This window comes from Anser brachyrhynchus (assembly GCF_964034855.1).
Source record: "Anser brachyrhynchus genome assembly, chromosome: Z".
Taxonomy (NCBI): domain Eukaryota; kingdom Metazoa; phylum Chordata; class Aves; order Anseriformes; family Anatidae; genus Anser; species Anser brachyrhynchus.
In genome coordinates, this window is record NC_137697.1 from 69,392,530 (window position 1) to 69,455,762 (window position 63,233).

General features: G+C 39.1%; 1 protein-coding gene across 5 annotated transcripts; it reads right to left on the bottom strand.

Moving 5' to 3' along the window:
- Positions 1–4,973: 4,973 nt before the first annotated feature.
- SUSD1 (sushi domain containing 1) lies at positions 4,974–52,553 on the bottom strand. 5 transcript variants are annotated; one of them, XM_080573337.1, is made up of 16 exons: positions 51,767–52,552; positions 49,582–49,713; positions 48,216–48,371; positions 47,400–47,552; positions 45,987–46,163; positions 43,265–43,444; positions 41,118–41,297; positions 32,606–32,700; positions 30,334–30,523; positions 29,239–29,333; positions 27,887–28,073; positions 17,107–17,200; positions 15,769–16,024; positions 10,973–11,012; positions 8,024–8,117; positions 4,974–6,066 (listed from the first exon to the last, which is right to left on the bottom strand). In XM_080573337.1, the coding sequence occupies exons 1-16, from the start codon at positions 51,987–51,989 to the stop codon at positions 5,928–5,930; spliced, it is 2,391 nt and encodes a 796-aa protein (XP_080429463.1). In that variant the 5' UTR covers positions 51,990–52,552; the 3' UTR covers positions 4,974–5,927. The 5 variants fall into 5 exon arrangements, 3 of the variants coding, with proteins under 3 accessions (XP_080429463.1, XP_080429464.1, XP_080429465.1); XM_080573338.1 differs by lacking the exon at positions 51,767–52,552 and adding an exon at positions 51,452–51,686; XR_013943324.1 differs by lacking the exons at positions 4,974–6,066; positions 8,024–8,117; positions 10,973–11,012; positions 15,769–16,024 and adding exons at positions 19,677–19,952; positions 24,171–24,354 and having other exon boundaries at positions 51,767–52,553.
- Between the last annotated feature and the right edge of the window lie 10,680 nt (positions 52,554–63,233).

Genomic DNA, 63,233 nt, shown 5'->3' on the forward strand with positions numbered 1-63,233 from the left:
CACCTTGTCAAAGACGGCAGCTTTTCATTGCAAAATGCCCAAAGTCACTATACAAATACATGTTCTGAGTCTGGCCTGTTTGAAAAATATAAATCAGCCCTGCTGTGATAATTACTGGCATGGATGTGGGATGAAAAAAAATGAATTCCCAGGAAAAAAGCACAACAGACCAACAGGATCCCAAACTAACTAACTCAAAAAATACTATCTATTCTTAAGTGCTGTTGGACTGACCAACAGAAGAATCTTTTAAGAAGGAAACAAAAATAGGATAAAGTCTTTGAACTAGACAGGGAATCACCGCAGAGACAATGTGCAGCTAGAATTTCCCACCTACCTCGATTTACACTAACCTCCTGTGTAGACAAACAATGGATAAACAACAGTGCTGTTACACAGTCTCTGTATATTGCTGTGGCCATACTAGGAAACATTCTTGCAGCTACTGCTTTCAATCTCCACATGAAAATGCACAATGTATTTGTCTCTATGGATTCTCTCTCTCTGTCTTAGGTTAAAACCCAAGAGCAGATTCTAAACTAATGTAAACACGTATCATTGCACTAAGTTTGGAAAGAACAATGCTAAATAACACTGGGTGGGAATGCTGATAATTCCATAATTTCATGGGAATTTTTGGAAAATCTAGGAAAGAAAGCTGAATTCCTCAGAATATCTGATTATGTCCAATTAGAGCCTATTTTTCTGTAACAAAAATGGAGTATCTGGCAGATTACAGTCCTGAAGAACAAAGGGAGTGAGGTAGTATTTAAAAGAACTGGATAAAGTCAGATTTCACTTAGCCACACAACATCTATACTATAATTCTGAAACATGCTGCATGATCATATAACAATTTTATTCATTTGCTAGTATGAGACTGAAATGCTATGTTCCTGCCTCTCAGGAGGTATCTATAATTGCTACTTATTTGTCGTTCCACATTGACCTGGCTCAGTTTTTGTGGGCTTGAATTAAGATTTCAGGTTATGGGAAAGGATTGGCCAACTGCACATGTGGAAATAAAAATATCCAGAATGAGTCAGAAGTCACAGGAATGCAAACTGAAATGGAACTTACTAACATCTTCATTAGCCAAGAGCCAAACTGAATAGGTCATTTTACACAGTTAAAATAGAAAGCTGAGAACTGGCTTATAACACCTCAACTTCATTGTTATGTTAGGCTTTATTCAGTGTACTGGCACAGCTGATCTGTGCCCATAAGCTTTAAAAACCACCACCAGTATACTCGAATCCATTCAGCTTTCTTTTCACTTGTCCCAGGATGGCTGTGGGAGACACTTTTATAAGAGCTATCATTAAACTCAACCATCCATCTTTAAAAGCTGCTCAGGAAAATCAGGGCCCTTGGAAATTACCTTCTACTGTGAACTGTCCTTATTGCTATAATCCTTTTTCTGTTGCTCCCCAGCCTGTTATTTATTTATTTTATACTTGTGGGGGGAGGGGGAAGGGGAGGACAATGACACGACAGAAACTGAACGCTGTGAAATTCTGTCTGTACCTTCAGACACTTCTAAAGTAAAATGGATGATAGAGAAGAAACTGCACATAGATATATATACAAATTATACACATGTAATATATACAGTATTTTACAACACGGTGATGCACCAAGGAGCATAGACCAGCTGCAAGTGACAAACACTAACTGTGCTGCCTTAAGGTGGGAAAACACCAATAAAGTGTCCTTACTCAGCTGCAAGACTCCAAGGACAAAAGCAGTATTTCTGGAAAAACAAACATTGCAGGGCAGGGCAGGGAGCGGAGCAGAAGGAAAAAATGGAACTTCAGAGCAGGTTCTCCTTTCGGTGACTGTAAAGTTGTCATTTTTGTTAAACTCAAAATGGAAACAGCTACATAACAGCTATGCCACAAATACTGTCATCAACCTTTGCCTCCTCATACCTCACCTCTGACAGAGCCAAAAGGAACAAGTGTCTGTGCATCCAGAGAGTCATTTCTACTCCTGCCAGGAACTGCAGTTGCAGAGGTGATTTTGCAATGCTGACACCTGTTTCTTTCCACTAGAGCTCAGCACTGAGATCACCAACTAATTTCACAGAGTCCTCAGAATGTCATCCGAAGGCACCAACTCCATCCCTGAAAGCAACACAACAGGTTTATCTCTGTCTTGTAGAAGAGATTTGCACAATTTCCTAGGAATGCTATCACTAGACAGAAATACTTCCATTTGAGCTAGAGATCATGGGTCTACCAGCTCATGCTGGACTCTGGTTGAATTCTGCTGGATGTAGTTCTGCAATATAGCGGAAAATCTGGGAACAAGAACAGTGAGTGAAAACAGTTAAAACTGACATCACATGCAGAAATAAGGAGCATACCTGCCCACATATCTGGCCCTGTAGGCACACAGAGCAAATGTTAGCATTGTGATTTATTTTTTTAACCCACATATTTGGTTAAGCATGTCCTGAGAGTTTTCTTCTGATCTAAACTTATTTTTACAAGGAAAGAAAGTGATCAAAGATGATTTAAGAAACTACACTTAACGCCTGTTTCCTAAAATACAATTGATTGAGGCCAGCAATACTGAAACAAACAAAAATGTCCAGATGGGTTGTCAACTGTCTCTATTTTGCCCAGAACAAAGAAATCCCAACTGAAGGACTTAAAGGACTCATCAGTGACATGTAACAGAAAGCATATCTTACAACAAAATGTTTTTCCTTTGAAACACCATCACAACTACATGCAGAAATGCTGCATTTTTACAGGAACCTGCAAGTTAGCTTACTGTTACGTAACAGCAGATTAAAAATTTGTTTACCTCAAACTTACACAGAATTTGTTACCCAGTGCTAACAATTTGCTGCTTCCTCTAGAGATGAAAGCACTTGTGAGATAATGCAAACATTCATATGTATCTAAAACAGTTGGTCAATATAGCTCCATGAACGTCTACAAATCAGAAGTAAAAGCAAGGCAGCTTCAGTTGGCTGTAACTGGCAAGCGGCCTTACTCAGGTCTGGGTGTGGAACACATATCCAAAGAATCAGAGTAAAAAGAAACACAAGTATTTCATTGTTAACAGAAGGAACAGCAGTTAAGGATCATTAGACATGTCTCTAGAGCCTCTCGAATCATAAGGGCACAGTTATGTAAATGCTGCAAATAGATTGGCAAGGGGCTATGTATAAAATACAGGGCAGCTATATCTCTCCACGAACTTCATTATGAGGATTATAAACCTGAGTAACAGAAGTACCCCTGAAGACATATGCTATTAACTCAAAAGCTCCATTCAAAGTGGCATCTTTTAGGACTACCTTCTAATAGGAAGCGTTTTTGTAAATTAGCTACTATCTGATGAGAAGCATTAAGTTCCTATTTGCAGTGAAAACCTTTCTAGCATAATGGCATACTTCCTCCTAATGGATATACCAGAGAGCTGGCCTTCATTAGCAGTGCTCTTAAACCAGGCTCCCTTTATTGTACAAGCCTGTTTCCGTAACAGACGAAAATAAGCATGGCCAGTAAAATTTCATGTTGTCTTTTTAGTCCAGTTCAGTAATAGTTATGCATAGAACTTTCAAGAACCTGCTTCTAACTACTTCTTAATTTCCCACTGTTTAAACTACTTGCATTTTCCTGAAATATACTAAAAAGCATTGGAAAGTTTGGGAACAACAGAGCAACATTCCTGACAGAGGCTCTAACACGAGAAACGTTAACACTTAAAGAATTATCTGAAGAGGGCAATGCTAAATTATTTTTCTCTATGCTTCCAACACTAAATTGTAACAGATGTACGTGGAAAAAAGATAAGTACACAACAGACAAAGACAGGCTCCCAGCCAGAGGTAGGTCTGCCAAGAGTGACAAAGGAAGCAGAGAGAAAGAGGAAATCTTGCAGGGCTGTAGCTGTTTTGGAGAACTTCACTGGCAGGCAGTCCTGCCTCATCGCTTCTCCCTTGTCAGTCTACTCCTGCATATTAGTATGATGCACCACTCTACTGGGCAGAGATATCCAAATGAACCATTAAATACATTATGTAATTGCTAGCAGAAGCGTGGTGGTTTAATAAGAAAGAAGACTTGCTCTGAAAAAGCTCGTATTCCGAGAAGACAAGCTAGGTAGAGAACAGTCACATGCCTATTTGCCCAAGGTTACATGAAGACCTCCAATGTTCTAGAACGAAAGATGAACTTCATGTCCCTGGTCCAGCACAACATAAGGTAACTGCTGGTCTTAGTATATGTGCAAGAAATTTTCATTCACAGAGGATGTCATGTCACGTCTCTTTAAATTACTTCCTGCCTCTTCAGCCCTCTTGTATTTAGGAACAGCTGCTTATGAATTCTTGCTGGACAAGAGTGTCAGGAAAATGAACCATAATGAAGTGCTTCAGTTTATACAGCTACACCAAACCTTGGCAATCTATCCCAATGAGAAATGGAATTAAGAACAGAATGTGTGAGAATGAATTCCACAGGAGAAACTGCAAACTTAAGTAACAGTAACCCAACAAGAACAGTTCTGTTATTTTTTCTTAATCGGTGGAGAAAAATGCTACCAACTCTTTATCACTAATGTAGACAAAGGCGTTTTTACTCAGCTGCCAACTACTGAAGACCTACTGACTTGATGGGCAGATGTAGTAATCAGTGGAAATGGTGCATAACAGAAGTAATACCCATGTACTGCTACTGCCCTAATCTCAGAAAAATATCCCTAGCTATTTGCAATTTTATGTTAATTCCTCTCTGCTTTACCAACTACAAAGTCTGCTGTTACACTTTAAAATATCCCTTTTGAACACCAAAAAAGGAATTATACCACCCAGAGAGACTGCATGCCTGAAATAATAATAAAAAAAAAATAAAAATAAAAGCCAACAGGAATCAGAAACGTTTAGAATTCCAAAAAGGGATATCATATATTCAAAGCAGTGAGATACAGAACATAACTTCAAAAAAGCAACTAAATTACTAAAGCTCAAAACTTTTTATTTCACCAGTTAACAGAATGATTTTTCTAGTATTACCTCAAAGCATCTTCTGAACAGGAGTGGAAGTAAGCACAGACAATTGATTTTTTCTTATAGGAGGGAAAAATATTATTTGGGAGGATGTCATAGGAAATTGGTTAACTGTACTTTATCAACTGACTCTAACCACATGTTACATACCTGTGCAGACAACGATTTTAATGTCTTTATTCAGTTGTAATTATAAAACAGAGATTAATAAAACTGCACTTAACACTGGTAGCTCTTGATTTAAAATAGTTTCACATGACACTAAAGCTACTTATTTTTTTTGCAACTGCAGTTTTATAAATTGGTGCACTATTTGCAATTATTCCTAATTGCTATGAGCAATGATTGCAATATCTATGGAATATGTGTTGGTGACACTATTTCATGTGACAACTTCACTCTGTACTTGTTACTGAAGTAGCATTATGCATGAGTGACTGATGAAATCTCCTACGTTTTCACTTGAAAAGACAGCAGGCACTTAATCTGAGGTAAAAGTTGATCTGTATTTTCTCTCATAATGGGTCAGTTTGTATGTCCTAAGGCATCTGAAGTAGCAGTTAATCCTCAGACAGTCTCAACTGGATCAGGGGATTATTCACGTAATCAGGTATGATACAGACACTTGCTATCAGGCATCCATGTGGCTGGAATAGCTAAAGCCTGTGGCCGACACATGAGATGCATGCTAACGTCTCTGACACAACATGTTTGTGATGGAAGGTTTTTCTCTCCACACCACGCTGTCAGAAAACAAGGGGACGCAATAAAAAACTCAGTAACAAACACATTTCAACTGTCAATGCTATAGCAGAGGTGTGCCTTACAGCTACATCCTGACAGGTGTTGGCTTTGGCAGGGAGACTGCATTTTCTTTATGCCGACTTTGAGGGATAACACGTTAGAGAAGAGAGACATTTTCAGTCTCTAGGGACGATGATGCAATCCCGGCTTGTGTCATACCCATGGTAGCAGATAAACGTACACCCTCGCAGGCTAAAGCAGCAGGTGGGGAGTGCACTGCACTGTGGAGATAAGATCTGAAGAAAGAGAGAAATATCCAGTTAGAAAAACAAAACAAAAAACAACCAACCAAAAAAAAACTTGAAAATAAACATTTAAAACCAAAGCACAAGTCTGACACAGACCTCGTGACACTCATACTGACGGGGTAAACCACATTTTCTGAAGTTTTGGAGGGTTTTCTTTGAAGACCCGAGCTGCTGGTATAATTCTGAACACTACAGCTAGTGTGCGGTAAGTATAAAGTGTTCCCATAGTGTCAGATGACTGCCTGACCTAGGTTAACTTTGGCGATGATAACACTCATGCCCAGTGTAGATTTTCACAAAACTGAAATTTTGTCACTGTCCTTATACATCTGAATGGGCATCATCTAGTGAAGGAAACAAAGGATTAGGAGGAATGAAGCAAGGTGAATGTGTGACTAGGTATCTCAGTAATAACTAAGGGCTAATACTTAAATGAAAAAAATATTAATAACATTTAAGGACATGAGCACTCAGGCCCATGTACTTCGTTAATTCAGTGCCAGGCAAACTCAATGAGGATCAGTTAAAACTTGTCAGCAACCATGATAGCAGGAATTCATGATCTGTCCCACTGCAGTAACATGATTCCTGAGAGAGCTGACATGACAAGCTGGTGAGCACCGGAATACAGAGAACCTTAGTGACAGAAACTGCAGAGAAATCAAGCTTACAGGGACCCCAAGAAATAATCCAAGACCATTCAGCTGACCCCATGGCACGACCAACTGTGGTCATGTCATTCCTGACAAATGTTTGTTTAACCTGCTCTTACGGGCCACCGAGAAGCCAGAGTTTCACAACATTCACAGCAACCTATTCCCACGCCTCCCTCTCCTACCATTCAGGAGTGCACAGGTATATCCACGGGCACCATGGACAGGAGCAGGTTGGACTTTCCATAACAGCTTTTGTGTCTTTGTAAAATATCTCATTCCCTGGCAGCCTCTTTTCTGCCAGGCTAAGCAGCCTACTAGTAGTAGGTCACCCTACTGAAGAGCCTTTCAGACCACAACAGATGAGGGATGTGCTTCACGCTGCAATAAGCCCTCTGCCAAAACCTGCAAGGTGAGACACCAGGACAATAATAACCCTTTCTGCCTCTAAGGCCAGGTTGGATGGGAGTTTGAGCAAGCTGGTCTAGTGGAAGGTGTCCCTGCCCATGGCAGCGGGGTTGGAATTAGATGATCTTTAAGGTCCCTTCCAACCCAAACCATTCTATGATTCTATGAAATCCATAAATTCCATGCATTCCCCAAACTGTAGGCTCCTGACCATGCAAGCGACATAAATTGGAAGAATGTTCTTGAACATATTAGAGCAACAACAAAGACCTGTTTTGTAGGCAAGAGATTTTACACGGACATAGACATACACAGTTGCTGAAAGGCTCCTTGTTGTTTTACCTTTGAAAGGAGAACAGTTATAAAGTCATTGCCCCTGCATGAAGGATCACAAAATATAAAGAAATCAATCATATTTCCAAAATGCTTTAATTGTGTCCTTTAGCTAAGAATCGAACACTACTGAAAAACCATCTTCATCAACATTTTGAAGGAAGTTGGGGACACTGGAAATTGGCTCTTTAAGTAAGTAACATACAGCAACATTTCTGTTGGCATGACTTCACTTTTAGAGTAGCACACCAGACAAACTTCTAATTACCATTAAATCAAAACATATCTGAACAAAATTCCTCATGCTCTTCACTTTCTGCATCCTTCCTTTACTATGAGTCCGATACTTTTCAGATGTTTCCCGAGTGATTGCAAAGACATAAAAGGCATCAATTCAAGCAAAGTCAGAGTAAGGGGACACTGAAGGAATTCTTCATAAAATTTATAACCCACCAAAGAAACCTTAAACAAGCAGGTTGGCAAGAAAGACTATCTGAAAAGCAAAACATGTAAGCCTTCTGGAGGACAGCTTAACTGGAGTTTATACATACCGTGCTGCTGAGAATGACAGGAACAGTATAAGGCAGACAGCAGCAAGTGACCCAAATACAACAGCAGTCATGTATTGAAGAGTGGGTGATAAATCTGAAAGAAAAATATCAAACAGATCAAATGAACAAATAGCAAGTAATGAAGCTTCAGTCTGGCGATGGACCTACTGAGTCTGCTCAAAGCTAGAGTACTGTAACAAAACTACTGTGCTGGACTTGCCATGCCATCAAGCAGTAATAGAGCTGACTATTCAGCAGCTACCAGACTGCTGAGGATGTAAGATTAAATGGTGCATTTCTCAAAAGCAATTACACTTCTCCATCCACCAGTTTCCCACTTTTTTTTTTTTTTTTAGTAAGATAATTACTGTCCACATTTTCCCCTCTCACCACTGGCAATTTCAGTCTAAATCAAATGCCAAGGTAGTCTCTTGTAACAGAAAGACCTAATGCTTAATTAAATGGCTTGATGCATCTCTTTCAAAATTTTTGTAATCTGGGCATGGATTTCCCTTCCCCATTCTTTTTTCTTCCCAAGTGAAAAAACCAGAAATAAACCTGGCAATGATAGCCTTAACCAAGCCTATCTTACCAGAAACCACTGAAGGACAGAACAGAAGGCTTGTAGTGATTTACAATTGAAACCAGAATTACTAAGAACTACCTGCAAAGGTTCCCTGAGAAAAGAGAAAACAATCCTTTCCAGCTACCTCCTTCCCACTTTCAGTATTAGTCAAGGGTTACCCATTTCCTTCTCGATTTCCCACAGACATCTAGGATAATGGATTTTGTTCCCACAAGATTCCACAACCCTACTTGCTGTTAAATCTTGCAAGCACAAGTATTTAATGTCTCACCAAAAATTTAAATTCTTGCAAAAACAACACTCAGTGAAATTACAGCATATGTCTACAATGAGAACCTGACTGCCCAAACATCAGAAAAGCAATTTCTGTTACTTAAGTGGAAAACTTTCTTTAGCTCATCTGAATGCACCGGCACAAAGCTGGCCGGGCATTCACCCAAAACATCCTCAACAACTCATCTGAAGCACAAATAATCATACAAATCCATAAGGCGCACTTGATCAGTTAACCATCTTTGCTCACGTCTCCTCAATAAAACATGACTTGTGTCTAAGTAGCAACTCTCACCTGCTATCTTAGTTGACGTCTGGGAGAATAACTTCAGACAGAGACCCTACAAGGAAAATCTGTTCTCCCTACAAGCACGTTCAGTTTAGATACAAGTTATACCTGTCCTTACATCACTGTCATGCCAGTTTCCATACGTTAGTTACACAGAACAGATGCTGACCCTCCATAAAAATGAAAGAGCTGCCTTCCCAACTCATTGTAGTCTATTTTGTGAAAAAACTCAAAATCTACTTTACTCAGACAACTATTTGTAACAGAAGTAAGCACGCTTGCTATAGCTTTCTACCACTCTTTATGACAATGATTTATCCAAGAATGTATACCTTTGTCTATGTGGGAGTTGAAATCTTTCAATTTAGTTTACATGTAATTTACAGATCTGCCCTTCACACAGGTTGAGTTAAGTATAACTCCTCAAAGGTTTCAGTAAGCCAAAAATACTCTCAGCCTCTCCAACTGCAGAAGTCCAAGGACACTGCTTGGCTGGAAGTCTGTACAATATAGAGGAAAATGCATTTACAACAGAAAACCAAAGGCCTGTCCTACTCCCACATTCCATTGCCCATTCTTTTTCCCAAAATAAAATCCACCTATACCTAAGACCATCTCTGACAACGCTCCAGATGGTGATAAAAAACAAGTTCAAAGAGGACAATTCTTCGTCTTTTCAGAATTATTTTACAGCTCTTGCCTTTTTGGACCAGCAATAGAGCCATCAAGCCTATTGAATCTTTGAGCTTATCAGAGTATCTCATAACCACAACTGCCTAAGTGATATTCTACGTGTGGTGGTAAATGAACCAGTCTGCGCGTAAACCACAAAAAAAAAACAACTTAGAAATAAATAAACACTTGTCAGTGGAAGACTAGTAATAAGAGCCAGATGTGGTTTTTGATGAACAGTGGGGCAAATGCAACACAAGCGCCTCATCATTCTAAAGTACTATCTCACTCTCCAGTGCCATTGAATTTCCAAACACCAGTTCATGAATCTTTCAACTCAAAAGCAGAATTTAGAGTTTGTAGGAGTCTCTAGTGGTGTTGCCTTTTTTTTTTTTTTTCTTCTCAGGAGAGGCAAGTGCTTGCTTTCCCTGAAACATGACAAAATTAATAAAGTAAGTACTTTCTACCACGGTGGAAAGGAGAAAAACTTGATTTAGAGCTGATTCCAAACTCTCCTCTGAGGTAATCTCTTTCTCTGAAACATTTTACAGTAGAAAAGAAAAACAAGGAGAAAGCTACACTCTCCCACTGGCTTTTTAAGTTTTGCCGTTATGCTTTATGAAACTGTACTTACAAGAACAAAAATTATCCATATTTTTCACTTCTGCATTGTGTCTTTTATTTTCCTAAGTTCACAAAAGGACTTAATCCTCCAAGGACTACCAAGGTGGAATTAACAATGCATTTCCTGATAGACAGAAAATATTAAAAACGAAAAAAAACAAAACAAAACAAAAAACACCTCAAAGCCTATATAGAACTATCTTAAAACTAGTTTTTAAGATTTCACTTCTGTTCTTCAAGTCCTTTGTGCACAAATGTTGCTGTAAGATTTAGATGGGATGCAAAGAAAGAGTAATACTGTAAAACAAGCACAGAATCCATTTTGGAACATCATAATCTAGATACCAAAGTGCAAAATGAATTTTTTGCCTCTAACCTCTCCCATCCTCAAAGTCATTCAACTATTATTGGAGAATGAAAGAACAGCCACAGCAACTACTTGTTTATGCTGCCAAGCAAAGCCATGATACCTTCTATTTTTTCACTAAAGAAAAATGTGACTTACTTTTAATTTGTGCCCATACAGCACAGGACTGTGTTCTCACCTGAAAATGAAAGCATAAAAATTACTGTTTCTCATGAGAGAAATTTATTATCACTTACACACTCTGCAAGAGCGGTCATCCACTACGTACTAAATTTTATTACTTTTATGAACGTTTTTGTTTTTTTTTCCCCTGGTAGCAGCCCCTATCTTGACTATAAATCTTATAAGCTATAAAGATAAGATCAGAGATACAGCTTTGATGAAAGCCCGGCTCTAGTTTTTCAGATCATCATTCTTCCTCTCTTTCTACAACCTATGCAGGTAAATGTCATCAAAGGATCTTTGAAGCTGCTTAGATACGAATTCAGAATTTATGAAATGCCAAGATAAAGCTGAATGTGCTGTATTAACTCTATCCCCATGTAGCACATATACATTGAAATACTTAATGACATGGTTTTCAAATACTACATCACTCCCCCTTCCCCCACGTCCCCAGTATGACAACTTGCTTGGTAATTTTAAAATATTTTTATACAATACTTAAAGTAGCTAATGTTTACAGTAGTTGAATAAATGTTTATTAAGGATCTTCTTTTGCAATTAACAAGTTTGCTTTTTACTGTAAGTTTTGTTCCCTGTATAGCTTTCCCCCCTGCACTTCACACTCATACTTACACAAGAAGACTCCCAAGTGCCAGTTCTGTTTAATATCTACTGTTTGTTTTATCATCACTGTGAATTCTGTTTTTGTAGTGCTTCTGCACATATTTTCCAGCTAAATGATTCTCACAGACCTTCGTAAAATAAATACACACTTTTTTTGTGTGTTTTAGCAAAATACATATTATGTTGCTCTGGATAATGACATGTTTCTACGAAATCGAAGGCTACATTTTGAAGCATTTGCACAGAAGGGCAAAGGCACATTTGTATGCATAATTTTCCTTTTGTGTGTTGGCATGAAGAAGTGTGGAATTTCAGTGCTTCTTAAAATATTTTTTATACAGAATTTTCTGGTTATTTAAAATGACAAAACACTAACAAAGGGAATCCTATTAGGAGAATCAGAATAAATATTATGGGGTGGATTTAAAACCAAATGCCAGATTCTGGCAAGCATTCATATAAGTGCCATCATCTTGAGATAGCTGCCTCTGCCACATCCTCTGGTTTGCAGGAAATCAGTGCTCTCCTGCCTGTAAGAGAAGTTAGAGAGCTCCCAGGAATCCCTGCAGTGAAGTTCACTGACCTACACTTCACACGAAATCAAATTACAATCCCTTTCTTTAATGAATTAGCAGCTGGTCACAACAGTAAACCTCAACACCCTTCCAGAAAATTATTAGTTAAATTACTCCTGCAAATACTCAAGCATCCATGGATCTCAAACTCCAGATTTCAACCTTGGTATTCAGCTTTCTACACTGAAACCAGTTAAACTGGGGATAGAAACTCCTTTCAGAGATGAACACTTAAAAGACTTCTGGAGAAAAGAGAAAACATCTTGTACACATACACTTTTCTTAGCTGATTTCTTATTGAACTAGTTTTAACAAACTTTTCTGCCAGCAGTGGCCATTTTTGATTAATTTTTTTAAAAAAATCCCTCAGATTTTTATTGAAAATACTGCATGTTACAGAACGGAGTTACCTTCACCTTTCACAGTAGTACTCTTACTTTTTACATGAATAAACTGTTCGCTCCAAAACAGCTGATGTTGACCCTGAAGACTGAGGCTGAACAAAAGTTATACTAAAGAAATTAATCTCAAATAATTTTAACCTCGAAGCACCTTTTTTAGTTCTGGCCCTTCACTTTGAGCCTTGGCTCTTTGCACAGCATGGAATCCATAAAGTAATCACTGGAGACAAAAATAGGTACCACATGGGGCTGAGTTATTTGATTAGAAACATCCTTTACAGAGAACAACACTTAAGTGGAACAAATTGTCCACCCTTGGAAGTAGTGTTTTTCCTTGTCTGTTCCCAAACCATCCCCTTGTCTCCATCATTCCTATATTCTAATTGCCAAATTCATCAATATGAAAAATGGTAATTTCTATTATCTCTAACGTCCTGACTTCCTTTTACACTCCCAATGATCTCTTCATATAATATGATCAGCCTTTTAACACATCTGAATGTCTTGCACAACTGAAATATGCATTTCTGGTCCTCCACCTTGAAAAATAAGCAGGAAATAAAAACCACACAGCAGACAGCTTTCTCAGGGCTTCCAAATATGAGAAAATGATAAATGAAAGTGAACTCAGTATGACAGAATAGCTTACTTGTCCTTACCATGTCCACAAAATTTTATCTGAGCTGATTTTCCCACCTTTGCTACGAAGAAGATATGTTGGGTATATGGAGGAATAACGGCGATAAAAAAATCACAACCTAGCCATGATTTTGTAGCATGTATGACACAAAATATACCATTCTCAGCATGAAGGGACCTTGAGCCAGAAGGCACTTTGGCTGTATTCAAGTAGAAATGTAGGCATAGAATCACAGGCTGAGGTTGGAAGGAACCTCTGAAGATCATCCAGTCCAATTCCCCTGTTGAGTAGGATCACCGAGAGCATGTTGCACAGGATGGCATCCAGGCGGGTTTTGAATATCTCCAGAGAAGGAGACTCCACAACCTCTTTGGGCAGCCTGTCCCAGTGCTCTGTCACTCTCGCAGTAAAGTGCCCTGATTTCAGATGTGATAATAACTGAGGGCCAATTAAAGATCGTATTTTAGAAAGACTTTTAAATATGCAATTTTAGAGTCCAAATTCAGTCACTTTAGTGATCAGACTCTCAGAAATTCTCAGCACCCAGCAGACTTCAATTTAGAATTCTGAATTCCTGGAACTTCTCTAATACCAACAGTTGAACAAAATACGGTGGCGTGAGAACTGAAGACAAACCATACTTATGAGTTAAAAGAAAATGTTCCATTTCGAAGAAGAAGGGACGGGAATGAAAGTTGTCTGGTCTTTTCAACCCCAATGATGATTTGTAACTGTTATAACTTATGTACTGTATTTATTAAGAAAAGCCATACAGGAAAGTGTATATTAGGGAGCTAATGTGTTCTGTGTAATGAAAGGAAGCCAATGTGTGTGTGTGAATGTGTAATGAAAGGAAGCCAAGAGTGACTTCTACAAATAAAAGTATTAATATTCCATTAAATTGGTGGCCTAGAAAATATGTCTGGCAATGCTGAAGATGAAAAAAAACAGGAAATATTCTATATCAAAGAGAATAAGAATGTAACTTAGAAGCAGTTCAACAAACAGCTTGCAGAGCTGCTTAAGCAATCTGCACTGTCATGTGCAGGAAAAGCCTCAACACAAATAATAATAAGTAATGTTCCCCAGTAAAAGAAAACATCAAAGGAAAAGAGCTGGGGAAACCAATATGTAAAACCCTACGATGTATAAACTGAGCTCAGACTTATTTAGGAAAGCTTAGACAGGCTAAACTTTTATATACTTCTGTCCATAACAATCCTGCTCCACGGAGTAAATTCTTCTAAAAAATACAGTCTGACATCCAAAGTCTGGAATATTTTGGGCTTACTTCTCCTGAACCAAATGTCTTTAGATGTCATTTCTCTACTTACTGCCTCACGCAAATAGTTAAAAATTTATGACAAGTAACAGACTTGTATCAGGATCAGAAACCAAGTTGTCTGTGCTACAAAACTTCCTGGGCTATTATTAAAGTAGATTGCACAAAAAAAACCAACTACATACTTCGCACTGATTAATAAATATCAGCAACAGCTCTTACATGTACTTGCTTTATTTCACTCAGTTTGGACTGAAACAGTTACATTTCTTACCAGAAGCTGTATTCACTTATTCAGATTTGGGTGTAGGCATCCAAAATTACACAGAATTATTTACAAGTGACTCACAGATGAATTTTTGCCTGCTTCCTTGCTTCATGCTGCATACACAAGGCCCCAGAACTCTATTTTCATGTTATGGACAGCAGGCTGAGACAACTTTTAGGTGTTTTGGGTATTTTTTGTTTAGTAGGTGGTGGTTTATTTCGTTTTTATATTTGACATTCACGAACTATATGCATGTGAAAATTACAGTGCATGGGAGAAAAACTACCTACTGCTGAGGCCGTAAGACTGACAACCTCTTGACCATTGAGATGGATAATGACTGGAAAACTAGTGGCATAATGACATTGTGGGAGGCAAAACACTGGAACACTGAACAGCTGAGAGAAACCTATAGTTAAGAAACATTTTGTTTCTAAATAAAATACATATTTACCTTAAAATGTAAAAAAATAAAATAAAAAAATGCTAGTAGCATGGTTTTTCCAACCAACCAACCAACCTTCCTCAAAGGAGATAGAGTTGACATTCTCTGTTGTTCAGAAGGTAACACACATGTCAAAATATACTTTTCCCTTATCACTTGGAGAACTGGAATATAACTTACAATTCAAAACTGAGAGAATTTTTCATTGCTAAGGAGAGATTTTCAGATTTTCACACTAATCTCTTTCACCAAGTTCTCGCCTAATAGACACCCTCAATTGTGCAGGGAAGAGATGGCCCTTCATATTTAGCTCTTTCTATTGTTTGCCTTTTGGCATCCAGAGCTGCTCCAATGTTACAATGAGATAAATATCTGTATGGAATTACAGGAGTTATTTAAAGAGGCTTCAGATTTAATCTAATTCTGTCAAACAGCATCATAAAAATTTAACACAGAGCTAACGTTTTCCTTTTTTTTTCCCCAGCAACACTTCATTCAACTGGTATAAAGAAAAGGTTTTAGAACATCCATTACCTTATTCCACTCGCTTATTATTCTCAAAAAAACACAGTACTCGTTTCCCAGCTTTAAAGGAGCATTATAAAACTTTCCGTAGTAATGTCTGTCTCCAAGAGCAACTGGCATGTTATCAGCAACATCCTTCGCCTGAAATTCAGCTGCTACATATCCCTTAGTGTCAGTGGTGTTGCTAAAGAAAGTTGCAGCAGCAAAGGAGTCACAAATAAAAGTACTTTGCAAACCCAGAGGAAGCACAATCACTTGATAAAGACTAGAGTGAAACAAAAAAAAGTAAACATTAGCCCTCAGTTCAATATAATAAACAACAAATATTCATTACATTTTCATATTATGTTTTCTACATACAGCCTTTTAACTGCTTTTAATCAATTTCCAATACAAATTCTTCTTGTACTGAAATATTTCTCTGTGAGTGTTCCCTTGCATTTTGAAATAAATGCATGCACAGTTTAAACCCGGGACTCCTTGTCACATGCAAATTAACATGTCCATTCATACTCAGAAGAGCATCAAACCAAGTTATTGCAGGCTACCTTTTGCTTCTCTCACCTTACACTTAAGTTCATCTGCAAAACAGAAGACATCACTGGCCTCTAAAAACAATGCCTAATTTCTGAGAAACAAGAATTTTTCTGTTTCAAGGAGAGGACAGATACCATTTGTACAAAATTAATTACATCTGTCTCCAAACCTCTCAAAACAATGTTTTGTTTACGGTATTCAAAAGTACGAAGAGTCATTGTTACAGCTGTTACACTTAGTCATTTCCCGATATATTATCAGCTTTCAAATGTTTTCTGCTTTACCGAAAATATATATATTTTTGAGTTACAACTACCTTCTCTTTCTTTCACAAACAGCACTTAGCAAGATATAAAACCTTTTTCTCTAGAAATGTATTTTGGTAGTAATACTTTAATGTGAAAATACTACTTCAGCATACGCATAAATACAGACTGTTCTAAATTGCCTCTGTGTCCTAGAAAAAAAAAATTCTGGCTGCATGACTTCACTGGAAAACAAAAATTACAGGGGTTGTATTGCTCTTGGATGCATCGATAAAAGTCTAGTGTGACTTTACCGTGTATAAGGGGGGAAAAAAAACAACACTGAGAACTCAGAATTATCAAAAACAGACTTTCGGTCCAGAAAGTAGAGAAGTCTTTAGCCAAATATTCTGCTAAGGGAGGCAAAACTGGGAGTTACAGCTCAACTTTTCTCCCATTACTAACAACAACAAAAAAATCTAATCCAAACAAAAATCTCCAATATGCAAGTAACATAAATCTGCAGAATGTTTCTTGAAAGATTAATGAGTGCTCGTAGACAAACCTGATCGGCCCATTTCGATCTTCTGCTTTCCGGAGTCTGAGCAAGGGTGGAGAACCTTTTGCTGCAACAAATTCTACATCTGGGAATGGGGGATCTAAAAAGTAAACAAATACCAGCACTTCAGAGAGGTTTTAGAAATATTGCAGGCATGAGGGTTCCTAGTTACTTCTTCCACCAGACTTCCTCTATCAACCAAACTTCAAACCCCAATGGCTACAGTCTGACTGGTCAAGAAAAACACTGGGCAAATATGAGCACAATGAAACAGCAACCCTAACTCAAACGCCTGCATTGAAGAACATGTGCCACTTGGGAAGAACAGAGAAACAAAGAATAATGACAGACTGCAAAGAACAGGAAAGATTTGTAGGAAGAAGCAATATTATTCAGTAGACTAACTGAAATGGTCAAGGAGAAGTAAAATGTAAATCTTTGGGCACATAGCCCACTACGAGAAATAAGTCAGTATGAATAAAGGAAAATTTATCAGAGTCAAAAGTACTTTCAAGAAGGCAAGTTCTATAGTTACTGCACACAATCAGCTAGTGATATCCAGCCCCTTAAATTGGATTTCGATATGGGTACCGTGCTCTAATTTGTTCTAGTGGGAATTTGCATCAAGGCCAAAACAGAACAAACACTTTCTGCTGCCAGTTTTGATGGCAACAATGACAGCTGCAGACTGACAGAGATCGGAGCTATGGTAATGGAAATTACCACTATCAGCCTAGAAGCACAAACGAAAAGAGCTTTGGTGTGTGCAGCTGGGTAGGGCAGAGTGTGAAGTTTAGATAGTATCACCCCAGAAAACCAAAAGAACTAGCATGGATATTTACAAGTATGGCTAGGCTGTTTGAAAACTCGTCTATCAAGCTGTTTACACGACTTTGAGTAACAAATGCAGTGCTTGTTTGCAGGGAAACCAAGGCTTCAGAGTGCCATTTGAAAGAATAATCAATGTCATGGAGACAAACAAGAAAACCAAGGCACATTTGCCAAAGTTAAGACACATCAGGCAAATTCTTGCTGAGATATGTGGACTTTTCAAACAGCTGCAATAGAAGCAGGTGTACATACATTTTGACCTACAGAAAACCATCAGTACAGCCGGAAAAAATGAGGGTTGGCAGAAAAACTGTAAAGTTTTTACAGACGAACTGGTAAATGGGGAGCTAGAAAAAGATAAAATGTTAAAAGCAGAAGTCCTGGTGTGCAGAAAGGTCATGACAGTTCCTCCAAGGCTGAACGCAGTAAGTACCAAGACTATCATTTTGTTAACAATCATGGTGCAAAATCTGGGTGCGTAGAGATGAGCATGCTGCTCAAACAATGCAAGGCAGTGTAAAACCAAAGCAGTATGGGGATGTTACACAAGAGGAACTGATTGAACTTGAGAGCTGTTGTTCTGAAGAAAAGGGATGCAATTCAACAGCATAATGTGAAAGGCGGATATACATGGGGCTACTAACATGATTTTTTTTTGCTGTATTTCCGAGGTTTGCTTGAGTAGTAGGAAAACCACCTTAGAATGATTGTTAGTCACCAGATCACCAGAATGGTAACAGAAAAAAAAAAAAAAAGAAAAAAGAAAAAAGAAAAAAGAAAAAAGAAAAAAGAAAAAAGAAAAAAGAAGAAAAAAAGAAATTGCAGCTTGAAAAAGCCTAAGAAATAGATTTCTGCAACACTAGAATAATACCAGCACAGGTACAGAGGATTCAAGTGTGGTAATTTCACAACAGTCTGAAGTTCCAATCAGTCCAACAGAGCTAAATCAAACCAGTGCAGAGGATGACTACAAAAAAGTACTATACAAATAACAAAGAAACTATCTTACAAGACAAACCAGAAACTTGTCTCATACCTTTGAAAATGAAATTTGAGAGCCTACATGATCGCTGCTTTAAATAGATAGCACCAAGATGGGAAAGGAACAACTTAAGTATAACATACCCAAAATAAACACAGCACGCCAGATATATATCCCTATGAAGGAAAACCCTACCTTGCCCTTGGTAAAAATCATCCTCAGGAGATCCTCCTGGCAAAGCTACCCTTTGGCTAGCTTACCTAGCCAAACTAATTGCCCTGGCAGTTCTCTTTATCAGGTCCTCTTCAAAACCAGGCTATTGGTAAACCACTCACAAAGAAGCCAGTTATGAATGATTAGGATTGAAATGAGAATAAGATCTGCATCCAGCAAAGCCTGAATGTTTTACAGAAGCTTTTCTCTAGCAGTAGACAAGGCAGAAAATCCTTTCAGATAGTCTCCTGAGTTAAAGAAGTTTATTACATGGCTGCCTGCAAGAACAGGTGTTGGTCTTTACTTTAGAGTGTCATCTCAATACTTTTGTGACTACAGATACTAGCTGAACAAAATAAATGAACAAGTAATATTTGACAGTCAAGCTCTATGTCCTTTACACCCTGCAAAGATAAGTAAACAGAACTTAAGACCTGCAAACCCTCCCTTAACTTCAATGGTTCCTCAGAAGAGACACTGGCAGTGGACCCGGAGATAGGAATATACATTCTGTCAGGGCAGATTTATCTGGTACATTTCTCATACCTACCTTTCTCTTCATATCCAGTACGACCAAGAGACACTATTGTTAATTTCTCTTGTGAATTTTCCAATATCCAAGAAAAAACCTGGGAATTTCTTCTTTAATGCCAGGTAGAATATGCAAGGCATGCAATGGTTTTGCATTCTTTTTCAAACAAGCGTTGATTGCAAAGGGGAACAGGCAGCAAAACCACTGCTGGCTCAGTTCATGACAATTACATGTTCCAAAATGACGGGAAAAATGCAGTATATGAAAACAAACTGAAGTCTACCACTGACAGCCCTAGAAGAGGGGCAAAAGAGAACAAAATCTGCAAATTACTGTGGTTTTAGCACTCAGTGTCTTCCGCTATTTTTAGTTGCTGTTAAGAAATACAAATTACTACAAACATCAAGCACAATTAAGACAACTGTCTGCTTTAGCAAGAAGAGCAAACAGCTTGCAACAATGCAAACTAATGATAATAATGATATATGGAATGGAACGGGTTTCATTTTTGCTTCAGTAAACAGTAAGGAAACTCTGAAGGAGTTACTCTGTACACAATATTTGGTCACTAGGAACTTTTAAAAAGGAGCGCCCTTCCAGAAATTTAGTGTTTGCCAAAAATATCTGCTCTAAAGACATCATACTGTCCAGAGTTAAAAATCCACATGGAAGAACTACTGACTTAACACCATATAGAAATGGTGGAGGGAAAAGGGGAACACCATCAACAGATAAATACTTGTACCAGGTGGATTGTGAGAAGAAAGCAAGATTCTCCAGCGTGTTCAGGTGCTGTTGACACAGCTTTTTTGTTGCTTTTTGGTAGTGGTGGTTGGTTGGTTGTGTTTTCGTTTTGTTTGTTTACTTTTTACTTTTCACCAAAAAAACAGACTAATACCTGTAGCAGCACCAGGAAAATGCAGTAAAACCTAGCAAGAAATACATCCAGAGGCAGTCCTGCTCTTAGCACTTGTCACAGCAATGTTGGGTTTCTAGTGCTTAGACATTTCATCATCACGCTGATTTTCTACATTAAGAATCGATGTGCTGAGTGTCCCTTTGAACATGAAGCCAGGCTGCAGGAAATAAGCGCACTTGCTTTCTCAAGTGCCATTGCAAAAGCACAGGAAAACAACACAGGCCTCAATGCTGGAGAAAAAAACTGTTACACTGTAATCATACTCTTCAGAAAAAGCTAGCTGTGTGCACTTCACTATCAGTCATCATTAAAGTGTTTCACAATGGAACATGTACATTTAGGTGTAAAAGTGTTCTCGAGAACAAGTCTTAGGAGGAGCAGCTGAGGGAGCTGGGGTTGTTTGGCCTGGAGAAAAGGAGGCTCAGGGAAGACCTCATTGTACTTTACTACTGCCTTAAAGGAGGTTGTAGTGAGGTGGGGGATTGGGCTCTTCTCCCAAGCACCAAGTGATAAGACGAGGGGAAATGGCCTCAAGTTGCACCAGGGGAGGTTCAGGTTGGATATGAGGAGAAATTTCTTCACTGAAAGGGTCGTGCGGCATTGGAACGGGCTGCCCAGGGAAGTGGTTGAGTCACGACCCCTGGAGGACTTCAAGAAACAGGGAGATGTGGAACTTAGCAGCAGGGTTTAATGGTGGACTTCAGTGCTACATTAAAGGTTGGGCTAGATGATCTTAGAAGTCTTTTCCAACCTGAATGAGTCCATGTTTCTACGGTTTATTTTTTCTTTAGTCTTGGAAATTGCAAACTGCTGCAAAATGAAGAACGTGGGCAATTTTACGGCATTCTCCAGTAGTGGTAACAGGAATACTTAATGTTTTTCCTGCCATCTGACCTTTGCACTGTTGGAAATACAATGCCAGCAAAAAAAACTGTAGCACAGATCTGTCCTGTACAGACATGTCAATAATCAATGCAAAAATCCATCCCTACACCATGTAAATAGGTCTACATATAAAAACCTTTGAAGCTGGATAATTCGTTTCTTATTAAAAAACCTTTGTTTGGGGTCAGCATAGTCCTGTTTACTGCTTCCCTTCATTATTTTGTGCTAGTGATACAGCTTTAAAAATAATAACGGAACTAAATCACAAAGTCCAAAAACAGATGGTAACTCTTCTGAAGTTCAGGGAAGTCAAATCAAAGATTTCTCTTAATGCCAAGTTATAATTGAAAACAACCATTGCTGAAATAATGCCATTTGTGTGATCTTATTTATTGCAAAAGAAGGGTTGTGTGGTTTTATTTTTTTTTAACGGTTATTCCAAGGCTGTATGTCCAAAAAACATTTTTACTGGATTTTAAAACAAGGAAGTCAAAAACACTGCTGTAAAATGTACACAATAATAAGACAGAGATACTGATTCAATAGAAAAGGAACGGGACTTATTTATTTATTATTTTTTTTTTTTACTATTTATACTGCTGTCTGAAGAGTAACTATGTTTATAGTATATATTCCAGTATAATTGCTTTAAGAGATTTCTAGTTTGGAGAAAAACATTATTAACAGATGGAAGGGAAGAAGGGAGGGGAATGAATCAAGACCATATCCACAGAAAATGATGACTTAAATAATCTTCTTTCAATACTGTATCTTAGAAAAAGAAATACTAGCAGGTTGTGTGGGGAGCTACTTTTCTTGTATGAGTTCATGGTTGGATAGTCCTTAAATCTACCTTCCTCCTCAATGTAGCTTATTCTTTAATTTTTCCCTTTTTGAATTTCAATCATTTTAGAAAATATGAGTTAAAATAACTAGCTAAGGAAAACAAAGATCAGTGCAGGTATATGGCTATAAATTTGTGAAGAACCACTTGAAGTAATACTAAAGAACTCCCAGCTGACACAGATGGAAGATACTACAAAAGTAAAGAATTCTGGTCAGCATATAAAGCACAGACTGTAAAGCATAGACTCCATCATCTCTATCAACTGTTCTGTTGAACAGAATAACAGAGTTGATGAGAATGATCATGATTTCACAGGTATTTATGAAAAAAATCTTGTTATGAATGAGGTCAGAAAAATAACTGAGAAGTAGAAGTCTGTCTTGGGACAGGTACTGTTTAGTATCTTTATCAATCACATAGTGGGATCGAGTGCACCCTCAGCAAGTTAGCAGATGACACCAAGCTGAGTGGTGCAGTCACACAACAGAAGGAAGGGATGCCATCCAGAGGGACCTGGACAGGCTGGAGAAGCGGGCCCATGTGAACCTAATGAGGTTCAACGAGTCCCAGTGCAAGGTGCTGCACCTGGGCCAGGGCAATCCCAGAGAGGAGCACAGACTGGGAGAAGAACTCCTTGAGAGCAGCCCTGCGGAGAAGGACTTGGGGGTTCTGGTGGACGAAAAGCTCGACATGAGCCAGCAGTGGGTGCCTGCAGCCCAGAAGGCCAACTGCGTCCTGGGCTGCACCAACAGAGGGGTGGCCAGCAGGTAGAGGGAGGTGATTGTGCCCCTCTGCTCCGCCCTTGTGAGGCCCCACCTGGAGTGCTGCGTCCAGGGCTGGGACCCCCAGCACAAGAGGGATGTGGGGCTGTTAGAGCGGGTCCAGAGAAGGGATACAAAGATGATCAGAGGGCTGGAGCACCTCCTCTGTGAAGAAAGGCTGAGAGAGCTGGGAATGTTCAGCCTACAGAAAAAAAGTCTCTGGGGTGACCTCACTGCAGCCTTTCAATACCTAAAGGGAGCTTATCAAAAGAGATGGAGACCAACTTCTTGCTCGGGCAGATAATGAATGGAAAACGGGGTTTAAACTAAAAGAGAGGAGATTTGGATTAGATGTTAGGAGGAAATCCTTCTCACCACTCAGAGGGTGGTGAGGCCCTGGAAGAGGTTGCCCAGAGAAGCTGTGGATGCCCCGTCCCTGGAGGTGTTCAAGGCCAGGGTTAGATGAGGCTCTTTGCAGCCTGATCTAGTGGGTGGCATCCCTGCCTATGGCAGAGGGTTGGAAGTGGGTGATCTTTAATGTCCCTTCCAGCACGAGCCATTCTGTGATATAAGTAGGTTTCATATGACCTTATGCATTTGAATAGTCTTTGCATAAATACAAAGCACACACCATGGAATTTGTATAGAAATGTTTACAGAACCAGTAGCTAATTTCCTCCTTACAAAAGAACGATTTTCATGCTCAAGCTTTATTCACTCCCTTTTCTCTGTTACAAAAGCCAGAAGCTCCTTTGCAATACTAGTGCTCTGAAGGAGCTCACTGTAATGGACTCTCTGGAGGCATATAATTTGCTGTCAGAGTAAGAGCTGTCAAAGCACTACTTCTCCAACAGTCTTTTACTTCCTTACTGGAAAGCAGATTTGATTTTCCCTCTCCATTTCCAGACCTTAAAGAACTCCCTCTGTGAAAGAAAGCATAAATCTTTTCCCATAATACAACAGAGCAGAACAATATATCCTTTATATATGGCCCTGTATACCCACGAGCACACACACAAATCAGACTTCACCACCTCATCTCTAATAGAATCATTTAAGCTGGAAAAGACTTGTCAAGATCGTCAAGTCCAATGTAGTACCTTTTCCACATATGAAGGCCACAGTGCAGAATTCTAGAAGACTATACTCAGTACGTGATGAACTTCACTCTTCTAATTCAAATCACTTTTTGGACTCCCCGCTTGTGAATTCCAACTTACACGCTCATAGGAAGAGAGAGAGGATACACATACAAGAGTATGTGGCCAGCATATATACCCTGGACTAAAACAAAAGGAATAGTATTTGAGAGACAAAGGAACTACTTCTGCTGTCTGAGATACACACATAGGCTATATGGCAAACCTACCCAAAATCAACAGAAAGTGCATGTACTAATAAGTAAGAAATGGCAGAAAGTATGAACATTAAGCGTACTACAAACTCAAAATATACTTTTGATTTTGAGGAAAAAATTGAGAGTAGGAAGGGTAAGGAGAAATTGTCATCAAATCTATTACGAATAATTTTACTAGAACGAAATGCAAGACTTCCCTATTTAGCAACTCAGACACAGAACAGTTACTTCTAGTGTCGAGAAAATTCTATCTTACAAATACAACGCCTTAGGTCACAGTGACCATGTCTAAATCAAAGAATATTAGCCAGACACCATAAATAAGCAGGCATTAACAAACATCCCAAAGACCAAAATTTTGTCACATGTCCATTATGAGACTACCCCAAAGCAAATGTCAGTATTATTACAATGTATCTCAACTGAAGTTACTCTTATTTAGAATATTAGAAGTGAAAGCCCTTGCATTAACTCTTTGTCTATTATCCTGTTTTTCAAACACTTGAAAGCTGTTATAAAACTCAGTTTTCTTAAATTCCTATGTGAAAACAGATAATGAAATTAAGAAGAATGACTTGTTTCAGCATGCCTACAAATAATCTACCAAAAAGAAGAGCAACATAACTGCCTGTAATTATAGTAATCCTGACAGAAATTATGAAAGACAAAAGTACACCCGGAAGAAACAATCCTTTTCCTTGGAAATAGAAAAAAACCAACTCCCTTCTGGTTTAAAAGACGATCTTGTTACAATCTTTTCACATCTACAATGTAATTGCTGCCTAACTACTTTTTATAATTGACTTAATTTCCTATCTTGAGTAGACAGGTGCTGAGAGCTTGTCTAAAATAAGCTAAGAAGACATAAAAGACTGTGTGAGATGTCTGTCACTGGAAGTATGAAAGGAGCAGAATTTCAATGATCCACGAAGCATTTGGTAGACTATATTTACCATCCACAAGATGATCGGCAAAAACAACTATGTGCTCAGCACAGAACTATTTTTAAAGGATGCTACTTGCCAGGATGAGAAGCAGGCTTCTGAATCCCAAATTTTGGGGGTTTTTCTTCCTCTTTAGAAATACTATGGATATAATATATCCTGGTTTCAGATATATGAAGTAGAAGTAGGTTTCTCATGCATTTACAAGTCCTCCTTTTTGGAAAAAAAAAACACTTGCTAGCATTTACATACTTACTGTATTTTGCAACACTCTCAAGAGTTTATACACATTGTCAGAAAACTAAATCTTCATCCAGCTGTGAGGTTTTTTTCCACAGTATTTGAAACTCTGCAGGTATGACTCCCCAAACTCTCAAAATATGAGAGACGTGTGGAAGTCTAGAAGATGCAACACCTAACAGACTGTGGATTTGCCCCCAGCTGGGGAAACAAACCAACTGAATGTGCATTTGTTAGCAGATGCTAAATGAAACTTTAGACAATAAACCAGGCCACTTCCAATGTATTAACAGTAAAACATCTGTGCAAGTCTCAGCTTCTTTAGTGCTTCTGTGCTTAAGGCATATCTTGCATTTACACAGTACTGTTAGCCAGAAAACCACGAGAGACAGACGACACTTTTCAAACTTAAGCTGGCAGAAAAACTGAGATCATTCCACCCACTAGAGAAACACAACCATCTGGTCTAACAACGTACATAATTACAAAATAACTGGACAAATGAAGAAGCAAATTATACACCTACTCTAAAATTGTAAGTAGTTATTATATAAATTAAGTTGCGTGTAAAGATAATGCAGTTCCCCTCCCATACAGAAGGCATGGAAGTCAAAGGGATATTGCCAAAAGAATTATTTTAACTGTTTCCTTTTCATCTTGAACCAGCTGAAATAGAAAAAGAATAAAAATAAAAATCTTAGTTAGATTCTCATTATTTTGTCAACTTTTTTTTGCGTGTTTTGTGAACAGCATGATTGCTGTTGCTGGCTTTGTAATTTTCACTCAATTTCAACCACAAAAAGACCCATTTCAACTTTTTGGCTTTCATTTAAAAAAAAAAAGCACAATACAAAGTGTTCGTGTGGCACACTTCAGGAAAAGATGGCAGAGCAATGCCTACCTTTTATTGCTCACTGAAAGAAGTAACTATCAGATATAACATGGCTTGTGGCAGGATCTCCCTTCGAAATGGCAATGACCTAACTTTTATGCGAAGATCTTTTCTGGGGCTACACAAGTGCATTTGTTAAGCACTAACTCAGTGGAGAGGGAAAACGTGCCAGCTGCCAAGTCACAAACACCGCTTCACACAGCACCTGCTGCAAAGTGTTCTCTAGAGCCCTTTTCAGTAAGTGATCTGATGCAATCCCGTAGAGTTTAGGAAATATGACAGGATGACAGAGAAAAGAGGAACGCCTTTACTCTGAGTATGTGCTCATAATTACCTCAGTCAACCAAACTCTTGAGACAGCTTATTATTTTTACGAAGCTACATGTACTCATGGATGCTACCTTTGAGTCACAGCTAGGCAACTTATGAAAATCAATTACCAAATCATTACTGCAACTTCGTTTAAAAGAAAAGCCATGTCATTGTATACCCTACACAGTACCTTTAGGAAACATGATGTTCTGCCTTTCAATCAAGTTTAAAAACTTTAGATTTACTTTTGAAAATATTGTAATACTATGAATTTCAAAAACTGCATATCTCCAGTTCTTCATCTGCAGTCAGAAGAGAATTGGTTCCACCTAATGGCTGAAAGAGTTACATACACCCAGAGAGCTTTAAGGTTTCTTACCTATCTATTCCAACCAAACAGGAAGGAAAGGTACTAGCACCAAGCACTGCATTTCACAGTGTAATAATAATAATCTAATACAGAAAGTCTGACAGTATAGGGGCGGTGTAAAACTATTCCGAACAACGAGTTGAGGATAATTTTTTTTAATCATGACATTTTAGTACCATACACATATCTTGCAAAATCCTGAAGCTGACTATCTCCCTACAGCGTGCTTTTTGATCAAATGCCTTTTATGTCTTGTACTCTACTAATTATAGATGAAGAGATCTGCCTACAGGACTCTTTGTACTTTGGACCCTTGTAGACTTTAGTGATATCTATTCTGCTTTGATCTCCATGGTGGAAACAACTGGCACTGAAAGAGTAACTCACTTAACATCTAACAGGGCTGGGAATTGAACCCCGCTCCCCTAGATACTTAATGTCTAACCCACCAAACTATCTCTTCCCTGCTGTGTGAAAACAGCACTTCAGAAACACTGCACCCCATTTCTCTCCTCCTTCAACCACTGGACTGTCAACATGTTAAATCCATGAAAGTGAATAATAATGAAGAATTATGAGCACAGAAACAGCCCTTTTGACAGCCCACCACACAATGCTGAGATAAACCATGCTGTTTCACCTGAGCCTTTTGCACCCAATAGGTCCTTTAGTAAATACAAAATATAAATGGCAGGACCTACCTGTGATTTGCGTTGTCATTGAAACCATCAGTGAAAAATTCAAAGCTACCATGGAAATATTAACAGAGTAATTGGTGCCTGGCTGCAAATCAAAACAAACTTCTGGAGCCTGCTTGTGTGTGGTAAGGTTGAAGGTCATTTCATGCAAGAATTCCTTCTGATACCAGCGCTGGCCTTGCACATGAAACTGAAACCAAACAATCATGGCATGGAAGTTGTAATGTGTTAACATATCACTTGCATTCATTCATATCGTACTCTTAATCAGAAGAAACCGCAGAAAAACACATCATTGCATACAGACTGCCAAAACTACTGGCACTGACAGTTATTCTAATTCAAATGCTTACAAAATTTGACAAGTGCAGTCCCTCTTGTTGATCAGCTCTGACAGTGTGCTAGTTCTTTCACTTGTCCTCCTGATAGTCTATCTTCTTTTCTTTGAAAACCATAATTTTCCCCAAGTCTTGCTTGCTTCCTAACAGGCAGACTTCCAGTAATGGTGCACTTTCATTGTAGCATATCCTCATGGTGCAAGGCGATGAGCTACAAAAGTAAGCTCACATGCATACATCTCTGGTTTGACTATGAAGAGTAAGTGAAAATCAAGCCATTTTGATCTACGTCAAAATGCCAAGTAACCTCAGTTTTCTGCCGACAAAGATATGGTTCCAGGGAAACTTACAGACCCATTGTTTTTGTTTCAGTTGGATTTTTGGTGTGTTTGTTTTGTTGTTGACATCCAAAACGATCATGAAGTTAATAACTTAAGGCCTTTCCTGATCATTCTTCTATTAATAAAAACTAAACTGCTTTCTGTGTTTCAGCCATGATTATTTTCCTTTAAACGGATCCCATGCCTTTAGATAATCTCTGAGCACTCTGAGCACGTCGAGATTTGAGATAACAGCAGGTGGTCAGAGTCCAGGCAGAGGTAGTTCACACAGAAAGGACTTGCTGGGCTAAGGGAAGATTGGAGCCATATCACAAGGCAGAGCGTACTGACTCTGTGGAATTGGAACAGACTTGTCTGGGGCCTGAATGTGATGAAGCTGAAGATACAGATAGGGGAGGCAAAAAGTACTGATAGGGAAGGTACAGACAGGTAACAGTACAATAGAGGAAGGAACAAGTAAGAAACAGGAGACTACAAAAGAACATGGTAAAACATTTCTTTTTTGAAGGCTGCTACAAAGCTTATTCCCTGGCTTTTTATGAGAGTATTAGAGTGAGGAACAGTGATGGCAACAAGTGACTCAGAAATTACAGATTGTTCACATACATCATTTATATAAAATTGTTTTCTATAGAGGTAAAGGAATTTTTCATTCAAAATATGGATTATCACTTACAGAGTATCTGTCTTCCGTATCAGCTCCCCTTATATTTCTCCACCATTTCAAGCAGGTGTCATTAAAAATTAACACATTATTGAAAGCTTCCTTTACTGTAGAAACAATAAAAAAGGAACAATTATTACAAAGACTTCACCCTCTACAACAAATTGAATTTGAGTAGATGAGAATAAAGGAAGATTTTTATTTTAATTCTATCCTGAGGAGGAGGCAGAACCTCATTTCTTTTCAGATGAATACAGTAAATAAAGCAAATATTTTTTCCCAAGAAAATGGCTTTTGGGAAAAAAAACAAGCATGCTATTTGGAAAATCGAGACACGATTTATTTGTCTCAGATTGAGGAAGGGTGTAATGACAAACATCCAGTGGTTTGGACCCTCTGATGAAAATAAAGTTACCACAGAACCATTTGTCAAAGATGATGCCCTTTAGGAAAAAGCTCTTGAGGAAAAAAATAAAAATTAAAAAAAAAAGTGGATTCCAAAGACGATTGTTTCTCACGGACTGTCTCATTAGAATTAGTGTGTCAGAAGGCAAGCCTCAAATTTCCATGACCAAAATATTACAGAACCCTGCAGTTAGAACATGCCTTCTCTACTGTTGCTGAAAAACTGCCAGAACACTGCTCATCAGTGCTAAACATAGGAGCATTATCTATAATGCTCACGTCACTTAGATCAGTATCACACAGCTCAGGAACAGCAAACTCTCCCACAGAATTGGTTATCAAGGCAAGGAACGGAAAACAGTGAGCACTGTGCTACGGACTGAAGTTCTGGCACATAGCCAGCAATGGCACCGTATCCTGCTTTAATCGAAAGACAAATCCTGAAGAAGCAAGACTGCCAAGCCTTTTTGAAGGGCACTTACGGTCACAGCTTTGTTTGATCATAGATTAAATGACTACAGTGAGGAGAAAGAAAAGCATCTCTCTTGAGAAAAAGAGGATGGTGGTAGCAGCTACATTTGTGCAGTGAGCATAAAGAAAGATACAGTCTAGGAAACAGCCTGTTATCTTGTCTGCAGGGCTCCAAACAACTCTGCACCACAGTAAGTTCTACAAGCACAGCGAACACAAAACAAAACCTACCCTTTGTTTGAACTGCTACTGTAACTGAGACACTGATGTTTGTGGAAGAGATGGTAGTAATATTCACCACGTAGTTACTGCCAGAGTTGAGATCTAAACACACCTTTGGATTATCTTCACTCGTAGTGACGTTAAGTATCACATCCTCTGAGAACGTCTTCTCATCCCATCTTTGGCCAAGTATATGAAACTATTAAAGGATTAACAAAAACAATATTGTATGTAGCTCCCCAAAATTCAGAACACTGGTTCAATTAAGCCTTGAGAATTTGGGTAACACCTGTTTTAGAATATCAGTTCAACTGAAAAAACAGGATTGTGACCAACTGTTCCGGTGCAACAAGATGACTTTGTAGATTAGATCTTTAATTTCTTCTGGTTGTTAAAACAATGAGTATGTTTTGTTTACTTCTACAACAAATAGAATGGATCTAAAGCATGGACCCTAAAGACATCTCCAACACGAAAAGCAAGCTGTAAGGGAATATTCTTGTGTACAGCATACAACTGGAAACTACATTTGCTCACTACTTCCTCTTCTTTTTTCCAGTTTTTCACCCTTGCTTTACAGAGCAGCATTAAGACTGAGTGCCAAGCAACAATAAAAGCCAAGCTTTGCACTGGTCTTCTCAGTACTGTGAAATAAACACCTGGTATTTGTATGAGGTGAAGGGACAGACAAAGCTTATCTAGATGAGCTCAGGGCAGTCCAGTCCAGACTGTGTTCTGAGTTTCATGGCATGTATCTACGTATGCATCATCCTCGGTTTTGACTATTCTGAAGTGTCTTGCTACGAACTGATTTCAGGCAGAAGCAGGTACACAGACCACATTACAACAGAGATCCACAGTCTGCCAGTTACCACTGGGTACAATGAAAAGCATTGGTTTTGAACCGTTAAGATAATTTGGAACTTGTTTTTTCCATCTCACTGGTGCTCAATAAAAGCACTCAAACTAGAACCACACTCGTTCATCACACAGTAGGAGAAAGATGGGTTGTTTTCCAAAATCATCACCTGACTTCAAAATGCATTTTCCGTATTAATCTCCCTACCCTGGAGATCCTAAGTAATCCCATTTTTATTTTTTCCGTATTTGGCCCTCAGCACAAGAAGGACCTGGACCTATTAGAATGAGTCCAGAGGAAGGCCATGAGGATGATCAAGGGGCTGGAGCACCTCTCCTGTGAAGACAGGCTGAGGGAGTTGGGGTTCTTCAGCCTGGGGAAGAAAAGGTTCTGGAGACCTTCCAGTGCCTAAAGGGGACCTACAGAAAAGATAGGGAAGGACTCTTTGTCAGGGAATATAGTGATAGGACAAGGAGTCATGGCTTTAAACCACAAGACAGTAGATTTAGATTAGATGTAAGCAGTAAACTCTTCACTCAGAGGGTGGTGAGGCCCAGGCACTGGCTGTCCGGAGAAGCTGTGAATGCCCCATCCCTGGAGATGCTCAAGGCCAGGCTGGATGGGGCTTTGGGCAGCCTGGGCTGGTGGGAGGTGTCCCTGCCCATGGCAGGGGGTTGGAATTAGATGGGCTTTAAGGTCCCTTCCAACCCAAACCAGCCTATGATTCTATATTTGGACATGCTCAGAAAAAATAATCTGCCTCTGGGCTGTTGTTATTCCCAAAACATGGGAAATCTTCTAGCATTGTTTTGGGTTTCAATAATTGAACAATTTTTTCTAAGAATGTATATCTTAACTTTTATTCTTACTTTTACAGATGACAAAAATAGTAATTATAAAGGTTGCTTTCAACTTCTAAGAAAAACAGTTCTAAAAATGTTGAAACATAAGGTGGTTGAATTTCTTGAGCAAGGCACAGTGATGTACCTTGCATTTCTAAAACAAGTCACATCCAGTATCTACAAGTGATAGGCTGTTTACTTGAAATGTTTGCCTCACAGATAGGGACAGAGACCACGTTGTGCAATGCTTTCTATGTCAATGTGACCTCCAGCTCTACAACGGAATTTCACTAAAACACAAACTTGTCCTGAAATGCTTCTTACAGTTTCAAGGAAATATTTAGATACTTTAGTTGTTGGAATCAGTTCCCAACAGCTTTTGAGTCTTTCAAGTAAGACTGGGACAAGTACACATTTCTTTCCTAACCCAGTCACCTTCAGGGTTCTGGGAGGTGCACTGGAAGAGCGAGCCAAGAACTTACAATACAAACCAAACCCATAGAACTGACTTCCAGTAATGACTCACCAAAATTAACCAGGACAAAACTACTCCCAGTCTCAAATACGGCACCCCACTTACTGTGTAAGTTCCCTGCACTCCTTGTCTTCCAGTTTTTCTTTGCCATTTCATGCAGGTTTCATTGAATATGGAAAAATTACTGAACAATTCCTCCTCTGTGACCAAAACACAAACACAGAACAAAAACAGTTATTATTTCTCATGCAAATTTTAATATATTTGGATCAACAGTTTATTTATTCCTTTTCCCTGTTTCTTTCACAAAGGATAAATAAAACCAAGTAGGCGGGAGTTCTGTAGCAAGTCTTCCCTTAACTATTGTGGCTCCTAAAATTAAAATACAATGCTAAGTGAAGAAGTATATTCTGAGCTAATGACTGCAAGGTGCTTAGACACAGAGCCAACATTACATGAGGTAACATGAAAAAGAAAACCAAAAGACTTTGCTGGGTTTGCATTTTAATGTAGAAAAATTTTAATCCTAGCAGCTTTATAGATCTTGAAGAGGATGTTAAAACTGAATTACAGTATCCTGAAAGCAAAGGAATAAGCTCATTCACTGCAGCAGACCTCTGATATGTTTCTGCATATCAAAGTACGTGTATACAACATCACTGCTTCTTACACAAGGATCTTCATTACGTACTGTACTGAAGACCTTGTTCTTTCATTCTGGGCAACCAATCCAGAAGAAAGAGATTTTGCTCAGCTTTGTATGTTCCTCCTAGTCATAGTAAACTAGACTTGTACCATGTATATGTATTCCTGTATGCCTGGCCAAAGTCTTTCATTACAGTGTGCTCATGACTGTATTGCAACCCTAAAAACGATGAGCAACGCCCCAGTTCCACTACTGCTGCCACTTGTTCTATACTCTCCTTGAATTTCAGTGCCAGCATCTTAATCCCGTGAGATGCAACAGTCTGCCTTTTTAAGAATAAGCCACTCACATCCAAACTTGAAGACTTTGTAGACCATTCAATTTCACGGATTAGAAGTCATGTTAAACTGCAGACAAAAACTCAAACTGCTTTGAAAGACCTGTCCATAAGAAAAAGAGACTACCAATAAGTCATCTAAGAACAAACCAAAACAAATCACTCCTCTGAATACAACAACCTGCATTAAAGCATTTTAGGAAACCTGTGCCAGACTGGAAAAGAGTTTTTTTTTAGCTGAACAAACATTTTAGTTCGTTGTTTGGGCTTCTGTTTTAAAAAGCTGTCTACATTTTTTCTTGTCTTATAATAAATAAAATTAAATGACACAGCCACATTAAAATTTTTCACACCAGATATTAGATTAAAGGAATAAAACCCACAGAACTAAGCATGCGGTGACTATAGTTGTAATAACCAGCAACAGAATCCTCAACATACCTGTGTTAACTTACAAACTATTTGAGATTTGGTTTGTGTCTTAGAGAAAAAACACAGCCAGAAAGATCTACTCATCCATTCTTTTTTTAGGCAGCTCTCTCACTGCTGTCATCAGACACGGAGCAGTTGCCTTCACATGACAAGATAATCAAATATCCTCTCAGAGCTAAGAACGGAGCTCCTTCTGGTCACAACTTAGATTGACAGCAAAGGTATTTGCTCCTCTCCTTGCCTTTGCTGTCCTTCAGATATGCCATTACTTTGTCCTGCTGCTGTATTTTCTTATCACATTCACCACATGCCCAAGGTCATACAAATCCAAGCTCATACAGATATTAAGCTAAAAAGCCCTTACTAGCCACTGAAAACATGAAGGGAATTTATATAACAGCCTTGGTTGATACTTTAGAAACATTCACACAGAAGTTGATGTAATGCCGTGGAGTAAAGGCAGGCACAGCTCAGGGACCCCGTCCTCTATAAGTACACTTCATTACCATTTCATAATTGTGTTTTCATAAACGTCCCTCTTCTGCAGAACAGAAGAAAAAGGATCTGCATGCCCTCTCAAACAATCTTCCTTGCAGTTGGCTGTGTGATTCATTGCATTTAAATGCTTACTCCTATTATTTGTTTCACAGCAATGACTAGAAACTCCACAGTATTAAGACAGCTGTACCAACACAGAACAAAAGAATACTTTCAGTTATTGTATTCTTTAAATCAGACACATTTTCATTAAAAGACTGGATGGCAACAATGACTCATTAGAGAGCAGCCAGAGGGGAAAATATTTACATATACATTAAATTTGAATTAAAATGCCAAACAACTAAAGAAAAATTAATCTCTGAGATCACTCAGCAAGAAAATCAAGCACTTGATTCACGAGTTTATAAAAAATTCTGTAAAGAAAATAAATAAACAGCAAAACAACGAAAAAGTGACTATGCCAGGTATTCAGGCATAAACAAACCTTATACAATGGCCTTCTTGGAAGGGAGTAAGCAGAGTCATTAGCATTTTGTTCTGTAATGACATCTATCAGTTCTGCCATGCTTTCTGCACTTTCCAAAGGAGAAAGCCACCATATGTTTACCATACACCCCCAGCATAGATGGCAGACTTTTCCCCAAAAGTTCACGCTCTGAATGGGTAGGAGTGAGAGATTATGAAACGCTGTAACATGTACAGAAAGCCCAGCACAAAAAAGTCCTGGGCCTCCTGAAGAGACTGATCTTCCTCCGTTACTCTGATTACAAGCTCTGAGGTTGGATTATCAGATATACAACTATGGCTTGATTAAATTTTAATCCTGGTAAAATAAACACAGTATTTAGTAACAGCACAAAGGTATTTATAAAAATTATTCCCTCACCTAGAGAGAAACAGGTTTTCAGGCTGTCTTGTTCTCGTATGACATCTAAGAGTGCCAGAGCCTCCCAGAGTTTGGAACTCCCCCCGTGTGAAAAGCACTATACATGCCTAGACTCCGTGAGATGTCTTAGCAGACAATGGCATCCTCGTCTTCAGCATATCCCACTTTAACCCACCTCTTTCACTCAGACCCAACAATGAGATGGGAGAATGAAGAGTCTCAATTTTGCCGTGCTTCGGCACTAAGAAATTTCAACTTGCGATTAACCAAGAAGGCCGCTGGATGCCACTGTTGCTCAACTGACCTTCAGGTTACCTTCACAACCTCCATCCCATCCCGAGGGAAAGAGTCCTAAAAGCAGCATGCAAATGGCTGGGGATCAGAGCAGCAGGGTGGGAAAAGATCCTGGGTGAGACACTGAAAGACAAATTTGGGAGAGGGCTGAGACGCAAATAACACCTGGCTGTCAGCTTCCAGGCAAGGCAGGTGCTGGTAAACAGAACACAAATGGGAAAACATAAGAAGCAAGCAACAAAGTGATTTGTCAGCACAGTGAGCACTTGAGGGGGAGAAATCAGGCTAGGAAGACAACAGAAACTAACTCTAAGAAGAAAAGAAGATTAATGTCTTCTTTGCTCCATTCTTAAAAGTCCTGCTAGGAAGAAGGGCCTCATTCTGTGCTTGAGTGCATGGAAAAATGTTCATATTAATTACAGACAGTGCATAAACACCTGCACTGTTGTGCTGTCCTGCCTTTGCTCTGTGCTGTATAGATCAACCTTAATACTCAGCTTTTGCAAGTTCAGGTGCCAGTACTCAGTACTATTATTTGCTGAATCAGAATAAAAAACAACACTCAGACGACTGTATGTCCAAACAAACAGTCATTAAAAGCACAACTTCTTTCACATACACCATTCATTCGTCCTCAGCTGAAAGAGCACTTGACTGCCATTGACCTGAGTTTGAGATATGTTTTGCCACTAAAGTATTCCTGAACTTGCATGAAAAAAATACTATTTAACAGAAAGCAGACAGAACCAGCTCTCATCTGTCATCTCATCTTTAGCAAGTAGCTAAAAGAACATCCACACAGGCGAATTCACGTACAGAGCTTTTCCCACCTGTCCTTGCACATACACACAATTTAGAGGAAAGAAAAAAAATGTTGTCTTTTTTTGTATGTTTTGTGTTTTCAATCCTGTAAAAGCTGTGAATAATGCTGCAAATGCCATCTGCTACCAACATGCAGTACACATATGTTCAGGCACAGAAATGAAATGTCTGCAAGTGTATTTCAAAGGGAACTTCTACTCAGACTGTTTCAAGGCACCTTTTCCATGGCATACGGGCAAACTCATCTTGCACAGTACCGTTTGCAGGCATTTTTACAACTTATTTTACAAAGAGGTATCTTCAGTGTTTGTACGTTTTAGGATAGCATATTTTTTAAAGATGTTTTGTCATTTTTGGTAACACACGTGCTTCCAGTTTATTTAGCATTGAAAACTTCAGCAGGTTTCCACCTTCTGCCCCTAAATTTACACAGAGGAAACTCACAAAAAAAAACAGCAAAGCTGCAGGCATGGACAGTCATTTAGGAAGAAGCAGACAGATAGCTAATGATTTACTACTTCCTTCACCTAAAAATGTTACCAAGAGACAATAAGGACTACAGCAATTGAACCAGATTGACAAAAAATGTAGAGATACAACTGTAAGCATACATAAAGGAAAACTGTATCAGTCAACAATGACAGATTAGATGGGATTACCTGGACTGGAACTAGAAATGCACATGATTTACTCCCCAAGTGAAAGAGGTTCTGGGGACTACTATTTGCCATCACAAACTGAGTAATAGTTTGTTTGAAACCAAATTAACAAAAAGACTAAATAGCCCTACTGAGCAAAAAGCTACACTTTTTTTTTTTTTTTAACATCACTGGGTTCCATCGCTTTGTTCTAAGGGGCAGCACCTATTGAGACACAGATTCCACATGTGCTTTTTCCAGGCAATTAAAAAAATTATCAGATTACCATATATCCGGATTTAACATATCAAATTAGCCCTTTATAGCAAATCAGGCCAATCAGATCCTTTTCACTGATGGCTACAATTATCCCAATTGTTTGATGGGGTCCTTATTCCTACTGGGTTTTGAATCAATGCCCACAGATGTGAGTGACACCTTTTCTATTAAGCTTGCAACTGTTGACATGAATTATTTACACGTGGCTGGGAATAGAAATTAGTAGGAGAGCGATCATTAACCCATTCACTGATGCATGGAAATTACTGACACTGCCACCACAGAAACATCCCAGCTATTTTTCTGTATCATCCCTATATTGTACAATTGAAAATGTAAAACCTGACATCCAGCTAGATGGGAAAATAGCCATTGAGATTAAGGACAAAGCACAGGACAAAAAGGGAAGTTGAAAGCAAATAAAAATCAACTCTGATTAAAAAAGACAGGATGTAGGCCCTCTCAGTTGCATGAAAATTATCTTTGTTTTGGGTCTGCAGTTAAATTACACCTGAAAAGATGGTCCTACCCTGTTTATTCCAGATTCAGATTTTGATTTTTTCAAGACTTTTTTTACAACATAAAAATATTCATTTCCTCTTTTGCAACGTTTTAAAGTGCACGGTATGGACAATCTCTTGTGCCTTCTCTGGACTGATTCATCAAACTGCTCCTCCTTCTAAACCTTCAGAACTCAGAAGAAGCATTTATAAGAAATCAGCATGTATGTAGCAACTATCCACCATCCCTCAGGATCTTCAGCGCTGGCATACAACACACATTTACTAGGACGTGGCTCAAAAACAACACTTACTCCCTAGATGCTTTTAAGATATTTATTATTATTGTAATATTCAAGTTCCACATTATTATCTCAACACAGTCACCAGAGGTGAAGACAGGCAGCTAAACTCTGTTCGTAAATGGGGAGCCACAATACAGAGAAATGAAACAGAAAATTAACCTTCAGTGAAAGAGAGGCAGTTGATATCGCATTGAGTAAGAAGCACTGTAAAAAAAGAGCATGCACGTACAGTTATGACACTGAAGAAGTTCCATTATCAGGATCAGATGCAGTGGGTACGGGCATAGAGAACAGGGGAAACTCCTATTTGAGTTCCAGGATCACAACACGTTGGGACTGAATCATCTCATCCTCTGTGCATAAGAATCCTACAAACTGCTGACAGCCTTTACTGCTTAACACTACTTTGGAAGGCAACTCCCAACTTATCAGTGAGAAACCTGTGCTGTCAGACTTAGCATCACAGTGACACAGAGGTCACATTTCCCTCATGACTACCAGAAGCTGTTTCTTACTGCCAGAGTTTTGAATGCTTCACCAATAATGTGCATCACCTTCCCACACAGGTCAATTCACTCGTTTTACATACCCATGTACTTTTCCCACACATGTACTGCAGTTGCTTCTATTGCAAGGACTGTATTTCACTTAACGTATCCAAGAAGTTTTAGTAAATGCATGTCTAAAAATACAGTGAATAGGGTTACTGGAAACATATTTAAATACTGAGAAGCTATTCTTTAAAGCAAACTTGTATTTTCTTTTCTTTGGATAAAAATAATGAAATTGGGTAAACTGTATTCCTTTCTTAGGCACTATATTGTCACTACCCACATCAATAGATGATAAACACGGCACTGAATACTAACTACCTCCACAGAAAACAGACAGAGAGAAGGAGTTTTCTGGGATCAGAATAATGAGGAGCAACTAACCCAACGTATGTGGTCAAACATTTGCATAAAAGCTCACTAAAAGACAGAAACAACTCATTCTACACTTGCATTTCAAATAACCCTCTGTTTCCTCTCCCTGCCCATCACAAACAGATACCCTTACAGATTTGTTAATAACATACATTGCATTTGCAAGTGAAGATTTAGAAGCAAGCATCTCAGATACATAACCAAGGCACAAATTTTTTCAGGCCTTCTCACAGCTATGATGAATATACACAACAATAAAAAACAGAGTGGGAAGGCTTCATTTTATACATTTCCCTTTTATAAAATATGCAACTGTAAATAAATTGTTACCTTGCGTAACATTTCCTGCACATACCCAGAACAACCTCTGCAGGTAGTACAAATATTACTACCAAAAAAGCTCAGCTTTGACAATTTCCTCTCTGAAATTCACAAGGTGAAAATGAAGCTTCTTGTTTTAGACTATCTTTTATTCCATTGCTGCATGCTCTCGTGCATTATAGCCAAAGCCCTTCTGTTACACAGACAGAATCATTATTCTCACAAGAGTATCTTATTTTCACTCTAAAAAAAATTTCCCAGATTTACCAAGGAATTTTCTGCTACAAAAAATACAAAAAAAAAAAGTGAAACCATGCATTCCTGCTCTACAGAGGAAAACAGCAATTTTATTTCATTTGAAAGACACTTGTTACTGCTAATAAGTGTTAAAAAGGTAGTAGTTTAAGAAGTTAGAGACTTTTGTACTAATTTCTTATTTATGATTTTTTCAAATACGTCTGGACTAGTTAAGCCATTTCTTTAAGGTGTTTCCATTCTACTTGTCCATAGCTATGACCTTCTTTTGCTGTCTGATCCAACAGCTAGAGCTGGAATTCACCCTTCTGCCTCTCACAAAGACCCTGCTGAAATCCACAGTAAACCTGTGAGGGCAGCCTGCAGGTTCTGACCCTTCAAAGCTTTACAGTGCTCGATGCATTCAGAAAGGAGAGCAACGCAAATGAAGTATGAATCATGACTTCTAACACCAGCAATTCCATTTTTATTAGGGCACTATAAAAAGTGAGAGACCTGTTTGTGTGCACATTTTAAGTAATGTCATGTGGTTTACATTTGCAGTGAGTATCCAAGACATCAAGCGAGGCGAGAGAGGCCACGCTCTGTGTAAAGGTTTGGTCTGTGAAGTGGTAGCAGACAAAGCGGTCAAAGGGACACTTCCAGTCCCTCTGGAAAACATACGGATGCTACAAACCTACAGGAGCATTACCATCTGCAGAAGACAGCAATGCTACTTAAAATCAAGAGATGGACAGTCATCAAGATACCTCTTTCACGCAGAACAATATTGAGGAGCACAGCTATCACAGTCCAAGACATCTGCTAATTCCTAGCTATTATTAAAATGTCATTACATCCTGTTTTCAAGCCCACAGTATGACAGCACCTTCCTCACAGATCTCCCTTCTCAGGATTTGTTCTTTTATAAGACAATCCTCCTGGACTGAAATTCAGAGAAGCCTGAGATCTAGGCTGGAAAGGTCCCCAAACAAACTCCAAACAGATTTTACTCTGAGTATCAGGAGAGAAGAAAAGAAAGGAATTTTCAAGTCCATTGCCCTTACTATAAGATTGACCACAACGAGAGTATCAGGCCCAGAAGAGAGTATTATTAAATGCCGCCTTCTCGACCGATGATGTTTCCCTGTCTTTTAGAGCACAACGTTCTCAGTGCTGGAATCAAACTCCACTTTTAGTCCCTTAGCATTAGTACCTAATTAGCATTAGCATTTAGTCCCTTTTAGCATTAGTCCCTTTCTGTTTGAAATAAAAAGCAAGGCAGATACAGCATGATCTAGCCATGACATCCCCTAGAAATCACTGTATGGTTACCATTCTCTTCCTTGCCTTTTCTGTCTGAAAGTACTATCATATTCTCTACATTGCAGATTAAAAAGGCATTTCTTGCTTTCCATCTACCCTACCTTCAGAACAGGAATTAGAAACTATTTAAATAGCGCACCCCTACAAAAACTTCCTACAGTAATATTTACCTTTGCATACGTAAGTAATATTCTCCCACTCTTGATCCATTGTACATTCTGAAAAATTCCTGTCTCCATCGAAATAATATCCTTCTTTACACTGATAGTACACTCTGCTCCACAGAGTGGTAGAGTTATCCCAGATGATTTCTGTGTGTGGAATCAGCAAAGGTCTGCCACAGTCTATTTCTGGAACAGAAAAGACATTATAACAAAACCTGAAAATGGAAACAAGGACGGCCTGTCAAAGAATTGAAGGAGATGTGAATAGTCCCAGCAAACACCACTTCACATTTTCTTACTTCCTAATGACTTCTGGAAGTCAGGTCAGTGTTTCAGAACCTGGAATTTCATGACTGGAGAATTTATAAAAAGGTGGAGCATTTATCCTTCAAGATTAATAGTAAAATAAAACAGCATCCTGTTTTGAAATGGAGAACAAGGATCTCTAAGCAAATTTTTAGAAATGGAGCTATCTTCCCACAACAACACTCCACCACGTTATTTATTTCTTTATTTTTCCAATCATTAGTAACAATAGAGCTGAAAAATGGTAAGTGGTCCAAGGAGCGACATGGAAGAACAGCATCAAGAGGCTTATGTCCCCTTGCCAGTGGATTTAACTCAAGCTTTGAAAAAAGAAGAGGCTGCTACAGACAAGCAGAAACAGTACTTCTGGGGGAAGATCTGATGGATTGTTCAGACCTCTGGAGAGGTAACTGAAAAGATATGGTAATCTGCTTCAAAATTAGTTCATTTACTCGACTGTCTTCAGGGAACTACAAGAATAAAAAAAAAATATCAAATCAATGAAAGAATATTATTTGGGGTTAAAATTCGCTCTCCAATTAATAAGGAACCTTAAACCCTAGTTTTGCATTGCTTCATTTATGAAAAGTAAACAATATAAGAATTAAAATCTTATCTTCACTAAAGCTTAAACACCGAAAACAAAACTTTTAAACCTCTTCAATAAATGATCTTGAGTGATTCTAAAATTCTACTTGAGAAAAAAGGAAAATAAAGTAAAAAATGAAGACTGTAGAGTAAAAGTTAATTGTATATATTGCAATGTGGAATACGTCTATCATAATGACTATGTACCTTTCCATATGACAATGTGTATGAATGTGTGTATCAATTACAAAACATCAGAAAAAGCTTTAGAATAACTAATTTACATGTATAGAATGTTTAACATATAGAAGAACAGTATGTGATGAGATACAAAAATTACTGCTCCTTAACTACAGCTCTCTGCCTACAGCTATCCAGTAATCAGACTGAAAAGCAGAAATGCAGAAGTACATATATGTGTAACACACACAACCTTTTATTTAAAGCCGTAACCCTAAACAAGAATATTAAGAAGATTTTAATAGTACAGAGTGGCTGAAACACCATTAAAAAAAAAAAAAGACTACATTTGATTGCAATGAACAGAAGACTTGGCCTCACGGGACTGAGCTGATGAGACATTAATTGTCCTGCAAATGGAATGCTGAAGTTGTGTCAGTGTAAAAACTGACTAAAGACTGTACTTAACCTCAGGTCACATAGTTATTAATATTAGCTCAATAGTAACCATACAGTAGAAATTTTGCTGGGTAAAGCACTTTTTCTTTTAATGTTACTTCCTGTTTCTTTCTTAACAAGGAACTTGTTAGGCTACATTCTTCCAAATCACAAAAACAGAAGGGATTTATGAGTTATGTCAAGTAACAACAGCATGGTTCAGCAATCTTAGCAACTGGAAGATGTATTGGAATTTTAAGGAAAGGCTAACTACTAATAATGATTCAATTTCTGAGTAGTGGCTTTAACCACAGAACAGATACTAAGCTAGGAAATAGCAGCAGTTTTGGCTGAATTTTCATCTCGTGGAAATCTCGATGTCTAACATGCAAAAAATACCGAAAATGTAGCTCTTGTCCTTAGAATGTTAATTTTTAAGAATTACTGCAACTTCATTAACAACACAGATTAAAAACTGCCTAAAATATGGCTGTTGTTTTGTGACTGTACTTCATATGCCAGAAGACCATATAAACCAAATTCCTAGAGAAGGTGTCTCAAACTGATGACTGTGACTGCTATTTATAGTGATGGCTGAAATAGTATCTATCCTAATTAATCCAAAGGCAGATTTGATTTACCTTTGCATACCAAATCAGCACCATCCCACTGTCCTTTGGCATTGCAGACTGCAGTCTGATTGCCACTTGCGATAAAATAGCCATGAACACAACTGTAAGTAACTTTACTTCCATACGTGGTCTTGCTTGCAGATGTTGGACGTGCGTTTAGGATAGAAGGTGGAACCCCACAATCCACACCTATGGAGAGGACAAAAGAGGAAAAATAACTGTTCTGTGCAGAAGTAATGATGGCAGCAGTCCCATTTATCAGGTTCTTCCGCTGTTATCAACGAATTCTCTTCTCCTGCAGTCGTCCAATTCTTCCTCAAGTCCTCTGTGACACTCCCACCGCAGCTGACAGAACTGCATCTACTCTGGAGCTGCTTCCAAACTAAGTGAGTTCTGTCAGCCCTTCCTCTCAGCATGGCATGCAAGCTGCGACTCCTTCCTCAACCTGGCTGCTAATACAAAGAGAATGTCCTGGGTTGTTATTGTCCTTACGAATCTCCTGATGTTGCGAACCAGATTAAGGGCGGTCTTCTGATTCTATACCATTTGCAGTGAGTCAGAGGGAGGCAGACAATCAGAAACTCTTTAGGAACTGAAATTTTAAAAAGTGCACAAAGACCAGAGAAATGCAAAGCCATAAAGAGGTAGCAACATGTGAGACAGATGCTTCTTCTTAAAGCAAGAGTCTACATGATGTTCAAAGCACACTGTAACAGCGGATCTATTCACAAACACGGTAAGTTGGCATTCACAAATTCAAAGCACACTGTAACAGCGGATCTATTCACAAACACGGTAAGTTGGCATTCACAAATGCACAAAACAAAGAAGTCAAGTAGCACAAAAACAGCAGTAAATTTGCTACGATTCCCGTTTTTCTTAAGCAATCAACTTTCTAAAAGGCTTTCATATTAGCATGACAAAACACTGTTATTCAACAGTTTAACTATGCCTCTCCACATACAACACAACTTCCTAGAAAACTGACTTTTCACCTCAAATTTTTGTTATTAATATTTAAGGGAAGCTGTACTCTTAGAAGACACAATTTACATATATTTAAATCAAAAAAGAGGTACGTTCCACTTTCAGTGTCTTATTGTGAGGTCAGACATCTCACCAAGTTTGGCCTACCATCAACGATCAGTTTTTATCATCACATAAAATAAACTCCTAAATTAGCGTAGAAAGGAAGACAGAAGACAAACTTATTGATTTTGCTGAACAAGACAACATTACACCTGGCCAGGAGAAGTTCTTCAGTTAGCTGTGATAAAGACTGATCAAAGAAAAAATAAATAAATAAATAAATCAGGCATGCTAGTTTTACAAAAAGAGAAGTTTTACTTGAAATCCAGGAAAAGAAATTGCAATACAAAGGGGAAATAGTTTGTCATTTCAAACTCATGGGTTGTTTCCTGGGTTTTGAGGTGTTTTATTTCATTTAACAACTGGAAGTGTGCTCAGAAACTCCAAGCTGACCTGCTGTTAGACTGCAGGAATTCAAAAAGTAACATGACCAAAATATCAATGAAGAATATTTATAAAAAAATAAATGTTATCAGTAATTCATGAGAGCTGCATTCCACAGGCTTTATTTAGGGACCTTTTGAGATTTTGGGCACTTCCTTTTTGTTTTTTAGTTCATTGTCCTTATTTGGGGGAAAAATATTATTTCAATTCCTTTATTTTCAATGTCAATGTATTTTGTTACTTAGCAGTAACTGCTACTAATAATTTAATATTTAAATTCTTTAACCTTTTCTTTCTCATGAATTTTCTAGTGCTGTTTAATATTTCACTTTTTCCAGACATCCTCCTTTAGCATCCTTTTCCTTATTCATGCACACGTCCGTAAATACTACATTCTGTCCACTCTCTAAAAATAAAGAAAGCAGGAAAGAATCGTACACCACTCTCTTCTCTAACTGATCATTTTCAGGATGACAATCTTCCTCTCCCCTGTAGAACTGTTACACTTCTCTTAACTAGCACTTCTAGTCTTAGTTAGCTAATGTGCAGGCTTTCTGTCTACTCACAAGAGGAACACAGAGTCCCGCAGTTAGCAGTAAGGTAGGTAAGCAGTAGCATTTCACCAGAATGAGCAATCAGAACACCAAAGCAAGTAGAAGTTTCAAAGACACTCGGGAGGAACTGCACGCTTCAGATATCTAGAGTTGAGGGGTGGTACAGATGCTTCTTCTGCAGCTACAGTCAACCTTTGGAAAAAGCTTCACAAGCTGTCAGAGAAATGGCGTCTTTGCCTGAAAGGTCACTGATACCTTCCAGCTCAGTGGCCTTTCCCACAAATTGCTACAGCAGTCTAGATGTTTGCTAGGCCTCAGCTGACAGACACAAGAACACGCTGTGGCATCTGTAAAAATGCAAGGGTCAGTATCAAAAATGTCATTACAGTAACAAAAGGAGGTGGCATGATTTTATTATACAATTACTAGAAAATAAGCTTGCTTTTGTAAAAGACCTTTGTAAAGAATCCTGACAGAAACAGTAATTCATTGTTGATGCTGCAAATGGTATATTGATTTTGAAGTACTCTCAAATTCAGAATCTACTAAATATGAAAATAGGTTCAATAACCTTCCTTCCCCACCCCCCCTTTATTTAAGCTATGTCTACTGCCTTTCACAAACACACTTTGCCATCCATACATCTATATACCCCTTTAGTAGAGAATTTAGGAAAGATTTAAAATTACAAAAACTCTTCTCACCTTTACAGTGTAAAGTGGCAGGCTCCCAAGCTTCATTTGCAGTGCAATACGAGAACTTTCCCTCATCGCTGTAAAACCCTTCTTCACATTCATAATGAACCGTACTGCCTGGTACCGAGCTGTAGTTTCCTACAATGTAGCCATGCTCCATTTCAGGAGGGGAGCCACATCTAATTTCTGCAAAAGATTGGGTTAAGAGCCTTCACAGCACAAAAATCGCAACAGACAACCACTTTAAGAGCTGACAGGACAGCTGCATCACAAAACCCGCTTAGCCTGATCAATCTGAGGGCTCACCAAAGGAGAAGATTAAAGCCAAGGTGATGCTGTGGCCATGGTCTGAGGAACGCCACGATCCAAGTGCTGAGCTACATCTTTACTGACATACAGCTGGAGCCACACACAACACCAAGTTGTGACAGTCTCGTTACAGCAGTGGTGGTATTATTCTTCAACCTGAGAGGCAGACTTCAGGCCCTAACAGACAGCTATTTTTCCTCAGGCACAGGGAAAGTGAGGTTCTACAGACAGGCTGAAATCAAATGATCTGCCCCTCGGCCCCTGCAGCCCACTGAAGCAGAGTGGGGGCACACACAGAGCTCCTCCACTTTGCACCGTCAGCACCAACACACCGCAGGTGGAGGGGTTGGTTGGTGAGATGCAGGGCACTGCAGTTCTGGTAAAACAAAGCAGAGCATTCCAGCAGGGAAAACTGGGCAAACTACAGGCAGTGAGTTTTACTGATGGTTCTTGCTATGACTGGGAAATGAAAGCTGCGTATAACCAAGGCAGTTCCTTCCAACTGGGTTCTTCAGGTACTCTGATAGCTACAGTAACACTGCTAGCCCTTTGCATCTGTGAAAACTAGAGGGGAAAGGAGGAACAGTTTCACACTGAAAGATTGTTTTCTTTTTTTTTTCCCCTCACAGCAAGATAAACAGTGCAGTTTATTCATGCAGGTGGCAAAGTATGTAACAGATGGGTAAATTATTATTTTATTATTCCTCTCCCCTAGGCTTGTTTTACTCACTTGACCTTTCTCACAAGCTATTTATCCTCTCTTCCCTTCCCTTCAAGCAGTGTGATTACACAGGCAAGTGGATTATGCCATATTGCCTCCCTGTTCAGAAACTAACTATGTCACCTTTATTGCACTATTAAGCCTCTCTGATGCTGCACATCTGAATGACTGCCAAGAGTCTGCAGCAATCACAGCCCATGTTGACTCTAACACCTCGGTACTACTGGAAAAAGTTGAACCCAAGAAGAAGAAAAAAAAAATCATACGACAGGTCAAGTCCGTGGAGAGGGCTTCTGTCCTGCTGCTTAAAAGCACAGGCCATAGCAGGTACTACCAGATCAAGACAAATTCAATTTTACCTGCTTGTGCACACAGTATCCAAAGACTCTCACCTTGGCATGAAACTTTGTTCCCATCTGGATGAAAAGAATGCGCTCCATTTTCTAATTTATAACCATCATTGCAATAGCACTTGTAGCTTCCTTCAGTATTTACACATCTTGCGTTGTGACCACATAGCCCAGACTCCTCACATTCATCTATATCTAAAAGTTCAGAGAAAAACATATACACATCATGCCAGATTTAAAAAAATTAATTACCATAGGACCCAACTTCAAAACAAATACAGCATTCCCTGAAGGGTTCTACGTAACTCCTGTTTGCTCTTCCGGGAAACAAAGGAGCTTATCATGCCTGGTGCTCAAGCATCTGGAAGGAGGAGACTCTCAGAATTTTGCAGCTAGCTGTCTTTTAAAGTGTTTTTTGTTTCATCTGAAAAATAGTTTCTAACATATTTCTTGCTACAGCAATTCCAGAAAAATCCCATTGCTGCAAATATCTTAATCACAACAGTCCGTGAACTTAACAAGGAGCAGACTAATATCTTACACTAAACAAGAAGACAACATTCCAGGGGGAAAGATAAGTATCATCCTATTTTCTTAAATCTAGATTCTTTTTCTGGAGATATTATTGATCAAGTGTGACTTTGAAAAAGTAATTTACAGTAACAGAGTAAAGAATGACAAATTGAACCAATTCATAGCTGTTAGAACATAGATGTCAAATAAGTGTTTGCATCACACAGCAGAAAGTACTCTGGTACAGTTTCAGGAAGTAAGCTCTGAAATGACTAGAAGGAAAGACTTGCGCAGTAGAAAATGAAGTTCTGGATTCCTGGTGATCAAGATTCCTTGTGTGTCTACCTGTACAGTTCGTGCCATCGTTGGGAATAAACGTCTTGTTGTTGTTAGAGGCCCGGTATCCATCAAGGCAAACACAGTAAAAACTTCCATGCGTGTTATGACACAGTGTGTGATTTCCGCAGATCTTGTTGGCTCCTATCTGGCATTCGTCTTTATCTACAAGCATATTTAAAATACATCAGAGAGATATTAAAAATTAGAATACCCACTTCGTCTCGCTCATTCTTATGCAATCAGACTTCCCCTTGCTGTTTTTCTTTCAGAGATAATTGTGAGGTAAACACTGCTTGAAAAATGGAGTATTTAGACTAATAGAGGTTGTTGTTCCTGAATGAAACTGTGAATGAAGTTTCACGACACAGCTCAAGTTGACCTAAGGGTTGCTGAAATCAGGACTGCTCTTCTCTACGCTTCCTTCCAGCACGCACTGTCTGCACTTATGGAACTTGTGCTGCTCTTCCTCCACTCACTCAATGGGCAGACAATTAACATGGCAAAATATGCAGCTTAATGAGATAACTGGGCCCAGTGGGTGTCAATGCTTGTGGAGGAAGGGGGAAAAGATGGAACGGAAGGTATCAGAGGTTGAGGACCTTACCCCCTAAGCAGTGGTAAGCTGTTACATTCACTGAGACACACTATTTGATGTCAGCCTCTGATTCACATACTGATTTGGCATGTATGAGATAGTACTAAAAGGACAGTATCAACTACAGCCATAAAAAAGTGCTAAATAACACTCTTCATGTAAGATATTTACAGTTAAGAAATCTGTGTATATAGGCACACTGTTATTATGAAGAGACCTTCAGCTTATAAAGCTAATTTTTAATTGTCCGGTAACCTGAGATAACTGGAAAAAAATCAGTGAAGAATGACAATTTTAATTGTCAGCATTATTGTCTAGTTCTCAGTTCGCAATGATTGAAAAGAATACTGAAGTAGAACCAACTTTCTGTTGTTGTTGTTTTGGAGTTAGGATAAAAAATTATTAAATAATCCATTCCAATACACTGCATTTTGAAAGCAAATGTTCTATAAAAGCCCCCATTTTCTAAGACAAAATGAATTTACAGTTCTTCATTATAGACTAGAAACTGAATAATAACTCAAAAACTGAGCATAAAACAATACTTACATTCAGTACAAGTGAAGTACTGCACACAGCTAGCCATTAAAAAAGAAAAAAGAAAACACATGCACACACACACAGAAAAAAAACAATCCACACATATTCTACGTTTTGGAATTTCTGCCACGAAATCAGAAATTTCTTATTGTGTTTTGAAGAATTCAGTAATATTACCCAAGAAAGGACGTTTTAAGAATGTACAATTTCCTACCATTTTACTAACACATAGCCTACCTTGACAGTGGGTTCTTCCATTCCCCACAAATCCGTAGTTACAGATACAGACACTTTTTCCTTCAATTTGATGACATGTAGCATGAATGTGGCAAGTCGCGCAAACATCTGGAACTGATCGGTTCACAATTGCTTTAAGAACAAAAAGAGACAATTAAAAAAAAAAAACAACAACAAAACATAAAGCTGGTCTGCTATGGGTAAGTGGTACAGAATTTGAAGTGGAGGTAAAATCCTGATCAGAATACATAGAATAAAATCCCATCTCCTTCTACCTCATTTTCAAACAGGCAGGAAAACCAAAGCCATAATATTCAGACACACCCTCAAAGGAAGCTTAAACAAAATATCTACACTGGACAGTTTTCTCCATCCATCCATCTATTCTTTCACAGCAAACCAGCTTTTCATGACAGTTGTTAGCAAAGCTTATGTGACATATAACAAATAGCTCTATTCAATATTGTTAATCTCTCTCTACATTCATTTTCATTCCCCTTTTTTGGTTTTGTTTTCTTTTTTCTCATTTGTTCCATCATTTTTTTTTTCTATCACTTACACATGGATGTTTGGGCTATCTGTTGGTCTACTGGTATCTTACATCATCCATATGTATATGGTATATAAGCTATTCATAAAAAAGATGTTGAGAATGCTACTAGCACAGAAGTGACTTTATTTAAATCATCTTAGAAATTAATTTATTTTATGAGTAATTTAGCAGCCTATCACACAATACCTAATTTATGTAATTTGATAGGGATGTAAGCATTCATGAAACTAGCATAAAGTAAGAACTTACTCCCCTATTTGTATTCATACTTTTTGTGCATTATGTGCATTTCTGTTTTTTTTTTAAGTTGTTCCTGTTATCTTCAGACATGCACTCACTTTCCAAGCAACAAACCTCAGAACAGATGGTTTGAATGCAGACAAAAAGCCTGTATATGCTTACACCTGTTTTACATTTCTTAAAAATAACACACAGCGCAGAGGTTGATACCATCTCAGCATGCTGGTCACAGCACCAGGGACCTTTTACTTTTCTAAGACAGCTAGGACTGAGACTGATGGTGTGGTTGTTACAAAACACAAATCTGACAGCATATGTTACACCTCTGACAAAATTCTGTGTGTTTCTACATAGTTTCCAAACAAGTAAACATGACTTTAAGTAGAAGGCAGCCGAAAACTCTAGCTAGCTTTTTTATGCCTCAAATTTATCAGAAGGGCAGTTTCCCTGTCCACGTGCACAGTGTTTTCGTTTTCCTCGGAGCTCGCAGGAAGCACGACGGGCTCCCACTCCTAACTCCCAACACTTGCATACACTTTTCTGTTTGTGCTCCTGGCGAGAACAGAAAACAAAAACCTGTCAGCACCTCACGGTAGCCAACATCGATTAGAAAACTACTCTTAAAAACAGCCACGGTAAGAACTCCCTCGTGGTGCTTCAATCTTCTGATAAGAAATGGGAGTGTCTTCCTCAGATTGCTGCTCCGGGAGATAAATAAAAAAAAAAAAAGGTTTTTTTTCCACCCCCTTACCTCTAAGAGACGAAGCTGCACAACCCACTCCCCTCAGCAGCCCCCAGGGTCTCTCAGTGGGGCACAAGCCCCGGCCCCCCCCGGGAGCCCTTCTGAGGGCACCTTCCCAGCCGGGCCCGAGCCCCAGCCCCACAGCACGGCCCCCGCTCGACGCCACCACCCCGGGGACACCCTGGGGACACCGCGGGGACATCCCGAGGACTCCGGAGGACACCACCGCACCCCAAACCCTCCGCTCCCGTCCCCTCCTCGCCCTTCCCGGCTTCGGCTGCGGGACGCCGCCCTCACGGCAGCGGCGGCGGCACATGGAGCCGGGCCGCACTTACCCCGCCGCCGCCCCGCACACGGAGCCAGCACCAGCGCCAGGACCGCCACCAGCGGCCCCAGGGCCCGGCCGCCCCCCGGGCTCATGTCCCCGCCGCCTCCGAGCCCCTCAGTGCTGCGCGGCCCCGGCGCCTCCGCATCCTCCCCGCCAGCTGGCGTCGCGCTGCCCCTAGCGCCTGCCCCCGGGACGGCCGACCCTTATCGCCGCCCCCGGCCTTCCCCTCGGACAGGCCCCTTTCCTCCCTCCGCCGAAGAGCCTTTGCCCGCAAAACTTTTTTTTTTTCTTCCCTTTTTTTTTTTTTTATATATATATATACTTTTTCTCTTCGTTGGCACAACCCCTTCCTTCCCCAGGACGCCGCCTCTGCCCCAGGCGGGCGGGTGGCAGCTCTGATAAGGGCTCCGTGGTGGCCAGCCTTCGGGAAGGAGGGGGGCGAAGCGGCGGGAAGGGTTGTTTATGATTAGTGGGAAAGGGGGAAGCGCCTCGGGAAGGTCACACCTCGCCCGGGGTGCCAGCCCCGCCATGCCCCCGCCTGCCATGGAGTCCCCTTGCCCCCCACAGGAACTGGACAAAATGGCGGCGCTGCGCCCTCGGTGACGGCAGCTTGTGGGAAGCGGTGGCTCGACAGCTCTTGGGCCGCCGGCACGTCAGGTTTTATAAATTTAACGTGAAGTACGTACCTGTACTTGGAATCAAGGAGCACTTTTCCCCTTGTAGGCCTTCCTCAGCATACAGCAGTGTCCCCAGATGCTGTTTTTAATCAACACCAGCCATGCTGCCTGAAGTGGTTTCTGGTGTATGACCAATAATTCTCCTAAAGCTCATCACCACTGCAATAGAAAAGTGCCAATGCCAAGGAGAAGAATGGGGGAAGCCTTACAAAGACAGATTTAGGCAACTTTTATACACTCTAATGAGCTTCCTGAAGGAGTTTACTCATGCACTCTGTTGGCTTTGCATTGATGCCGCTAAGGCAGTCAAGCCTGCCATCAGGACTGAGTTTAAGTAACATAACTTCATCTTTCACTGCTGCATCTGCTGTGTTACAACAACAAAGACCAAACTGTGCATCTGATTTCAATGGAAATAAAATCCAGTTTCATAAAACTACCATTTTTCTTATTTTGCTTTTATTTATATAAGGTGATCACTTCCTATATTCCTAATTACTGTTCTGTCAGCTTAAGTATGCATACATTTTTAACCAGTTTCTGCTACCCTTAGTTATCTCAACCAGGACACAAAGTGACTTGATTCCCTGGCATTGGCCAAAGTCCTCACAAGTGATCCTGCTTTTAGAACAACATGCTATAGATGCTGGTACCACACATTTCTATGATAAGCTACTGGAGCTGAAGGCACACATTCACAATGGTGGTAAGTAGTTTATCACTGTAAGAGGTGATTCGGAGAGACGTTCTGCTCAATGTATTGGAAATGATTTGCAAATGACATATTTTCCTCTTCCTTAGTAGCCAACCAGGATACAAAACCTCTGACACTTCGGTTTCTACTGTTCCTTTCATAAAGAGTAGTAGCAGCAACCTCTTATAATTATAAACACTTCATGCAGTAAAGAGGGAAATATTATTATATTAATAAAGAGAATAAATTAAAAATAGAACATATAAACATTCTTTAAAGAAAGTTACAAGGAAATGTATTGATTGAAGAAAATACAAGACCTAAACTGGAAGAAAAAACTTGTTTGCTGATTGGTTTAAGACACTTCAGAACAAAATAATCAAGGCTACTTTAATTACATCTATGTTGTTTATATATTTACATTCAAAGCACAATCATAAGAAATAAGGGTCAAAAGGATGTTAGGTCATCTAATCCATTTTTCTGCTCTAACACAAGCTTGACTACATAAAATGATTCTTGACATACTTGTCTATCCTAATCTTTACCATGACGGTGATGTTGGATTCACAGCATTCACATGCAATCTATTCCAGTACTTTGCTCTGTTTGTAATCTGAAAATGGTAATCCAAGTTTCAATTTAATTTCTAGTTAAAATAGTAAGTCTTTGTCCTGTTCACAGCAGGCTCCCAACAGTCTTTTTAATCTGGATCCAGATGTGAATCAGATACTGAAAAAAGTCACAGATCACATTTGGTCTGTGGTCACCTGCCAAGGTGCTGAGTTACTTTATTTACAAAGACAAAGATTCGGGAGAGTAAGGTAGATCAGTGTCACAATATGCTGAGCCATACAGCTTGGGCAAATTCAGCATATTTCGTACAAAAATCTGTCTCATGAAAATACAGGAAAAGATACATAATTTCTGCTCCAGAGAGCATAAGATTTTTAATCTTTTCCCTGTCAAAGTTAAAGGATCCAGTTTGTAATGTTAATATTTCTCTTGACCCTAACAGCATTACATCTCACTACCTGGCAGGCAACTGTACCAGTATTTGCTTCCATTTCTCTTCTTTGTGGTAAGAAAACAGTTGTGATGGTCAAAGTAATTGATTTCATTCAGAGACACATGGAAGTTTCCTGTGTGGCTTTTTCCTTGCAGGTGTCTAAATAGAGATAATCGAAAATCAAAAAAACGCAAGCAGGATTAAACATCTTCTCAGTTGTCTGCATTTGTTCTGTCTTCTTTGCAGACAGTGAATGTCACTATATCATGTAAATCACATTCATTTTGTAAGGATGTTTGGCGTAGATTACACTACTTATTCTGACATATAAAGACAAAACATTCGATAGTAACAGCTCTTTCAGCAATCAGATTTCTAAAAACACAGCAAACATCTTCAGCCAGACTAAATAAATATAATTCATCCTTGCTAACAGATTACTTAGCTTTTCATAAAGCAGTTGCATTCTCTAACAGCTTGCTATCGAGCACTTCTTTCCAGCTGGCGATGAAGAGAGTAATGGTAACTTGACAGGAGGTTCGTTCTGCGTTCCTAGCCTATTTAAAAATGAGTCAGATTAATAACTGTTTTCTGGTTATCCACTTTATTTCCAGAATAGGCAACTGCAGTTGTTGAAAAAGAAATAACTGAAAAATTGGCTGTCCCTCTTCAGGTTATAACGGAAATGCTTTAGTAAATATTGCATGGAGGAAAAGCATTGTCCTGTAATGCATTTTGCTACAAAGCAAGTATTACCACTCAAGTTGTTTGCAGTGTGTCTATGTGTGCTCTCAGGTGCCATGTAATGCCATTATCTATGCCATTGTCTCAACTCCTGACAAATGAAGCCAAGACCAAAAAAAAAAAAAAAAAATGAAATGGGATCTTTGTGAAAGAATTCAAGTGCAAGATGCCTGAATTTGATCAAACCTTATTAAACCTTACATATTGAATACTTCTGCAACACTTCCATGGAGGATAGGCCTTGGATGAAACAGACATCAGAGCATGCCATAAACATCTCATAGCAAGAGCATGTTAGGTGATAAAGCCTGCTGACCGTTGCTGCTAATCAGAAGAGCAGTTTTACAGAGCAAAAGGGCTGCTATCTGTGGGTTTTAGGTTGGAGTCCAAACTGAGCTTTGCCACAAGCTCACTGTGACCTCAGATAAGATAACCCCTTTCTGCCTGTCTTGGCTTCTCCCTCCCCCCTCTGCTGTGAAACTGGGAAAATATTCCTACAGGGGTATCCCCAGGGTTAGTGTCTTAAAAGTGGGTCTGAGGTAGTAGAATGTAAGCTATTCTGACAGAAGTTTTGAAGTTACTAAAATCTGCCCCAATTTTTAAACTATAAGGATAGATAGAAAGACTTAGGCGCAATCAGTTTATGTGGAAGCACACTACTGTTGCTGGATCTAGGAAAATCATGCAAGAAGGCTGCTGACTTGACACTGCTGCTGATTGTTCCCTGCTGTTGTATGCAAGTTGTGTCATTTTGACAGCTATGCTGACTGAAGGTAATAGTTAAGAGGAGAGATGGAAAGCCACAAAGCAAAAGTAAAGAACAGAGTACCATGCGAAACAGCACTCCCTTCCTGTGTCATTTCAAAATTAATAAACAAACAAACAAACGAACAGTGTTGTGATTTCTTGAATTCCAGATAGATGTACAGACATCTTTTCCTTTCTGATCCTAGAATACCAGGTAATATTGGAAGAGAAAGAACTGAGCAATGAGCTTAATGCTCCCTTTGCCACATTTCCTGAACTCACCCACAAGAATTCTGGCTTTGTTATACAGCTGTGCCAAACTTGGTAACAACTTCTAGTTATGGCAGCAATTCATGGTAATTTCTTCGATGGGTACAGGAAGAAAACCAAGTCCCATTCATTTTTATTATTATCCTTCTCTCTTACCTTTAGCATTGCTGCATTTAAAGGCAAGATCAGTGTATAAGTGCTACAATCATTAGATGGGGTATATGACAACTTACCAAACTATGTTATCCATGAAAAGACATGCTTATGGGATTTTTGATTATGAGAAAGGAAAACAAATATTGATGAAATCCTATAAAGCAAACAGTTCTCTTCAAGTATCTAAGGATTCCTTTCCTACAGCTGCTTCTTCCGCTACAGACGAACTATATTTTGTCACCAGGTAGTTTATTTGCATCAACACTTTGTAGGACGGAAGAAAGAGGGAAGAATCTGATAACCAAACCTTTCATAGTAAATACCTTGACCTTTGCTCTCAGAATTGTTTCATAATCAATTCAGCTTTCAGATACCGTTTATCCATTGTAAAGAAACCTTTGTTATCTCAATTAGAAAGCACCTCAAAGTTACTGTATTTTTAGACTCTGGCAACACAAAGTCAACAGGATGACTTGGAGCCTCAGATTCATAATATTATGGATTCATTTTTGGCATACAAAGAGAGAGTGCTTCTGTTTGGTTAAAACAACAACATGAGCTCTGCTCTTTGGTCTTTCAAAATTCAATTAGGTATAACTCTATTATTTGTACATTTACTGGCAGTCAAAAGAGAAAGAGACCCTGGGTGAGGACATTCATGTGTTGTCATAAATTGTAATAAAGATATAAAATTGACGTTTCTAGGGAAAGAAAAGGTCACCTAGTCTTTTTTTTTGTTGTTGTTGTTATTAATTGCAAAACTGACATCCTTGTTTCAAATACTTTATGATATTCCCACAAGACTCTTCAAGTCTATCAGCAATGCAGCTATCCAGAAATTGGCAATAAGATACCATTTATCACAATATTAAAGGTTGAATTCTATCTAGTAGTGAACATTTGTTATTGGACCACAAAAAGACAGTAGCTAAATGAGAAAATCATTGATCTTTATTGAGATTTTGCCTCCTACCTGCTTCTTCCCACCAGGAAAAGTGTGTATTAATCAGTATTACCTAAATACAAGCTAGTGAACAGAGACATGCTTAAAGAGGATGGAAACTTCTCTATGGAAGCAGAAGAAAGTATTTTGGAGATAGATGTTATCAGTCTAAATGGCCCTAAAAGTTTTGAAGAGAAGACAAACACAACGACACTGGTCAATTGTTTTCTACAGACCCAAGATCAGTGAGATTATTTTACATCACTTCTGATAAATTTGTGTAAAAATACATTTTGAATGTACTGCTTATAAAATTACCAGAACATAAGCATTTAATACAAGTATTTGTTGGCTTTCAGAGAGATTTTTTTAAAACATTGTCTAGGATTAAAATATGAAGATAGTACCAAAATGAAACCATTCTTTAACTATCCCTGGTACAATCTCGAAATTAGGCTAATAAGTGTCATTGTAGATGACATAATAGCTAGGAAAACCAGAAAATGTATTTGAACCTCATACCTTCATGGAAAATCATCGAATGATAGAACAGCTTGGGTTGGAAAGGACCTTAAAGATCACCCAGTTCCAACCCCCCTGCCATAGGCAGGTTTGCCACGCACTAGATCACGTTGTCCAAGGCCCCATCCAGCCCAGCCTTGAATACCATCAGGGATGGGGCATCCACAGCTTCTCTAGGCAACCTCTTCCAGTGCCTCACCACCCTCTGAGTGAAGAATTTCCTCCTCACATCTAATCTAAATCTCCCTTCTTTTAGTTTAAAACCATTCCCCCTTGTCCTGTCATTATCCAATTAGCAGAGTCGTTATCCATCTTTTTTATAAGCCCCCTTTAGAATCACAGAATCATTAAGGTTGGAAGAGACCTCCAAGATCATCTGGTCCAACCATCCCCCTACCACCAATGTCACCCACTAAGCCATGACCCTAAGCACCACGTCCAACCTTTCCTTAAACACCCTCAGGGACGGTGATGCCACCACCTCCCTGGGCTACCCATCTCAATGCCTGACCACTCTTTCTGAGAGGAAATGTCTCCTCATTTCCAGCCTGAACCTCCCCTGGTGCAACTTGAGGCCATTCCCTCTAGCCCTATCCCTAGTTACCTGAGAGAAGAGGCCGACACCCAGCTCCCCACACCTTCCTTTCAGGTAGTTGCAGAGAGCAATGAGGTCTCCCCTGAGCCTCCTCTTCTCCAGACTAAACAACCCCAGTGCCCTCAGCCGCTCCTCACAGGACTTGTGCTCCTGGCTCTTGACCAGCTTCGTAGCCCGTCTCTGGACAAGGTCACAACGAGGTCTCCCTGGAGCCTTCTTTTCTCTAGGCTGAACAGCCCCAGCTCTCTCAGCCTTTCTTCACAGAGGAGGTGCTCCAGCCCTCTGATCATCTTTGTATCCCTTCTCTGGACCCGCTCTAACAGCCCCACATCCCTCTTGTGCTGGGGGTCCCAGCCCTGGACGCAGCACTCCAGGTGGGGCCTCACAAGGGCAGAGCAGAGGGGCACAATCACCTCCCTCTACCTGCTGGCCACCCCTCTGGTGATGCAGCCCAGGACGCAGTTGGCCTTCTGGGCTGCAGGCACCCACTGCTGGCTCACGTCGAGCTTTTCGTCCACCAGAACCCCCAAGTCCTTCTCCGCAGGGCTGCTCTCAAGGAGTTCTTCTCCCAGTCTGTGCTCCTCTCTGGGATTGCCCTGGCCCAGGTGCAGCACCTTGCACTGGGACTTGTTGAACCTCATTAGGTTCACATGGGCCCGCTTCTCCAGCCTGTCCAGGTCCCTCTGGATGGCATCCCTTCCTTCTGTTGTGTGACTGCACCACTCAGCTTGGTGTCATCTGCAAACTTGCTGAGGGTGCACTCGATCCCACTATGTCGTTGGTAAAGATATTAAATAGTACCGGTCCCATGATGAACCCCTGAGGTGTCCATCTATATCTTTAACAGGAGCCTTTTTTTTTTTTTTTTTTCCCCACAATTCTAACAGGGCAAATTCCTACTTAGTTCTTTCTGCAGGAGAAAAAAACAGGGAATCATCACAGATGACAGTTTTCTGAAAAAAAACTAGTAAACAGAAGTGTTTTTGATTTTGTTTTTTAAATAACCTATCGTGTCGAGTCCTTCCTGTGATAAAAAGTACAATGCAGAAGCACTGCAAGGAGTCGAATAGAATAAGAAAAAAATATTATGTGTGGAAGCTATTGCTTAATTGTGATCAACAAATGGTGAAATGTTTGGAAAAAAAATAATAAACCATTGCTGTCAGGAAAACACTCAGAGATGTTTGTCTATTGGAAAAACAGAAGCACACATAGGCATTATTAACCTATCTTGTGTCCAAAGACAAATAGCTATATCTTGGAAATCATGAAATTAGAAGCAGCCTACCAGCCTTTATGGTTCTTTTTGTAACTCTTTGTACAAGTAAAGTGTCCCCTAATGACAGTCCAAGTGTTTCATTGCAGGTTACTATGCAATGGAAATGTAGTGCATAACAACTGTGCTTTTCTAATGGTCTCTGAATTATATATTTGTCCAGCACAGCTCGTCTCAGACAGAAGCTCTTCAAAACCTTAGGAATACGGATTTCTGAGCATATTTTTTACTCAAAACTACTTTTTTTTTTTTTTTTTAATAAATATATATATAACCTAGAAATACAGCTTTCACTTAGTGATCCTTCTGTACTGATGATTCTATATATAATTACGCATAAAGTGAACACTTTAACCCATAGTAAATATTTAATAACTGGAATCAAAATCTTTGGCATGTTTTAAACTTTTGGTACCTTATCTTCCTGAGGAATGCATGGCCAGCTTACATTCTATAATATTTCCCCCAAATTAGCTGGACAAGGCAGACATAAAAATATGATACATCCACAACTACTGTGTTCTTAGATTATTTTTCTGTCCTTGTTATTACATTACACTTTACAGTTACAGAAGAGGCAAAGATTTTTTATTTTTATTTTTTTAAATCATGTATAATATTCATCTCAAAACTCCTGCAATAGTATTACAGAGAGAAAGTGAGACAAATGAAACTTGTTAAACCCCTGAAAAAAACAAGCAAGAAATCAGGGTTTGTCTTACAATGCATTGTCATGGCCTTTACATTAGAAGGCAAAAAAGTCCATACGTAAATATAAATCTTAACTAGAAAAATATACAGAAACCAACCACCAACAAACAAAACCACCCTCTCTCTCTAAAAGAGACCTTGATGCAGGTAACATATGGCTACTGTGCAGCTCTGTTAATGAGCTGCTGACACTTAATATTCTTTTTGCCTTCTTGGAGAACTTTCTGTACACCTGAAGAATTTGAGATTTAAATAGTGGATGTCTGTAGTAACTGAACGACGACTTCCTATTTAGTTCTGCACTAGACTGAGGGTTTTGTTTTGTTTTGATTAAACCACCTCATCTAATTACAATTATATAATTTTTTAGCTCAGACCTATTTGAAGTACAACTATTTAATCTGTAACATTATAGAGCTACATAAATCAAATATCCCCGTTTATAACTGCCTTTATATAACATAGTGGGTGTTAACTTAAGTCTTATGATCTTCCTTTCAGTCTCCCTAGTCAAAACCAGGGAGTGTTTTAAAGTTAGGCAGATGTTACGGTCCATTATTGGGAGTGTAAGTGAGAAGGTATGTATATTTAAGGTTAGCAGTGTGTTTTTTTTTAGACTGGATCCTGGACTTTGGAGGGGGGAAAAAAAATCAAGATTACTCAGCAGAATTTCTCAACGTACATTCAGCATCTTAATCAAGCCCATTGTTTCTATGCAGTTGATCTGCAAAGTTATCAGCATTTTTCCTGTTAGATTACATGAGACAGTAAGTGAGTAAGATATCCCAGGCAAGACAGGATGTTGTTGCTAACGTCTAATGATTGTGCCAGAGCTTTCAGAAGTAGTTTTGTGCTTATCTTTTTTATTTTCCATATGATGAGTGGCCATAATGACTGTAAAAATATTTTTCAGGGACCTTGATTAAAATCTGGTGCATCACAATAAAGACTCATAAACTCATCCTTCCTATCTGACAAGTCTACTCTTCCTATAAAACAAAATTGGGAGAATCTAAGCCCCACTGAATTAACAAGCAGCTTCTATAACAGCTAACGATAAAGATAGGTGGTAGTCAAACAGCTTCCTCAAAGAAAAACAACTTACACCAGCAGCAGCCATGGTTCTGCAGCAAATGCTAAATACAGGGCTCCATAAAGGAAGTTCTTCATGAAACTTTCTGTGTATTTAAGCATTTATAGAACGTCCTGAAGGTGAAATCAGCCCAGACCATCTTTTGGCAGACAGGCTGTGTAAGTGTCAACCCAGTGCAAGAAGAGAAAAAAAAAAAAAAAAAAAAAGATACTTATGTCATTAAAAGTCTTAGCGTCAAGAAGTATGGTGTTGTGTATTAACCTTGATATCCCCGTGGTTGAATTAACATCAAAAGCTTTTATTTTGGAAGAAGCTTAAAGGTAAGAACTCAAACAGCATAACCCACTACTGGTTACTCTTGAAACTGAAGACACTCATTTATCAACAAACTTAAAAACTGGATTTCAACATGGTTGAAATTGGGATCCATCTCCTATCAAAATCTTTAACTAGTCCAGGACCTGTTAGACCACTGAAGTCTCTGAGAAAAGTGGTAAATGTGTTGAAACATATAAGGGAAAAACATGAACAGTGAGACCATTTATGCACTTGTCAAGATAATTAGAGCCTCAGCAAGAGAGAATTTGAAGCTATCCAGTCACTCTGAGAATACACACACAAAAAGGAAAATGATACATAATGCAACTAAACTTTGCATACTAAGGAAACTGTAGAGCAACTTATGGTCAATGCATATGATAGAGTGAGTACTCAGGTCCCAAATCTTTTTCAAAAACTTAATGTGCTCTTAAGTAGAAAAACTACTTACATTTTTAAAAGAGGAAACTTAGTTGCATAACTTACAAGGTATTTCCCAATTTGTTGACCAGATGAGTTAAATTCCGCATACACAGGAACGGCATTTTGCTGAACACACTGTGTTGCAGGTACTGAATCTCATATTGCCATTGGGCAACTTGGCCATGGGAAAGAATTGGAAATAAGAGGGGAGAGAACACACTGGAAGTGCTGAAAAATCAGCTAGTGACATTCCAGTGTTCTTTTATAAGATCTAAATCTCTTAATTTCCATCCTTTCTTCACACTTAACTGAAAGTTTTCAGTTAGAAAGGAACCCAGCTAGAACTGGACAACTAATGTCTCCCTCTCAAGCTATTTGGGAATGTTCTACTGGTATCATCGCTTATCTGTCTTGTATAACCAATGTAGAATTGGGTCTAAGGGAAATTGCATCTCCAGCTTTCTTCTATTTTTAGGCCAAAAACCTCTGAGTTCTTGAAAGTTGTAATAGACCAAATGCCACTCTTCAGGCAGATCAAACTTTTCAGAAAAAGTTAGATTATCTCTTGAACATTGGAAAGGAAATTTGTTTAAATGTGCAAACTTTTTTAATGTAGACTTTTCAAAGGTAGGACAAGGGGTCTCAATCATTTGCGTTTCGAAATCGCTACCTTAAAGAAGTCTGTCCTTTTTGTGAGTGGACAATTTTGCCATTTTTTATTTTTTTTGGTAGCACCCAAGCTGAATCCATGGTTGACAGTAAAGGCATTGCTCTGGAACTGGTCTCTGGGAGGATTCACTTCTGAGATCTCTTTTCTCCACTGCCCCTGCCTCCTGTGTTTCCTCTCTCTGATATATTTTACCACACAACTTTCATATCTTTCCTTTAGACACCTTTGTACTCCCCTGTTATGCTCTGAAGAACTCAAAGGCAAATATATCTGAACTTAACAAAATACAAGGTGGGTGGGTGCAGTGCTCCATTATTATTACTGTTTTTTTTTTGTTGTTGTTTTTTTAAACATACATTATCTTGTCCCAACTCCGTAAATGTCTGGGGCTGTAGAGTAGGCATTTGGGAAAGGTCCCAATAGTATGAGATGTTACCTGTTTGCATATTCACGAGTTACTGCCATTTCTTTTTCAGCTTAGTAAAAGAGTAAATTCTGGTACCAAAAAGTTTATAACCATACTGTTTAAAAGTAATTTTCCATTTTCCAAGGTAGATGCTTATGTTTAACTATTTAAGGAAAAACAATTACTTGGGATTATATTCAGAGGGTATAACAACAGTAGACAGGAATTTGAGTTGGGATTTACGTTTTTGGTTGTGAAAGAACAGAAGATGGGTAAGAATCCCACTCTCTCCAGAAAGACCTGGTCAAAGAAGTAATGCCAGATTTTGACTATCAAAACCTAGCACCAAAATGAAGCATTACACTAGGGGAGTACAATTCTAGCCTTCAGAGAACAAGCATTTTGCTCAAAGCTGCAATCCTTTATAAACTGAATTTGAATTTTCTCCCCACAAAAGCATTTATCTTCAGAGATCACTAACAGCTTAGTTAATGCCAGATTTGCTCAGTGCTCTAGTCCTGGTCAAGAGACACAG

Bases quoted from the DNA above. Each gene is read 5' to 3' on its own strand.
- SUSD1 (XM_080573337.1), bottom strand. From the start codon at position 51,989: ATGGCAGGCGGGGGCATGGCGGGGCTGGCACCCCGGGCGAGGTGTGAC. The intron at 28,074-29,238 runs GTAAGTGATAAT...GTTTGGTTTCAG, and splicing joins ATACGGAAGACAGATACTCT to TTTCATGTGCAAGGCCAGCG. The intron at 11,013-15,768 runs GTAATGGATGTT...TTTCATTTTCAG, and splicing joins TAATAAGCGAGTGGAATAAG to GTGAGAACACAGTCCTGTGC.